We start from the raw sequence: 63,085 nt of genomic DNA on the forward strand, positions 1-63,085 counted from the left end.
GATGTGAAGAAGGAAGAAAGAAAAAGAAAAAGAAAAAAAAAGAAGAAAGAACGAACCATCTGATGAATGAAGAAAGAAAGGGAAAAGGAAGAAAAGAGAGCAAGTGGGGGTAGGTGGGAAAGTGGGGTGCAGGTGTGAAAGGTTGTGTACGTGGGAAGCTTCAGGAAATTTTTTTTTTTTTTTTTTTTTAAGCGCTACCTATAGCCGCGTTTTCAGAAAACGCGGCTATAGGTAACATGTAGCTGTGTTTTTTCAATGTAAAAACGCGGCTAAAGGTGACCCGTAGCCGCAGTTTTAAATCAAAAACGCGTTTTTTAGCCGCGTTTTTACAAAACGCGGCTATAGCTTTTCCTTTGAGCCGCGTTTTTCATGAACGCGGCTCAAAGGAAAGGCTGGAGCCGCGTTTTTCCAGAAACGCGGCTCCAGCCTTCCCTTTGAGCCGCGTTTTTGGAAAAACGCGGCTCCAGCCTTTCCTTTGAGCCGCGTTCATGAAAAACGCGGCTCAAAGGAAAAGCTTTAGCCGCGTTTTGCAAAAACGCGGCTAAAAAACGCGGCTTAAAGTCGCGTTTTTTGTAGTGCACATACCCTCTTCTTCGTCCCCTATATAAAGAGAGAAGACAGAGGGTGACCTTTTCATATCCGAATCACTCACGTTCTTCCCAGAATCCACTTCCTCCATCCGGTTACTCCCTATTCAATAATACTTATCTCATAGTAATCCACCATGAACAAATCCTTCCTTTCCCAGAAACGCCATGTCCCAACAAAACTCGAGATGGCTCGGTCAGGGCAAGGATGGCGGAGGCTTAAGATTTGTCTCCCCATTCTTTTAGCCAAAATCCGAAGCAGGGACTCGTCACACCCCATTTCTGGTGTGACTGAGTCGAAAACCTCCCTTGTCATCTCCATCTGCTCTCTCATGAGCATACCTAATAAGGCTCCCCTTCTCCCTCTTTTGCTCCTTTTACTTTCTTTTCATTGCTTCCCTCTTCTTCTCCTCCTTCCCGCTCATGTCCTCCATCTTCTTTTTCCCTTGCATTCTTCAGTGACAAGAGCTTGCTGAAGTGCTTCCATGTCTTCCAATTCTTCTTCCTTCTCCTTCATTATTTTTGTATAAGGATCTTCTCCTGATATGAGCAGTACTGAGGCATAGATTTCAGAAAGACTTTGAAGGCGAATTCAGAAGACACCTGATGGTTTACTTACTTGTGTTACGGATGTTGTTACTGTTTTAGCAGTTCGTTTTTTTGTATAGGCTTGTTTAAGCCCTTCCTTGTACGTTGTAACAATTTTTCATATTAATAAAAGTTATTGTTACTCTATTTCGTATGTCTTGTTTATATATTTTAACAAATGTGAAAGCGCGGCTCGGCATAATAGTATAGCATTTCAATCAATAATAACTAAGGCCAAAGTAATCGTTGATAAAAAGATGCCACGATGACTTTAACAAAATTATTATTCAACATAACAATCCGACCAGTGAGGAATGAAACTTATCTTAAAATTAGCCGTGATGGGCATTAAATGCTTCGATAAGATGTAAGAAGTAGCTATCCGAGGACGTGTTACCCACCGGATGAATGGCCTCTGTAGGTTGACGATCATTAGGTTGTTCTGCCATCTCCATGATACGCGAGACTTAACCCTTTCCAGTATTTAAGCCGAAAAATTTCTTCATTCGGGCAGTTGATTTCCCAAGAAGCCTGAGTCCGAGGACTTTGCAAAACCTGGGTTTTGTTCAGGACTTATACGTTTTATCTTATGTACTTGATTCTTCCCTTAGGCTTGAGTCTGAGGACCATGCAAGCCTTAGGTTCTGTCCAAGATCAATGTCTGCATCAGTACTTGGTTTTCCCTTTTAGCTTGAGTCCGAGGATCATGCAAGCCTTAGGTTCTGTCTGAGACCAATGTCTGCATCAGTACTTGGTTTTCCCTTTTAGCTTGAGTCCGAGGATCATGCAAGCCTTAGGTTCTGTCCGAGACCAATGTCTGCATCAGTACTTGGTTTTCCCTTTTAGCTTGAGTCCGAGGATCATGCAAGCCTTAGGTTCTGCCCAAGACCAATGTCTGCATCAGTACCTGGTTTTCCCTTTTAGCTTGAGTCCGAGGATCATGCAAGCCTTAGGTTCTGTCCAAGACCAATGTCTGCATCAGTACCTGGTTTTCCCTTTTATTGAGCATTTCCCGAGGTGCCAAACGGGGTGTCCCTAGGCCTTCACGCAAAGCGGGCCTGGGCCGCGAATTCAATGACTCCGCGGATTAAGAGATATTTCTGCAACCTCTGGCCATGCAGTACTTCTCTGACGCCCCAAGGATCGAGGCGCGCCTTTACGAGGCCCCTTGGGTCTCTTGGCTGCAGTTGACGTTGAAAGTTGAGCCAAGACCACTTTGTCTGTAGTGCTACTTGGGACGCCGCGTGAGTTGACTGTCCTTATCTTGTCTTTTCAAATAAATAGGAGGGAGAGAGGGTTGCTTTATATATACACCCCTCCTTTTAGTTTTCTCTCACATCACGCTTCCCATATCCGGAGTTCTCCTTTCTTGGCATAACATGTTGAAAGCGAGGGTTGGGAAGAAAGAACTTTCTCCGCCGCAGAAGCGCCGTGTCTTCATGAGGTTTATAACAGTAAGGTATGGGCACAGGAAGCACAAGTTCAGGAGAGTACTCCATCTCCACCGAGGGGGAACGGCGTTTCTCCCTCTTTTAGTCAAAATCCGAAGCAGGCTCTGTTCATGCCAGCACTTTGGTATGTCAGAAGAAAGATTCTCCGCCATCAGCGCCTCTGCTTAGCAGCAGGCGAATATTTAGAGAAAGCCCCTCAGTTTCCCACTCCCTGCACCTTTCCTTCAACGGTGCCAGGCTCAAGTTGGGTCTCTTTGGCTGCCTGAGTTATGGGCATGTAAGGGCGCGGGGGAAGAATAAGGTCTCGGAGCTGTAGCCAACCTTTCCTCCGACATACCTCCTCGGCTTTCTCCAGCTTTCTTGTATTTTTCTTTTTCTTGCTTATGCAGTAAGCTTCGACGTAGGCTGATTCCAGCTTTTCATTGTACACTGTACTATTTCTTTGTTTTAGTGATAATAGAAATTTCTTTACTTGTTTTGGATTCTGTTCCTTTGATTACACTACCTTGTGAGTGAGTTTGCCCCATGCGTCTGTCTCTTTCCGAATATTTAGAGCTAAATAGCTTGAAACGTAATCTAACTAACTCCAACTTATCCAATACTATCAGGCAATATATCGATAATTTATTGTAAATTAAATTTGGGAGACTAACCGGGATAGCAGTTGAATAATCTGCGATAGGCGCGTGAACACCGTCCAAGGCTGATAATCTCTAAATAATCCATCCGAGCAATCGACTGGGAAGTAGGGAACTCCGATCGTGCTTTTGTGTATCTGGTTTTTCATTTGCGTATTTGGTTTCCCCATAGGCTTGAGTCCGAAGACTATGCAATGCCTCGGTTCTGTCCAAAACTTGTAAGACTTCTTGTAAGACTTCTTCTTGGTACTTGGTTTCCCCACAGGCTTGGGTCCGAGGACCATGCAAGGCCTTGGTTCTGTCCATTACTTGTAAGATCTCTTTTTTGTACTTGGTTTCCCCATAGGCTTGGGTCCGAGGACCATGCAAGGCCTTGGTTCTGTCCATTACTTGTAAGATCTCTTTTTTGTACTTGGTTTCCCCATAGGCTTGGGTCCGAGGACCATGCAAGGCCTTGGTTCTGTCCATTACTTTTGAGATGTCATCTTTGTACTTGGTTTCCCCATAGGCTTGGGTCCGAGGACCATGCAAGGCCTTGGTTCTGTCCATTACTTTTAAGATGTCTTCTTTGTACTTGGTTTCCCCATAGGCTTGGGTCCGAGGACCATGCAAGGCCTTGGTTCTGTCCATTACTTTTGAGATGTCATCTTTGTACTTGGTTTCCCCATAGGCTTGGGTCCGAGGACCATGCAAGGCCTTGGTTCTGTCCATTACTTTTGAGATGTCATCTTTGTACTTGGTTTCCCCATAGGCTTGGGTCCGAGGACCATGCAAGGCCTTGGTTCTGTCCATTACTTTTGAGATGTCATCTTTGTACTTGGTTTCCCCATAGGCTTGGGTCCGAGGACCATGCAAGGCCTTGGTTCTGTCCATTACTTTTGAGATGTCATCTTTGTACTTGGTTTCCCCATAGGCATGGGTCCGAGGACCATGCAAGGCCTTGGTTCTGTCCATTACTTTTAAGATGTCATCTTTGTACTTGGTTTCCCCATAGGCTTGGGTCCGAGGACCATGCAAGGCCTTGGTTCTGTCCATTACTTTTGAGATGTCATCTTTGTACTTGGTTTCCCCATAGGCATGGGTTCGAGGACCATGCAAGGCCTTGGTTCTGTCCATTACTTTTAAGATGTCATCTTTGTACTTGGTTTCCCCATAGGCTTGGGTCCGAGGACCATGCAAGGCCTTGGTTCTGTCCATTACTTTTGAGATGTCATCTTTGTACTTGGTTTCCCCATAGGCTTGGGTCCGAGGACCATGCAAGACCTTGGTTCTGTCCATTACTTTTAAGATGTCTTCTTTGTACTTGGTTTCCCCATAGGCTTGGGTCCGAGGACCATGCAAGGCCTTGGTTCTGTCCATTACTTTTGAGATGTCATCTTTGTACTTGGTTTCCCCATAGGCTTGGGTCCGAGGACCATGCAAGGCCTTGGTTCTGTCCATTACTTTTGAGATGTCATCTTTGTACTTGGTTTCCCCATAGGCTTGGGTCTGAGGACCATGCAAGGCCTTGGTTCTGTCCATTACTTTTGAGATGTCATCTTTGTACTTGGTTTCCCCATAGGCTTGGGTCCGAGGACCATGCAAGGCCTTGGTTCTGTCCATTACTTTTGAGATGTCATCTTTGTACTTGGTTTCCCCATAGGCTTGGGTCCGAGGACCATGCAAGGCCTTGGTTCTGTCCATTACTTTTAAGATGTCTTCTTTGTACTTGGTTTCCCCATAGGCTTGGGTCCGAGGACCATGCAAGGCCTTGGTTCTGTCCATTACTTTTAAGATGTCTTCTTTGTACTTGGTTTCCCCATAGGCTTGGGTCCGAGGACCATGCAAGGCCTTGGTTCTGTCCATTACTTTTGAGATGTCATCTTTGTACTTGGTTTCCCCATAGGCTTGGGTCCGAGGACCATGCAAGGCCTTGGTTCTGTCCATTACTTTTGAGATGTCATCTTTGTACTTGGTTTCCCCATAGGCTTGGGTCCGAGGACCATGCAAGGCCTTGGTTCTGTCCATTACTTTTGAGATGTCATCTTTGTACTTGGTTTCCCCATAGGCTTGGGTCCGAGGACCATGCAAGGCCTTGGTTCTGTCCATTACTTTTGAGATGTCATCTTTGTACTTGGTTTCCCCATAGGCTTGGGTCCGAGGACCATGCAAGGCCTTGGTTCTGTCCATTACTTTTAAGATGTCATCTTTGTACTTGGTTTCCCCATAGGCTTGGGTCCGAGGACCATGCAAGGCCTTGGTTCTGTCCATTACTTTTAAGATGTCTTCTTTGTACTTGGTTTCCCCATAGGCTTGGACCATGCAAGGCCTTGGTTCTGTCCATTACTTTTGAGATGTCATCTTTGTACTTGGTTTCCCCATAGGCTTGGGTCCGAGGACCATGCAAGGCCTTGGTTCTGTCCATTACTTTTGAGATGTCATCTTTGTACTTGGTTTCCCCATAGGCTTGGGTCCGAGGACCATGCAAGGCCTTGGTTCTGTCCATTACTTTTGAGATGTCATCTTTGTACTTGGTTTCCCCATAGGCTTGGGTCCGAGGACCATGCAAGGCCTTGGTTCTGTCCATTACTTTTAAGATGTCTTCTTTGTACTTGGTTTCCCCATAGGCTTGGGTCCGAGGACCATGCAAGGCCTTGGTTCTGTCCATTACTTTTGAGATGTCATCTTTGTACTTGGTTTCCCCATAGGCTTGGGTCCGAGGACCATGCAAGGCCTTGGTTCTGTCCATTACTTTTAAGATGTCATCTTTGTACTTGGTTTCCCCATAGGCTTGGGTCCGAGGACCATGCAAGGCCTTGGTTCTGTCCATTACTTTTAAGATCTCTTTTTTGGAGGTCAGCCCCTTGGCCATGACGGGGGAAGCAGACTTGGGGTCGGAAGCCCCTAGAGAAACCCGCGCCGTTAGCAGTGCAAGGCGTAGCCCCTAGAGCTGTCCGTTCCGTTGGCAGTGCAAGGCGTAGCCCATAGACGAAGCTTATGGCGGAGCAACAACTGCACGTCGCCGGAGATGAGAAAAACTCGTGAATTTCTGTTTGCGAGAGGGCTGACTCATGCGCCACTCGTGCCAACGCGCAAGCCTTTCCCACAGACGGCGCCAATTGTAGGGACACAAAATCTTTAACGACCCAACGACGATGTTGGGCTCGCACACGGAAAGTCCCTCACAATAATATTTGTAGAGAGTGGGCTTAAAAGGCCAGCGTTGGATCACGGGGCGACATTTCGGGCCGGACTATAGGTGAACCAATATGAGAAAGAGCTTTGGGTTGGATATTCAGGCCCTTCAATCTTGTATCTAGGAGGATTTGGCTCCTCGGATCATGTCCGAGGAGCGATGGTGCTGTCTCCGGTTACCCGTCGGAGGGTTTTTAGGTGGTGTCCGGCATATATTCTCCAGGCATTCTCTTTCATCAAGTCTTTCTCCAGAAGCTAGATGGGAGCCCCCCTCTTTTTGGTCACATAACATTCTCTTTTATACTAGCGTACGTTCGTTGTCCTTCGTCCACGTGTAGGGTCGATCTTTCCAGGGCAGATATCTGTCTCATCAGTCTAATCCCAAAATTGATGGAGATGATCCATAAAGCCTAAGATCCCGGCTCTGTTAGGGGCAGTGTCATGTCAAGGAAGGGTATTAAAGACAACTTCCCCAGGATATTTTCTGATCTTTCTAGCTTACTCGTGTTCCATTCCTATCCCTGAGGTTTTGGACCTGCCGAGGACGAAACCGTCCTCGGCTGTGTCTTCGGGCCACTTTTTATGTTTCCTAGTTTCGAGCTTGGGCCCTGGCCTCCTTCAGTTTAGGACCGGTGGGCTTCCCATAAGCGTGTGGGCCGGACCCATAAACTATTGGACCCCACAATATATATATATATATAATATTTTTTTTGTTAGTTTAATATTTTAATTTATTCTTAAAAATATTTTTTCACACCTTAACTTAAATTTTATACACTCTTACTACAAGTATTTTCAACTTTAAAAGTATGAGTAAGTGTTTATGAACTGTAAGTGTCACTCTTTATTATAAATTTATATTATATGTGTGTGAGGGTGTCTAATATTAATTGTGTGCATTACTTTCTATCAAAAAAAATTGTGTGCATTACTTTTTGTTATAATGTTATTTGTGTGAATAATGATGTGTTGGGATATTTGTGTGTACAGCATAAATATAATATAACTTTATATAATTTAATAATTAGAAAATATTTTTTTTTGAGAAAAATAATTAGGAAATAAAAAGGGTTTATTACATGTGTGCGTATTGTTATCATGTTATAATAATTTTTTGTTATAAAGTTAGAAAAATTCAAGAAGAAAAATTGTGAAGTTAGTGATTGTTCAAGTATTTAATTAGTTAAGTAGACATGTAGTGTATTATTTTTTGTATGAATATGTGTGTGATTTTGTGCATCAATAATTAATACAGAGCCAATAAGTTAAGTTTATTCATTTAGTTTAAAATATTTTTATAAAAATAATGACAAATTAGTAGATAATAACAACTACATAAAAATAAAAATATAGACAAATTTAACAAAATAAAATGATCATAGCTACCCTGTCACGACCCAAATCCATGGAACATGAATTTAGATGCATGACTAACCTGCTAAACTTATCTAACTCCATAAACATAATCAATCCAAAATAAATTAAAACTCCAAAGAAACAATACTCTTAAATAAAACCTCTTACAAAAATCCAAACTCCACAAATTTAGAATAATCTCCAAAATACAGTGAAATCTAAAGCGAAAAAAAAAAAAAAAACTAATAATCTTTTAAGACTTCAAGTATTATTGACTTCGCCTAAAACTCCCACGCTCTACCTTGCACCTTACGAAGCAGTCCAAAGGTTCTATTCCCCAACTCAACTTTAATCTGAAAATTGTAATTGATGAGGTGAGCCACACATCCAGTAAGTAATTATACAAAATATACAATAGAATAGAGTCAAGCTAGACACGAGTATTTTGATTTTTCACAAACTCATTCAATGATATCGAAAAGAATCACTTAATACAATTGTAATCACATCTTAAAATCATTAGAAAACACATACATATAATTGATCAGAGTACAGTGTCACATATACACATCACATATTCTCACATACAATCCTGTGAGCGGATACCAACATCTAACCCCTGCTGGTGAGGGATCAACACATATTCTCACATACAATCCTGTGAGCGGATTTACACATATCTGATATATCTGATTAATTCTAAAAACACTTATTTTGAGTCACATATCACAAAGCAAAATTTATACAAAATTTAATAAGTTACTTGATATTAACAATTTCTTTTCAAATACAGAGGCATATCAAAGATCATAGTATCGAATAGAATATAAATCGAAGGATGCTTGACTCTCTTAGGGAATGAATAAGAACTGAAGAGTTTATATAAATATATTACAATTCTTGAGTAAATTTGAAAATTTGATTTGCTAAAGAAACATTTTAAATACTATTTGGAGAATAGGAATATGACTTTGAAATCATTTGGTTTTAACAAATTTAAAGAACAAGAACCATTTTAGAAACCTTACATTGAAACTTAATTATTTTCAAAAAGTAGTTTAGTTTAAAAATCATCTTTTAAATGAGATTTGGACATTCAAAACTTATTTAAAATTCAAAGTATCTCTTTATTTAATAGTCAAAATTTCTCTTTCAATGATACAAAAATATCTGTGACAAACTTTAGAAAATACAAGCTTGAAATACAAAACTTTTGAAAACTTTTAACTTCTAAGAACCTAATGGACAAAACTTGTGCATATTATGCATAATTACTTACAGCACTTGAATCTCTCTGAAAGTCCAGCCGAAAGAACCTCCAAAAAGCCTCAAAACACTCTTAAATAGGACCTATAATCAATCATGGAAATTACTAAATATCCTCCACAAAATATAAAACTTATTGAATTATACAAACTAACTCACTAGGAAAATACCTTGCTGAACTAATTAATAACACTAATGCAAGGAATCTCTACCCAAAATGTTTCCTTGAATTTATCAAACCGTAGAGGCAGTAACTAAAATATTGTAAACCTAAGATTTGATATATATATATATATATATATATATATATATATACCCCAACGAAAGTAAACCCTTAAACATGATTTAAGCTTTATAATCTTGACTTTTGTTCTAGAATACAAGCTGTAGGAACCCTAGGATTTAATATATATATATATATAACCCAAAGAAATGTAAAAGCCATGTACTTGATTAAACTGTGTAACCCGTGGCTTGTAATCCCAAAGTAAAAAAAAAAAAAAAAACGTTAAGCCAATCTAATCTATATAACCACCAGGGAACGTAAAAGCCATGTTTTCTTTGAATTAGGATTTGCAATCTAGGAATTAATATTCATATAACCCAATGAAGAGCATAAAATCATTTACACAATTAAGATTTATAGTGTAAACAATCCCCTTTTAAACAATCTACCCATCACTACCGATTCCATGATAAGATTCTAACTTTTTAATTCTTTGATTCTAATGGTGAGAAATCATACCTTGAAAAAAAAATCTGATTGCATCTTCAATTGTATGTGCTCTAACTCCAAGGAAAACCTCTTAGCCTCTTTGATAAAACCCTAGCCTCCTTAGTGATGAAACCCTTTTTATCCCAAAACCCTAATTATCTTTTCCTCCAACTTATATTTTAACACATCAGAGATGTGGGCTTGGTGGGATAGTGGGCTGGAGTTTAAAACCCACTTGAGCTTATCTCTTTAGTTTCCAAGAGGCCCATAAAACATCTTCCTCCTTTCTTTTTCTTTTTTCTTTTATTTATTTATTTATTTTAATTGCCTCACTAAATTGTATGCACTAAAACTTTAATTTTCTTACCTATTTGTAGCACCACAAAATTGTTTACTCCCATCTTGCTGTGCACACACATATAGTACCTCAACTCTATATTAAAAATTGACAAGGTACAGTGATAATCATAAAATCAAAATTGGGGTATTACACACATTGGCAATAAATACTCATAATGAATTTTTTTTTGGTTTCCCACAGTGTTTCCTCAAAACTTTTAATCAAAGACTAATCACTGTTCAAAATTTGAAAACTTGTAGAAGAAAATTGTAAATTTTTTTTTTTTTTTTGTCAATAACTTGATATATTAAAGTTCTCTTTTTATTAAAAATTTTTTAATTTAAATTTCTTAATGACTCCTAAATAAAATTCTTAAAGCTGCCACTAAGCATGACCCATTAAAATAATTACTAATCCTTTTGCTTTATTTTTCCTACCCACTATCACTATTGCTTTGAACTTATTTGGCAATTTTGAGGAACAAATTAATTCTTGAGATGGGCTCATTTCTGAACGTGTGGCTTGACTCACTTAAATCTAGCTAGACTTTGACTTTGCGCGCACATCACTTTCACTTTTGTTTCTACATGAATTGGAAAACCTTTGTTTTAGACCACTTTTGGAGTTTAACTTACCTTCTTTGCTTTTTTTTTTTTTAATTTTTTATTGAAGGTGTTCTTTTATTTTAAAAACACAATAGTAAGTGGTAATGAACTTTAATTTTAATTTTCTATTTAGTTAGTGTGTGATATGATAGTTTTTTATTAAAACAAAAAAAGATTCCAATTAAAAAAAATACTTGAAGTAAGTTAAATTCTTATTTATTATTGCATGGCTTTGTCTATTTGTTTCATCTTTGCATACCACGTGTCTGTCAGATCTCGGAAGTTGAAACAAACGAGATAATAAGCACAAAAAATATCACAAATTTTTATAATCGTTGAGTTGATATATTTTTTACAAGTTTTTATTTAAACTTACTAACATCATTTTTTTTATCTATATCACTAACAATCTGCTACATCAACTAAATATTCAAATTTTTTTCAAATTTTATTTATTTGTTTTTGTGTTTATAGACTTTCTCATCTATTTACATATTATTTCAAGGGATTAAGATAAGGATTAAAGACACCATGGATGGGGTTGGCCTATGAGCCAATAATATTCAAATTTAAATTTAGCTGATAAACTTTCAAAAGAAGATTAATTTAAATTTACGCATCTTTGTTTTGTTGTTCCAAGTGGGTTTTTCCTTTTCTGCTTCTTGAATGGCTATTGGCTGGTCGTTGCCAGAGAGGCAGCAAGTTTACTCAATAATTGAGGCATCAATCAAATAAACCATATTGATGGTTGGACAGACTTGCACATTAAAGTCGATCGCATCGCTTCATTCTTCGGTTCACATTCAAAATTAATCATTAAGCCACAAATTAAAGCTAAGAAAATTTTGAAAGCTAGAGAGTGAAAATGCACGGAGGAGATTCAGATTTTTCGCGTGCTTTATATATATGACTTTAATGACTAATCCAAACAAGGACGTGGAAATCCAACTACTGGCTTGTTTGGAAGTTAAAAAAAAGGAGGGGGAGTAGACTAAAGTGAGGGAGAGTAATTTAATTACCTTGTTTGGAAATTTTTTAAGGGAGGGAGAAGAATTTGGAGGGGTTTGAAGGAGTTTCAACTACCTCTAACCTCTCATTTTTAATTCCCTCAAATTGGAGAGATTTGGAGGGAGAATAGAGTAGATAAATTATTAACCAAATAAATTTCCTAATTTACCCTTTCTAAATTAACAAAATTACAAACTAATTATATAAATAATCTTTATTTGTTTCTTGAGAAAATTTAAGGTGAATGAAAAAATAAATTGAATCTCACTGTTTGACTGATAATGAAGCTAAACCACCATGTAATTTTCGCTAAAAACCATTGCAAGACCACAAAAATGAAAAAATAGTTAGTAGGCAGATCAAGCATGATGGCGGTGGCGGTGGCGGCGACTAGAGGTTAGAGGCTGTAGTGGCCGGCGTCGGAGGTGGGCAGATCAAGCAGGACGGCGGCGGCAGTGACTGGAGGTGCGTGAACTCTAGGCTAGTCTTTGCCTCACTAGGTTGATCGGTTGCTCAGTGGGTGTGAGTCAACGGCAATGAGGTTATTCTCGCATGGGCGAACGCCGACTGTGGTGGCAACGGCTTGGATGGCGACAACGTGGTTGGCGGAGTCACCACCAATCCCAATCCTAAACCCCAAACCCAAACCTTTGCTTTCACCTTCACCTCCAACTTCACCCACTCCTTCTCCCCTCTCTACTCTCCCTTTTCAAATCCTTTGCCGCACCTCCGACCACCACCACCACGACCCAATCTCTGCCGCACAAACCCTCCCTGCCCGCCACTTCTCCAACTCCGCCTCTTTCTTCAAACTCAACAAACCCTCTCTCAATTTCGAGCCTCTCGAACCCAACACTACTATCACCGATCATTTCCAGTCCAATTCAGAAGCCACGAAAATGAAAAAATTGATTCATACATTGGATTTTTATTTTTATTATAATTTTTTTGAGGTAATAAAAATTATTTTGTAATAGTTAACAGTAGTTTTATATTTTATTAGTGGTATTTGATGGAATGAGAATGTTGATTAAATAATTATTTAATCTAACAAATTAATCATAGACCAATGTTGCAAGTTCATTTTTAAATAGGGATAAATTTGTCTATTTAAATCATTTCCTCTCCTCTCCATCCTAATTGTTAAAACATCCAAACAAAAGGAAGGGTTAATTACTCCCTTCCCCTTTACAAATTTTAAAAACATCCAAACAAGCCATACATGTTGATACATGTTCTAACTCCATTCCCCTCTACTCTCCTCCCCACTACTCTTCTCTCATCTACTCCCCTCTACTCTCCTCTCTCTCTCTAAACTTCCAAACAAGCCATACATGTTGATACATGTTCTAACCCGTACTAATGGTCAATGGAGTTCTTCTACTCACAAAAATAAAAAAATAAAAATAAAATAAGTGTCATAGTAAATTAATGAAAATTTTATATGGACCGACCACAACTGAAAATCAGAATATTATTATAAAAAATATTTTCATATATATTAAGGTATGTCATAACTCATAAAGCTTAAAATTGCTACATGATTAAGTTACCCACTATCGGTGCATTTGTGGCAAGGTGACTAGGCCTCATTTGTAACAATGGCATTCTTCACGCAAGTTCAAGTCCAACCTCTCTCCTAATTAAATGCTAAATCCATGGTATTATTTATTGGCTTTTATTAACATGTGTCTTTAGAGAAATTGTTAATAAACTATATTATGAAAGTTTGACATAATTTTAATGGAAAATATAAAAAAATTTCAGCAAAATTAATTGCTTTATTATTTTCCTATAAAATATCTTTAAAATTAGTTCCTAAACTTATGCTCTTAGAACATTCTTTAACATTTCCCGTATTATGTTTCATTTTTATTTGTACATTGGAGGTTTGGACTTTATTTTTTATTTTTATTATTTTGGTTAAACAATTAATGAGCGAAAGTGAGGCTCTTCATGTACCCCAACAACGTAAGGAACAACTAGGCCATTGGGTTTGGTAAAGCTTTTAAGGGTATTTGGGTATTTCATGTTTGATACAATGGAATTCATATACTTGGGTTGGATAGTTAAGGTGGTTTAGACATTTTAACTTTAAAAGGGATGCTAATCTTGAAAACTTCCCCCTAATAAAAAAAGAGGTTTAGTCCACACAAAATTATGAGTTTTATAACGTGCACAACTAATTTGAACTCTAACTAATTTAGATGGCGGGTAGTATTGTCAATTACTCTCTAAATAGGATGTTGATTTTAAAAGTTTGAAGTATATGGTACATGTGACAAATAAGCTGATAATTTAATTCTTTAAATAAATAAATAAAAACAATATAATTTATGATAGATAGTTACAATTTTTTTCTCATAAAAAAAAAAAATTGTTACAATTTACCTATTTTTGCTTGGGGTGGGGGACATTTATGTGTTTCATTTTTATGTATACATAGAGAGGAATTGAGATTTTATGCTATAGCTAAGGTTATTGCACCATACAACACCACATTGAAGGGCTAAGATTAAAAGCGCTTTTGATCTTAGTCCTTGGATAAAAATAAATAATTAAAAAAAAACTTTTAATTTCTATTTTTTTTACCTCTTTATTTTTTAACATTTTTCTCTTACATTAAATTATAAACTATCACACCAAATCTAAATCCCACAAGGAGTACTAATTTTTTTTTTTTTTTTTGGTTCAATGGGAAGTGAATACTATTTTCACATTAATAAAAAAAAAAAATATATATATATATATATATATTTTTGGTTGGATAATACCTCTTTGATTAAACGACAAAGAAGAAAGATGCATACATATTAAGCAGAGCAAGGGCAACAAGAAATCAGTATAGTTGGATACTCACACAAAAAAAAAAGAAAAAAGAAGAAGGGAAGAATGGGCCCATATCCATCTCTGTCATCTGGAACATGGATCCAATCAGACAAGTCAGAGATGAATGCTAGCCCAAATTCTGATTATAAAAAGCCCAAGTATTAACGCGCGGACTATTTGTTAGGTTTGTTAAACTTGTTGGCGATTTTGGCCCATTAGCACTGATTTTTAAAATATTTAGGCCCGAAACACTGTTTGGGAAATATTTAGGTAAGTACCACTTTTTTAGGTACTCGAGCTTGGAGAGCTCGAGTACCCCATTTTTCTGTTCCAACGTGGCACCTGACGTTGGAACAGGAAAATTTAAAAAATAAGCTTGGTACCCGAGCTCATGAAGCTCGAGTACTGCTCAGCGGAACTGAAAATTGCCCCCACACTTAAACCATCTGTTACCCACAATACCCAACCAAGAACAGAGCAAAACATACCCACAAACCAAACCTCTCAATCTCGCTATCTCCCTCTCTCAATCTCGCTATCTCCCTCTCAATCTAAAGCTATTTCCACACAAATACTCTCATTCTGCCTCTCAATCTCGCAAATACTCCCATTCTCCCTCTCAATCTCGCGATCTGCTTCATTCTCCGTCTCCATCTCGCTCTCGGTCTCCCTCTCACAAGGTATGTCTCGCTCAGCTTGCATGTTTAGCTTGTGGGTATTTTTGTTTGTAAATTTGTTATTTTTATGCATAGAAATGTTAAACTTACTAAGCCATATTGTGGGTATTTTTGTGGGTATTTTTATGGGTATTTTTATGGGTATTTCAAACAGAGGGGCATCATTCACTTCTAAGGCTAATTTGTGGGTATTTTTATGCATAATTTGTAAGGCTAATTCGCGTATCGATGATGGCCGGGGGAGTGGAATCGTGGTCTCCGTCGCCGTCGCGCCTGAGGGAATAGGAGAAGGGAAAGTGGTGGTTGTTGGAGGAGCGATGGTAATGGCCTTTTCCGTTGGGTGACAGTGGTGCGACGTCGTCTTCGTCCTCATCTTCTTCTTCGCCCTTTCTTCTCCCTGTCTCCGACCAATTAGGGTTTTCAATTTCATTTCACAGAGTCGCCACGCGGACCATTTCCCCTTCAATGGCGCTTTGTAAGCTCTCTCCGAAAAATTTGAGTTCTTTTTCTCTTAATTTTCACTAATCCAACTGGTTTTGGCGCTGCAATTCCATGTCTTGGTTTTTGTTTTAAATTTTCAATACACGTATATGAACCATATATTTTAGTTGAGTTTGTAGAGTTGCACTTGCCCTTGGAAATGGGTGTTTTTCCAATATTTCAACTTTCATGGCTTTTAGACAGGGATTATATTGCTAAATTTAAAAATTTGTAAGACCAAAATCAAACCTTTTAAAATTGAGGGACCAAAAATGCAATTTACCCTCAACACTAAATAGTGGTGGTATAATTGTAGTTCTTGAAGCAAACAAAGGCAACAAATATAAACCTACAATTGATATTGCTCAAATTTGAGCTTCACCAAACTTTGCAAAGTGCAGTGTTAAAACCTTGATGACAATGTTACTTACAAAAGCTTCTATTCCGACTACCATGCTTGTTTTTCTGTTGTGTACATGAGCTGCCATATCTCAATTTGACATCTTGATGTTGAAATTGGATTCCAAATCAGAGTGGTTGTGTCTTATAGGAAGTTTAGCTTTTATTTGAGAGGTTAGACTAATCTAAGCCTTAATTTGATTCTCTCTTTTTTATAGTCTAAGTTTGCGTTTTTAATTGATCAGCATCATACACTTCAATTTCTAAATGCTTAGCAGGTTCTTCAAACAGAGACAACATAGATGATTAGGAAGAGTTTTAAAGGAATTTATAATGATTAAGAAGGCTCATGAGTCATGAAGGATTTGATTAGAAACAACAAACATAAACTTCCCTGCAACCTTTAGAGCACACATAAGATAAGGAAAAAACTAGCAAAAAAGAGAGCCAAAAAAGGATCTTTCATGTATAGTCTTGCATAATCTCGAATGTATCAATTCCAATACATAGACTAAATAATACAATGCAAGCAAAAGTTTCTAGATTCAATGAGATATACAGCATATAAGAATTGTGTTTCCTGCATGTGCTTCATGATTCTCTTAATGTATAAATTCAGTTTAGGATTCTATTATTGAAAAGGAGATCATTACTAGAATAAGTCCACCTCACAGCAAAAAAAAGGTTAGTCCATAATTAAGGTTGTGGGGTGTGTATTCTCTGGGAAAAAGAAAAAGGTTTTGAGGGTGCGCATCCCCTGCCCATCTCACCCTAAAATCCATATTTTTCATGTTTCCTGTCTTGTTTGTCCTCATATGTCCAAGCTGACCACATGCCCCACAAACAAAACTCTCTCTTGCAGATTTCCTGTCCTTAAAAACCTTGACTTTATCTCCCGATATTTTGATTTTCTTACTGACTAGACCAACACTTGTGATATCATTCTTTTTCGTTAAAGCTTTCACCTAAAGCTTTCCATACTTGCCTTTTTTCGCAATAACATTTTCTACCTCCTTCATGTCTTTATTAAATATCTCTTTGGAAGAATAGGACCCATCAGGTTGGGCAGTACTGACAATTTGCTTGATCCGATTTGTGTTCTCAAAACCAAAACTTGGTTGCAAGCCCAAAGCCAGCCCTGTTTCCTCCCTCACAACTTTAGTCTTTTTCTTCTTCCTCCTCTCAGCCTCATCATCTTCCATGAGTAACCTGCATAATTCGGCAGCTTCAACGGCTTCATCTTCATTTTCCTCTTCTGCCTGAGCTATGGATGGGCGCCTTCTCATTTTGAGCCCCTTAACACCATCTGCTTTGTCATGCTTTGACTCATAGTTACCTACTTCTTCCTCACATTCCTCTGCATCAAGAAGATTCTCTAAATCCCCAGCAAATGAATGAAGATCACTATTTCCTTCAGAGTCACTCTCATTTTCACGATCTAAGGCAGAAAGACTCTGAACTTGTCGTTCCCAAATCTCCTGACACTTCTCCCTTGTCTGTTGTTGCAGTTGAAGAAATGACATCTGCTGGCCACGCGCATACTTGCTGATAGTTGTGGGATCAATCTGTATCCCCGATGCAGCTTGCTCACTTGAAAGTTTGCGTATCATAGCAATACGGTGCCACGTAGTCAGTTTCGCAATCTCCTCCTCACAAACATCCAACTTCAGAAGAACCTCCCGTGCTTTGCAGTATTTGATAATTCAACTATTCTTTTAGTCTTCCAGAACTCAAAACTAGGACTTCCATCCTGACTGACCTGGTCCAGGTCAATAATTTCTTTGGGCCGTTTGATTATGATTTTCTTCTGAGGCTGTTCTCTATCTGTTTCTGTAGGTGGATAAGACTGTTTTCTTTTCTTGCATGAGGGTCAGTGATAATGGGAATGGGTTAGAATTCATTGAATTTGTGGTTCCCACTAAGTTTTTTAGTTGGGTTTTAGTTTTTGGTGAATAATGTGTTGTGAAGAACTTAACTAGTTTGATTGTGTGGGTGCTGTGACTTGTGAGGTTGTGTTGGTGATTTTGGAACTTAGTGTAGGTAAGTTTAATTGAAGTTTCTCCTTTCTAAGGTGAGAAGATATTGAAAGAGGGAGAGAGAAATAGATCATAGAGAAAGGGGATTTGGTTCCATTTTTGGTATTTTCAGCTAACACACTATAGGTAAATGCTCTCTCTCTCTAATATTTCCACTTTGAAGTTTCACTGATCATAATTTGGTTCCATTTTTGCCTAATCCCATGTCATTCTCTCTATTTTTTAACAACGGGAAAAAATGGACTGATGATATAGACCTATACAACTGAGAGAGAGTCTGAGTCTGTAAGGTAGAGATTGAAATCTGTGGGTTGCCTCCACTGTCAGCACGGACTGATGGTTCTTTTGTTTTTTATTTTTTATTTTTTGGTATTTGGGTTATATTGGGTTTTGCCTAAAGAAATTGGATTAGAATTGTTTTTGTTTTTGTCTATTTGGGTTGCATTCGTTTTGGGTATCTGTTTAAAATCAACATGCATGCCTTTTTATTTATGTTTTTATTTTTTTTATTTTTTTTTTATTGGTATTTATTTCATTCCTTCTTCCTATGTTCTTGTTTCTAATGTTCTCTTTGTTCGTTTTTGTCAAGTTATTTGAATGCTTTTTATTAAAAAAATTAAAATCAAATTTAATTTTTTCCTTGTAGTTGCGATACATAGGTTACAGCATTCATAGATTATAGTGATTACGTCATTGCATTAGAACGAGCACCAAAAATTTTGAAAGGTAAGTTTTTATGAATTTCCCCCTTAATTGTCCCATTCTTAATTTAATCTTTTGTTAATAAATGGTTGATTAATTTGTGCTATATGTTCAAATTCCAACAAGATTTGGTTTTTGAGATTAATTTATGATTAGTTTTGGAGTTAGTTTACAAAAGAAACACAGTTGACAAAAATCTACATAAATAATTAGTTACATGTAAAACTATAGCTGTTGAACAATTATTGATTATGATGTGAGGGGGTGAATTCTATTGAATTTTGAGTCAATGTTATTTTTTTTTAAGTTCAATGTAGCCAAATAGATGCATTGAGAATCGAAAAGAGTTTTAGTTTCAGCATTCAAATTTAGTTAGTTGGTTGGTAAATATTTGTTTTTAAGGCATTGAAATCGGAAAGATATGTTATCTATTTGTTTATTATTTTGACTCAACCTATTAACTGAGGATAGAACACAAAAATCATTTACTTTTTGTTTGTGGGTCTGGGTTGATACTCTTCAAACTTTGTATTACATGCTGAGATTGGTAACCTAAATGCATGTGTATGTATGTTTTGTTTGAAATGTGATTTTACAATTAGCTTTTGTTTAGATAGTTTCCCTCACCACGTGTTTGATGTGGAGCAACTTAAATGTTGTAGCCTAACTATGTTCATATTTATTTTTGTATTGTAGACAGTTTAGCCTCAGTATATGCACTTTATCTTTGCATCTTATAAGCCTTCAAAGAGATGAATGACAATATCTTCTTTGGTCTTGAAATATTTCTGGTATGTCCATACCATTCTCATCCTGCTTAATCATATTTAACTGAGTTATATTTTAGATTAAGTTACATTTTCAACAACAAATAATGACATAGGAATTATATGTGTAGCCATTTGTAATTTCTTGTGGCTGGATTCTTTTAAAATAGAGTTCTAAACATGTTTATATCTATAATTACTTATAGCTAGGAATTGATTTTCTCATGCCCAACCTTTACCACTCCGATGCAAAGAATTATTGCAATTCTTAGCCTGTATGGATCATATCATTTGAGTTTTGTGTTTGCCTTTGTCTTTGTTCTTCTGCTTGCAATATCCCCACTAAATCTGGACATTTTTTCCACTGTATTATTGTAGTTCTTAGCCTATATGGGTCATTCATCTTTAGTTGGTTTATAATCATTTAATCCTTTCATAATTTTCTGCACACTTTGTGTTGGCATCATTAGAGATGCTTTGGTGAGAAAGCATATAAAGTCTTTGGAGGTTATTTTCCTTTCTTTCAAAAGAACAATGTTAGTCAAAAATGCCTATCAGTTTTTTGATAAATGTATTGCGAGAGAATAGGAGATCAGTGGCACTAAATTGAGTGACCATATTATATTTTATGAATATGACTTCCATTCTTTCACCACTTTATTTTCACACATCATAGTTTGCTGATTTGAAGCTTTGGATCTTTATTTTCTCACATCATATTGGGGGCTCAATTGAGTTATTGTTTGCATTTGCTACATTTTTTAATTGGTTGCTTAAGCAGTAAATATTTTACTATGGGTTGGTAGTTTGAACAGTCAAGAAAGAAACCTGAGAAATCATAAAATAATTTTATAGAGATGCTAAATGTTATTATCTGCGCCATTCTAACTTGCGCCTTAGTTATTGTTAACTATGCTTTCTTCCTTTGAAAATTTGTTTGAACAATTTGGTGGGTTATTCTTATGAAAAGCATGCCAACTATAAAGTTTCCAGTTACTCATTATAGAACCCATAACCAACAAATTTGCCACTACCCATAAAGGTTTTTTTTTTTTTTTTTTGGTTAATATATATGATATAGGTTTGGGTATTTTGGCTGGATTGGTTTTGATTTTGGTATTTGGGTTAGATTTGGTTTTGATTAAGTTATTTGGTAGACTTTTTGATATTAAATGATCACATAAGAACTTTTGAAGTGGAATATACTCCACAAGTTTATGTGCTCAGTGCTCTTTACCTTAAGTGTCCAACTAGTGGGGTCACCTTAGTAGAAATAAATTTGAAGCAAAAAATAGTGTATTTTGTGGAAGCATAACAAATTATAAAATAAGTTAAGTTGGAACTTTTAGTGTTTAATGAGTGGATTGGGTTTCTCAAAAAAAAAAAAAAAAAAGCTTTAGGGATTTTTAAAGAATGTGAGTGAAAGGTTTATGCATTTGGGATCAAATGTGGTCTGGACACTAGGAGTAGATGATGGCCTAGGTGTTTACTATTTACCCTCCCTAAAAAAAAATCACTAACATAAGCACTCTACCTTAGATACAGTAGAGAGAGAGACACTCTTGGTCCTTCACTAGTCACTATATGGTCATCAATAAAATTGGTTTCATTTTCAGGTACTACTCCATGTCTTGTACAACTAATGGGATTATTCTTCGTTCCAGAGTCTCTCCTAGATGGCTGGTGGGTCCAAATATCTTGATGGGAATGTAATTTATATGTTGTTTTAATTTTGTGACTAAAAAGAAGACGATTTGATCCCATTAGTGAAGAAGAGAAAGATCAATTTTTATGACATGTAACAATATTCTTTCATTATTTCATGACTATATAATATATATATGTGTCTGAATTGGACTTTATTGTAGATGTGGGATTTATATTATGGGTGAAAAAGCTTACAAGTATATCTATGTTGGTATTGGCTAGCACGTGCAGCCCAAAGTAATTCTGAAAAAAATAGGACTGGGTACCATGTTGACAAATTTGCAAGTTGGCAGGTTGGTACCCGAGCTTGGTGGACTCGGGTACTTCACAAAGTACCCGAGTCCACAAACCTCGGGTACCAACCTGCCAATTTGCAAAATCGTCAACATTGGTTACCCAGTCCTATTTTGAAAATTGGCAGGTTGGTACCCGAGTTTGGTGAACTCGGGTACCTTGTACCCGAGTCCACCAAACTCGGGTACCAACCTACCAATTTCCAACATTGGTTACCCAGTCGTATTTTGTTCATTTGCAGGTTGGTACCCGAGCTTGCTAGACTCGGGTACTTCACAAGGTACCCGAGTCCAGAAAGCTCGGGTACCAACCTGCCAATTTTCAAAATTGTCAACGTGGTACCCAGGCCTATTTCGAAAATTGGCAGGTTGGTACCCGAGCTTCCTGGACTCGGGTACCTCACAAAGTACCCGAGTTCACCAAGCTCGGGTACCAATCTGCCTACTCCGGAATTACCAAATTTCAGAACAGAAAAAAAATGACTGTCAGATTAGTACCCGAGTCCACCAAGCTCAGTACATGGGTAATTCTCTTTTTTTTTTTGAATTGGCGAGACTTAATTAGAATGGTTTCGTATCTTCTTTCATTTTTTTCTTTTTGCGTCTTTCAGTATTTCAGTATTTATCCGTCATGTGATGATTTACTTTAAAGTTGTAAATCATGAATCAGACCAATAGGAAAGCAATGAAAAGCTTTAGCTGCCCTGATTATCATCAAGAATGTGACCGAAATTATTATCATGATCAAAGCCTGATTCAAGAAGCGATAAAAATGGAGAAAAATATCAAATAGAAATCTACCATTGATCAGTCTTGAAGAGCAATCATATTATTTCTTGTATCAAACTTGAGATCCTGGCTTAGTTTGACATTACGCAACATGTACAGCAACATAAAATCATGTCTTTGGTAGTACTAAAAAGGATATAAATCTAAGCACCCATAAAAGCATTTCAAGCCTTTCAAGATGAGAGTAGTATGATAACAAAAAGGAGATCAAAGGCAAGGCCCACTAATAATGATAGCCATGCCATAAAAGGAAACTATAACAATATTAGTAGTTAGATGAGCAGTTGGTAGCACTTCCAACTCTTGGCATGCCGACATTTTCCCTCTTCGACTCTTCATCCACGGTGAAAGTTACACCACACACCTGACCAGAAATTTCCACCCTTGGCACAGGCTTCACCTCATTAAGGGGGTGTTCATAACTCCTCAAGCCTCCAGACGATGTGAAGAAGCATCCTTTGGAAAACAACAGAAACAGATAAATCAGCAACCTAGTAGTCATGCTCATGATGTAATATCAAACAAATAGACTATAGTATTAGTATCTGGAAGTTCATTCTAATAATTACACAAAATCAAAACAAGTCCTACTTTTTTGAACTTTTTTTAACAATGTGGTAGATAAATGACAGCACTTGATAAATGGGAAAATGAGTTGATTAGAATACCATCAATTGTTGAAATATTTTGCAAAAATAGGGACTTCAGCATGCTGAATTTGAATACTTATCACTTCATTCACATCATATCCTATTTTTTGTTTCAATTCAATGGATGATACGATTGAAAAACACTTGTAAGAAATGGGCATTAGCATTTTACACATAATGATCCAACACATACAAAATCAACACTAGAAATAATGCAGTCATCAACACCAAGCATAAGAAGAGAAAGTCTTAGTCCCAAAACTTTGGAATTGGAATGAACCACATGTACACAAGCAACGATGATATTTTAACGATATATGTCATAGTTGGTCCTTCAAATTTTTTCCAATCTTTCTTAAGTTATAAAAATACATAATTGAATGGCATATAGCATGCATTTTGTTTCAAGTTGCATTTAGAAGAATGCCACGGTTTAAAATTAGCGTACCTAGTCTGCGACACCACCACTTGTCGGTACCTCATTCCGCTTAGGGCATGTTCTTCGGTTATGCCCCTCTTGGTCACACAACCCGCATTGCACCTTCCTCCCCCCCTCCTTCCACGGTGTGGTTCTCCGCCGTCTCCCACCCTCGTCCATCTCATTCCTGATTCGTGTTGAGACAGGGCGGCCTTTCTCTCGAATCAATCGGGGGTTAGGGAGGACCCTTCGAGTTTCTTCAGGATCCGGCCATAATAATCTATCTTTCAACGCAGGGAAAACGGGAGCATAGCTCCGAAACAGTGCATCCACGCTATAGCATGGGTCAATGTATTGCTCTGCATCATGTCGATACCTAATACAAACTGCAATGACATGTGAACATGGTATCTTGTACAACTTCCATTTTTGACATGTGCAACTTCTTTGCAACAAATTAACTCCATGTGTGTGATCCCCATGTCCAGCATTCTCTGGATTATGCGGTGTATCTACTTGATATGATTGTTGTTGCGCGCTCAATCTTGTCACCCTATGACGCTCCGCCTTCGCCTTATTTCTCATGAAGATATCCAAGGCATATTTAGTCCATTTTTGTCCCGAATTTGACTGTGCTATGCTCTTATTGCGACGATCATCGAAGTAAGAATTCAATTTGAACCATGTGTATTTCACCATTGCCGTAATGGGCAAGCTACGAGCACCCTTTAGAACACCATTGAAGCACTCAGAGACGTTTGTCGTCATTGCCCCATAACGATAACCCTTGTCAAAACTTAGAGCCCATTTCTCTTTGGGCACATCCTTTAGATATTGGTGCGCATCCCGGTTGACATTCTCAATTAACTCGAAGGTGGCATTGAACTTTCGCTCTTGGGTAGCACTTGCTGCCCTCCATACTAGATTCTTTAAAGTTTCATTCTTCCATCTAGTGTTGACGTTACTACATAGATGACGAAGGCAGTAACGATGTTCTGTCATGGGAGGCCGCAGGGAAAAGTCTCGATTATTGTCTCTAAAAATAGCTTGTATCCCAGGGTGTCTGTCAGATATGACACACAGGTGTCTCCGGTCAGTAACATACGTTCTTATACAAGCCAAGAACCAACCCCAAGTCTCTGTGCTCTCGCTCTCGACAACGGCGAAGGCTACTGGATAAATTTTATTATTAGCATCTGTCGCCATTGCAATCATCAAGTTCCCTTTATATTTTCCATAGAGGTGGGTTGCATCAATGCTAATCACAGGCCTACACTTCTTGAACCCAACAATACATGGACGAAACGCCCAAAATACGGACTTGAATGTACAGGTTCCCTGTTCATAATTATCGTCCACTATTAACTTATACTCTGTACCCGGACTTGCGTCCTTCAGTCCTGCCAAAAAACGCGGCAACTCCGCATAAGACTCCTTAAAATCCCCGTATATAGATGCAACGGCCTTTTGTTTGGCATTCCATACCTTGTATGTGAACCATAATGATTACGTTAGAAATGAATACAAGTTAAATAAAGAAACTTGAAGAAAACAAATCAAGACTTGTAAGACTATATTATTTCTTCGCTCCGCATTCCTTTTTTTCTTTTCTTTTTTCAATTTCAATTTTCATAATATAAAGTATTCATGGGTTTTGGGAAAAAAAATATCATGATTATACTTCCCAAAAGACTGATGTCTCTATGTTGTATTGAAAATATAATGCAAGTTAAAGAATAGAATACCTTGTAATAAGATATTTCGTGTTTTAACTCTGCCAAAGCAACGTGGCGTAAGTTCTTTATCTTATACGCAGGGTCTTCTCGTATATAGCGCTCAAGTACATATGATAAGAACACCGAATCAATCATCCGACCATCATGAGCATTCTGAATTTTGTCGCACGTGTGGGGGCCCTTGCATTTTGCGATCTTCCAGATATTGTCTCCCTTGCAACATATCGCACGGACTGACCATGGACAGGAATCATCCTCGCAACTCACCATAAGCCTCTCTGAGTCTGAATGCTCAGTTTTGAAGCTAAAATTATCTCGCACTGCGTACCAAGTCAACGCACGTCGCACCGCCAATTTAGTTGCGAATACCATCCCTTTAATTGGCTGCTCCCCAGGCGTCCATGGTAATACTTCCGCTTGCATAACCGGTGATGGATCAAACATATTATCCCAAGTGTTTTGGGTGAACCATTCCGGCGTAGAATCGGGACCGGGGCATGTCTCTCTATTTTCTTCTACAACCACATCTTCGATATGATCAACATCCTCATGTTCACCCATGGTATCTAGGAGCTCCTCGAAGTCATCCCTAGTAACATCGATATGGGTTGCATCATCACCAAGTCCGTGATCATTAGGGTTATTGTCGGATGTGCCCCTATGGAGCTCATCATCAGGTAAATGCTCTCCTTCATGCACTTGCTGGGGCCCTTCCTCCTCCTCAATCGAGTTCCCATGGGCAAATGTCTGCCACGGTTCATTGCCATACCCATCTCCTGTGTTCTCTACACACCCTTGATAAGATCTTTCTGGTATTGACTCGATGTGCTCATCTACTCTTCCATCCAAAACAGTATGTTCTGAACCCTCTCCAGCCTCTACTGTGGCGGGCTCAACAGTGACATAGAGATCCGAAGCAATGAATCCTCGAGCCACCATTTGTGCAACCATTTCCCACATCATCTTCACTTCGGTGCCACCCGATAATTGTAGTGAATTGTAGAAAACCTGTGTGTCTACAACCCGTTGAGGTGCTCGATACACGATGGAAATCTTATGCCTAGAGTGGTCTAACCCCATCGCCTTCAATATTCTTCGTTGCAAGTTCATAAGCCCTATCCCACGTTTCACCTTAACGTATTTTTGCTTTTGGTTCGAGCCTTGGTATGACAACCCATGCAATGAATGATAATACATCTCCCCGTCGTAGTACACATAGAAAAAGTGAAAATCCATCACCGACCTATTATTAACAATATAAAAGTTGTCATCATCTATAACCACTTAAATAAAGATGACGTATGATAAAAACAATTTATATTCAAACTCAACCTCCTAAACTTTCTGTATAGAGATATAAATAATTTTCAATCGTTTTAACCACATATCTATAATTTATAATATATTTAATTACAATACTTGGCTGCCAGCAAATTGTAAACAAAAACTGTGTTTTATTTAATATTTAGATAACTTGTAAATTATAGAATAAACAATATACAATGACATAGTATTCTTTTACATCTAAATAAATAAAATACATAGAAAAATAAAATATAAAATTTAAGATTCAAAGCATAGGCAAATATAATGACAATGATACAAATTCTTTTACATCTAAATAACTAAATACATAGAAACATAAAATATAAAATGAATTCCCCAAAGCATAGGCAAATATAAGTTTTACTGATACGAATTTCTTTCTTCTTCTTGAGTTTTTTGTTATTTAGATACAGTTATGTATAAATTTTTTTACAATTTTAAATTCTGAATTTTTGTTATAAACTAAGTTTTTTAAATATTTAGAAGGATAGAGAAGTAAATGACGAATGGGGCATATTGTGAGAAGCAATCAGACAGCAAACAATATACACAACTTTACAAGTATTTGCTATATTTTTAATATTTTTAGATTTCACAATATACACAATTTTTAATATATCAGCAGTTGTACATGGACGCAGGGTGTTGCAAAAAACTGAACTCATGAACTGTGGTCATGCAAAAATAATGTCATACGAACCACACATGCACACACAATCAGACAAAACATTTAACTTACCTCTATGTATACAATAGGCAGGACCCAAAGGTGAAACGGTTTGCCTTCAATGGAAAAAACTGACACACTTCAGCTGCAGATGGTGACCCAACAGTTCATGATAGCTTCAGAAATATTTCACATGGCAACAACTGACTCTGACCAATGAGTTTTGTGATGTTAGTGCAAGAGTCATTATGGTCATAAAGTGTACAAGTAAGCTGGTGAGGGAGAGTCAGAAGGTACCATTTGCCTTAACTTAGTGGTTGGCGTCAGACAAGTGGGCAGGGAAAAAAAAAAGCTGAATTTCACTTAAATTTGGAAGATCAAATGCTCATTTATAGCTTTTTTCTTCTTTTTTTTTTTTTTTTTTTTTTTTTTTTTTTTTTCATTTTTGTTTGAAGATTAGAATAAGTGTTTGTAGATTGTAAGTGTCACTCTATCATAAATTTATATTAGAGTAATGTTACAACCATAATTAACAATTTGTACAAAATGTTGATGTGGCCAACTTGTTATTGGTTTTTATTTAGGCCTACATATAATATGCATTTTTTCATAATAGCTTAATCACTCACCACAACAGCAATTTGTAAAAAAATTTGATTGACAGTTTGTATCTCTAGCATTATTCTTTATATTATATGTCTATGAGAGTATATGTAATATTGATTGTGTGCATTATTTTTTGTTATAATATTATTTGTGTAAATAATAATGTGTGTTGAAGTTTGTGTGTACAATATAAAAATAATACTTATGTGGCTAATGAAAAGGTGAAATGACATTTATAATTTTACTACAAACACTTTATAAAAACTGTGGGAACTTACATGTCCTGATATAGTTGGATTTTATTTATTCTCATGACAAAAATAAAGAAAAAAAAAAACGTTGGCTTCATTGTACATTAATTTTTCGTCAATCAAAAAAAAAAAAATAATAATAATAATAATTAACGCCAACCAAGTTCGCGTTACTTGGTGGTGGTCTTTGTGAAGTACCCGAGCCCACCATACTCGGGTACTAGCAGACTTCCTACAATATTAAAAAAAAAAAAAAATGCCAATTTGCAAGGTACCACCATGTTGACAATTTTGCAAGTTGGCAGGTTGGTACCCGAGCTTGGTGGACTCGGGTACTTTGTGAAGTACTCGAGTCCAGCAAGCTCGGGTTGGTACCTGCCAATTTGCAAAATCGTCAACATTAGTACCTCTCTCGTATTTTGTTCATTTGCAGGTTGGTACCCGAGCTTGCTAGACTCGGGTACTTCACAAGGTACCCGAGTCCAGAAAGCTCGGGTACCAACCTGCCAATTTTGAAAATGCCACTAGCAAAGTACCCGAGTTTGGTGGACTCGGGTACTTTGCAAAGTACCCAGGAGTGGCCCAGCGCAATTTTGAACTTACGTAGATTGGTACCCGAGTCCAGGGAACTCGGGTACCAATCTGCCTAAGTTCAAGATCACCCTTGTACTGGGCCAGCGGTTTCCACAATACCATGGAGACAACAAGCTTGAAGAAACAATCCTGTAGCTCCTTTGAAGAGTCAAGCTTGAAGAAAGAGTGTGATTTCAACTAGGTCTTTCTAAAGCTTAACCAAACCCGAGCTTGAACATGCCCAGCAAGTATGAGCCTCTTTCATTCACACCACTTCTGGCATAGTAGGAATTAAGAAACAAACCCAGCTACGTTTGCATAAATAATTTTTTTTTTTTTTTAAATAAAATAAAGCATAATGTTCATCAAATATGGTCTCACTTGCATGCAAATTTTCCATATAAACAAATCTAACTGTATTTACTTATAAAGTCTTTTTCTTTATATATGAGAATATAAAGGTGCAGCTCTGCAGAATTCATGTCTCTTGCTAATGCGATGGTCCCATTGGAAATGTCCAATCTACAAAATAGTGAAAATACAAATCATAGAGATTAAAGTACATGTAACTTCTGGGTCTTAAGGAATCTAGCATTGGAGAGTTTGGCGTTTATCAGAAATTAACCCATCTAATCATTTTCCCACACTTCCCCCCATTCTGCATATAGGTATCATATTTGTTTCAACAACATAAACGTTAGCCTAGCCATATGAAAAATTCTGCAGAATACTGTTATATGGTCTGCAGTTTGTGATAGTCTCCATGACTTCTTGTTCAAGTCTTCTCCATCATCTCTGGACATCACCATTGAATAACATATTTTGCACAAAATTAAGGTGTTGTGATCACTAATGAAACTGCTCTAAGTTTGTTGTATTTGTTCATGCACTTCTTTTCCTCTTTATGTGGAACCTGCAAGAACAGCAGCACGAAAAATTAGAAAAGGCAAGGGAGGGAACGATGGTGGAGAGGGGATGGAAATTGTTTAATTCTATTTTCTACATGGGATCCTTCTCTTACCCATGTCCTGCTATCATCCAAGTCAGGAAGTGTGGCAAACAGAACTGCAAAAGTGCACGAGCCACATGAATTGAAGGATGTTTAATCCTTAGTGTTGATAGATGCTGCCACAAAAAGAACGACATGAAATACACTTCATTTCTAATTCAAGCAATGAAGCAAAGAGAAGAATTAAAGAGAAGAATTAACATGAAGTGATGCAAAAAGCAGGAGGATGATAACTCACAGACAGAGGGCCGGGTGAAAATTCCATGTAAGGTTGATAAGTGTCAATCATTTTTGATGCCATTCTGCTAGCTGCATGCACTGTGCTAATACGGAAAATTCTTTTCTTCTCGTAGCTATTCATGATGAAGTCACAGAATTAGAATGCAGGGTAACCGAGTAAGAGTTTTTTCCCCCACTAAGACAGATTACCTTCTAAGTGTTGAGGTAGTTTCATAAGACTGTTGAACATCTGAGCCACTTTTGGCCAGCTTATCAAGCTCAAGTATAAGCTGGTAACAGTCCTGCACATACAATTGTTACCATAATGAGCCTATAGGAACTTAGAAGAGATCTTTATCACCAACCTCAGGCATCCATTAGCAATAAATTTCATTTGCAACCTATCTGCATATTCTGAGTATCAATGACCAAAGTATCCAGTAGCCATGCCAGATAATTTTCATTGCATTTGACAGGACATGGTTATGCTTAAATGAATATATAACAAAAGAATACTACATAAAAATAAAATTTCATGAGAATATTCATTTCACAAATATACAAATACACAGTAAAAATTCCAGCCCTTGGCAGGTGAGATTTGAAAGGTTTGGGTTGCCAAATCCACTCTACATTGGACCTAAATCTAAACAATGTTAATAATTCCACTTCGTAGACCCTTTCTAGAGGCTGAACACACAATTAATAATAAAATTCACAGTTATAATTGCATCTACATTCGCTACGCCCAACTTCAACAAAAAGTTTCCTTCTATTGCATTTCTAAACATCCCACATTCATCTCTACAATTAGGAAATACCCATTAATAGAAACATCCCATAACAACTGATTGTTGCCACAATGCTTACTAAAGCATGCACAATGCTTATCAACCACTACCATGAAATCATCTATATAAGAATGCCTATAACATTCCAGTCTATATCTTGTAATCCATGTGGATTGCATAATAGTGGCTCATCATATAAAATATATACAAGAAGATCCTATACATGACAAAAAGATCCTATACACCATTACAAACCCAAAGTAGCACAAATTCTGCCCTTGAATCATTCTCGTTTTCTTCTCCTCACCGGTTCCTTGACTGGTCTCACCTTGCCTGAAAAGAACACAACACAAGCAAATATTAATAAGCAAATGATTTAACTATAAAGCGATGTATATGTAATCGGTATCGAATCAAACTATAGTACCATGTCCAGTCCCACAGTCAGGAGGATGTGTCCGTGTGCGTTGCGGCCTTCGTGGCCGATCCTCGATGTGCGAAGGCTCTGCTGGGGGGGTGGGTATCTGTGTCTGGATAAACTCGGTATGCACAAACTCAGGGGGGGCAGCAACAGGGGTGGGTCGCCCAGGAGTGGGCATGAACCTCATCTCATCTCTACCATCTAAAACTGCGGGGGCAAGGCCGGCAGTCAGTGGGGGAGACGTACGGGTGGTGGGCAACAGAGATGTACTAGGGGGTGTGGGTGGGCAAGTACCATCGCTCCTCATGGATGGGGACCCAAATGTGTCTCTATGGGCAAACGTATGGGATGGACCCGTATCATCGTGTGCCATAGAGCCTACGTCATAAGCAGTGTCGTCCCACATCTCATCTGTTGTCTGACTTGCTTCCTCCATGGTGTGGTCATGCACGGGTGTGTGGCGCCGACTAGATGTGGGCACGGGTGTGTGACGCCGACTAGATGTGGGCACGGGTGTGTGACGCGAACCAGATGTAGGACGCTGAGCAGATGTGGGACGTCGACTAGATGTGGGCACGGGTGTGTGACGCTGACCAGATGTGGGAGGCCGACTAGATGTATGACGCTGGCCAGATTGACAGCCTCCACGCCCTTGACGTCCACTTGCTTGCCGACCACGTCGTACAGCTGGTTCACTTGTGTTGCCCACGTCACGTGCATGGTCCAAGGATAACCGACCAATCTCTTCAACAGCTTGCAAGGCATTAATACAATCGGTGTAGATCTCAGACCCTGGTTCGCACTTCGTTATAATGTGCAACTGTGATTCAACCTGTCAGAAATATACAAGAGTAATGTTAGTAGGTTTAACTAAACTATGCGAAGCAAAGTACATTTATAATGAAACAGTCTTTGTAAATTTACCAAAGTGTCCCAGTACGAAGTCTCTTTTGTAATATGGCGAATAGTGCGGGGACGAAACCAAACCAAATACTCGTCATTGTAGTTCATCTCCCCGTGAAAGGCCGGTGCATCGGCAATTTTGGCGTGCGCAGCCCATTTAGCAATATGCGGGGCATGTATTTGGGCCCAATCTTTTTCGTGCTTGCCCTGGAGGGTGATCTTGTGCAGTTCAATTGAAGTATCAACATTTTCTGGTATGCCTTGCTTCATCCCAAACTGTCGGAGAACACGTTCGGGATGATGGCCTTCAACCACCCAAAAATGTATCAGCGGCACAATAGACCTCCATATACGTTGGCCTGCCGTACAATATGCGGGTAGAGAACGCAAATAATTTCTGTACGGCTCCCAAACAATTTGCAATGATTCAACAGATGCAAACAACCATATTAACAATATAATTAGAAAAAACGTGTAACGAATGTGAACAATACATGTAACTCTGAAATTAAGAATGTTTTTTTTTTTTTTTTGATAAGTAAGAAAGATATATAATTAAGAATGTTTATTCACTCCAAAGTGAATTGTAAGTACAAAAACTACATGCCAAAGCGGTTTCCACTTGTAAGACACGATACCTGATTTGGCCGCAGTGAAGTAAACGACACACGATAGGCACGTAGGACGTGCATCGAATGTTCAGTTGTTATCTTAGCCCCTTTCCATCTAGCAACCAACACAGACATAACCTTCATATTAGTTACTTACATAATTCTCATGCGAACAAAGTTATTGAGGAAATGTAAAACGATAACTATCTAAGATGCTACATACCTGACAGCAAGTGGACCTGGAGGCAGTGCCTGGTGTGGATGCCTCATCACAGGACATATGTGGGGAAACCTCGCCCACGCCCACAACTGCACCAATAGTAGTGCACCCCCAATCTGCTTGGCTGTCTTCTCTGATGCCTTACAGAGGTGTCTATAGAGCCAACTTAGTGCTGCACTACCCCAACTATACTTCTTTCCATTGCTGATTGGATCGAAATATTGCAAATACCTAACTGAGATCCGTTCTCCAGACTTATCCATAAATAGCGTACCACCTAACAACTCCAATATGTAAAAACGAGCATACTCCTGCACAAACGCCTCAGGGGCGTCAACCGGGAGAGGGTCGCGAAACTGATCCTCAAGCCATTTGGCATTTATGCTCGCCCCTTCCAGCACTCCAGTGTTCTTTCTTGGGTTTCTAAGTTCTCTACTTGGCGGATTACGCCCTAGCAATCTTCTGCAGACTTCACGCCAACTGCCCGTCGAGGGTATAGATTCCACCAACGGCAAGCCATCTACAGGTACCCCCATTATAACCTCCATATCTTGTAGTGTGATGGTCATCTCACCATGGGGCAAGTGAAATGAGTGCGTCTCCGGCCGCCATCTCTCCACCAACGCTGTGATCAATGCGTGGTCAATGTCCATATGTGGGACCCGAAGCAGCCCATCTAACCCCGCATCAGTGATATAAGCGAGAATTCGTGGATCTAGCCCATCTACCCCTCCTTCAAGCAGACCTTTGTCTCGGTGACGACAAGTCAATACACCTGGCACTTCCTGCAAATAGAGCAGCGTAGTATTAATAATAATTACAGTACCACATAATAAGTACGCTTCAAAGTTAAATTCCGCCCATCTTTCGACTACATATATTGAACAAGTGCATACCTCGCCTTCCAAATGAGCATCGAAAAGCAAACTTGAACGATGCTTATCCTGCCTCGTGCACAAAGTCTGTATAGCTCCATGTGGGTCCATATCTGGCATTTGGAAACAACATCAAGACAGTCTTATTTATTTATTTTTAATTATAAACAAATTTGTCTGAAAATGGCAACATTATTCATCTAATACAGTCTTTCACTGATTTAATAAATTATTTTAGAAAAGTTAGTTATCAAAGCATGTGTTTCGACAATTGATTCATTTAACAAATTAACATTTCTTTTGATAAATTAACATAGTATCAAAGCATGTGTTTCTACAATTGAAACTTATCTCTACACTACTAAAATAAATTATAAATAACATAAAAACGTGTTAAAATAATAATTAAATTAACTATTTTTTAACATGAGACAGAACTTTTTATCTTGCAATGTGTGCATGTGCGTGAGTGCGTGAAAAGATTTGTGCAGCTCATGGGTCCGGGATACAATTATAATTTTCCGAGTAACATTGGAAAGATATACATTTGGACCACAATACCAAGTTCCCATTCACATTGGCAATCAGTATTCTCAAAACCATATCAGTTTCCTTAAAGAATAAGAGATTGCAGTCATTAATAAATTTTAATTGATTTAATTAGTACAAAATCTTGAAATAAATTTTGATGCTGTCACTTTTCGCCATTTGGGTTATTTACATACCAATCACACCCAAAAAATGCCAAAAATGTAAGCGCATCATGGGTAGTTCAATTTTCTTCTCAAATATAGAGTTTCAATGGCTTATTGACTTGAATAAAATGAATTACAAAAAAAATTTGAGTACGCGATTGTGTGGTGCAATAACATTCTTCACAATACAAATTGCATAAATTCTCTTTTTAATAAATCTAAAATATTCAAATAAACTTGCATATTCACATTTGCATTAACCCAGTATGCTGAAAAAAATATTGGAGACAAAAACCACTGCCATTCTTGAACAGAAACAAGCAGCAGAAAGAATGAAAGAAAACAAAATCAAACAGAAAATGAAGAAACAATAAAATTCCAGCAATTATGAAATAATAGCACCACAAGTATGGACTGAGGTGTGAGCCTTGTCTTCCTTAACTATATTTAGCAGAAAGAATAACATCTTCCATGATATGCGTATTGAACAATGTTGGAAAGATCAATACATGGGGAGGGAAACTACAAAGTACAAATCATGGAGAACCATACAAGACCAAAACGATCACAAATGTTGCTTCTTATTTTTATAAGTGCAAATTCAACCAACAAGTTACAAGCTTTCCTCTTCACATGGTTAACTTGCTGCTTTAGACTTGAAAAGAATGAAACTTGAGAGTATTAACTCTAAAGTTTTAAGGATTATTAGAAGTTCACTGTTGTATAAAGAAGAGAATAACAGATTTCCATATGTTAGTTTCAAAAAGAAAGAAAAACCTATGAAATTCTTCCATATGTTAGTTCACTGTTGAAATTTGAGCTCTAGTTGCATATATTGTCTGGCTGTGAGTCTATGACATCAAATGGTGGACTAAGATCTCAACAGAAGGGGAACAAAAACAAAGACAAAAACGAACTAAGTACATGCATGTATGACTTCAATACTATGTTAATTGTTTGAGTATCTATTTCTAATTTAAGAACAAAACTATACCTTAAGGTAATCCTAAAAGGTAGAGTCACAAAAAGGTAAAATTAATTAATTTCACCTATAGCTAATATTAAGTGTGATGGTGCTAATAACTAATACTCCAATATGTCTCAGTTAGCAAACATATTACTGACTGAGAAACTAGAGCCTAAGATTTCAGACCCATCTTATCAAACTACAAGTTAAAGACTGAAAGGATGGAAACCACTACAAATGATGTTTTCAATTTTGGGGTTGTGCTACTTCAACTTTTGACAGGAAGAAAGCCAGAATCTCTGTTTAAAGAGGTATGCTCTATTTAACATGTTGTCTCCCATATAGTTTAGCATGTTACTATTTTATAAGTAGTTTTTTCACCTAAGATGGTAAATTCCAGCGGATTAGCTGAATATATTTCTATTGTCAATTGTCACTGATACAGGCAAGGAATGCAATAATGAAAGGAGGAAGCATAAGTGCCATGGCAGATCCATGCTTAAGTGGGGCTTATATTGTAACTGAATTTCAAAATGTATTATCGATAGCTGTTCAATGTACCACTCCAAATGAGCAAGAAAGACCAAACATGGAAGAAGTCTTACAGAAACTTGAAGAAACCCATATTTTAAGTCTAAACTTCAAATCCAATTGCAAGAATTTTTGAAAAAAAAAAATGTTTGGAAGTTGGAACCAGCAATGCTACAAAATATGTTTTATGGATTTGTATTATATATTTCTCATTATAAAATTAAGTGCCAACAATGGTCAATCTTGCACACATAGAATTGATAGGTCTAGTCCTGAACGGTTCAATGATGGGATCAGCCTAAGGGATTGGCTTAAACCTGGGCATAGTAAACTAAACAAAGCTGAAAGTGTGCTTATATTCAGGCAGATTGTGGAGTTAGTGGATTCTGCACACTCTCAAGGAGTTGTCTTAAATGACTTACGGCCATCTTGTTTCTTTTTACTGCAATCAAGTAGAGTTAAATACACTGGTTCTTCTACTTGATGTCAGAGAATTAGAGGGTGTGATGTGTCAAGAATCATTTCGGAAAAGGCCATTGGAACAAAATGAGCATGCCTACCTTAGTTTGGGTGCAAAGCAGCGAAGAATATGTGAGGAAATGAATTCTATTAAACAACAGCCTTACTTCATGACTAATGGTGGCTTCAGTACTAAATCAATGAAAGAGACTGAAATTTCAATCACTGGTCCAGAAGATTCAGGACAAACTAAACTTCAGTCTCAAAACAATTCCAGCTGCCAAAATAAATCACTGGCTGCACAGCAGACTAGATTTTTATGATTCATGTTGTTACTTTCAAAAATTGAAAATAACCCAGCTGCTAAAGTACAGTTGAATAAAGTTTTTTTTATTTTAATTTTATGTCTTGGCCTTTTCAAGTTCCAATGAATGACAATTCCTTGTTCATTTCTTTTCTCAGAACCCCAAGTTCTGGTAATGAAATTTTAGGACGATTTGAAATTCTGGGTTTTGTGAATTTTTCAAGAAAGCAGTGTGTGAGGCGGCTCCAACTAAGAAAGCAGACTCAGCTGCAAAGAGGGCTCGTCAAGCTGAGAAAAGGCGCATCTACAACAAATCCCGCAAATTTGAAATCAAGACCCGCATGAAGAAGGTGCTTATTATACATTCTTGTAAAGAGGACTATGTTTAATTCTATTTTTGTTGTGGGCTCGCACTTTATCTGGTTTTAGGATAGTTTTTATGTTCGATTGTTCAGTAAAAGGCTTCTACATATCAGTGATGATATAATGATATTAGAGCTAATGAGCTCTGGCTCGAATGGCTTCTTCCCTTGTAAGAGCAAGGTAGGGGGTGTGGTTGTGGGTTCAAGACCCATACAAGGTGTGTGTGTAAATTACCAATATATAGAAAAATTAATGGTATAATGATGTTTTATATATTATTTCAAACTGAAATTTTCCTTTTAGATTATGAAGCTATGTATCAAATCATCTTGATATGAAACTTCTCTTTTTGTTTAAGAATCATTAACAGGGTCACGATAAAGATCAAAGATCTGCTTTTCTTCAAATTAGTGTGATCTATCTACTATAACATGAAAGGCACTTCCTCCTATCAACATTGGTAGCCTGACGATTCTCAGCACAACTTTGGAGACCTAAATTCTTATGTTTTTTATTTCTTGTTTTTGTTGTTGTTCTTCTTCTATATTTCATGTGTGGTTAAACTAAATCAAATAAAAGGGTAAAGTTTATGCACAATATGTTAGGTGCTTAGGTGCAATATATGTTTCCCAATTATGTTCAAACACAGCTGCATTGAAGTTACTTGTCTTTGGAAATATAATATTGTTTGTGTTTCATTGGTCAATGCAACCATGTGTTTGTATTTATTTGGGGAACTAATGTACAAAACTTATTTTTGCCTAAATTTTGTCCCAAATTAAAATATCCTTTTTAATTTTTAATTTTTAATTTTATGTTTGGTCCATATCTGAATGAAACATCCATGTCGATATCTAGATTGGTATCATTCCTATATCTTTAAATTATTGAGGTGGAATTTGGGGTTTCAATCCGTAGGCCTCATTATTTGCTGACTTTCATGGACAGAACCTTTCATGAGTGAATCCAGAATTGAACCCAAAAGACAAGCACAACAAGACCAACATTCTAGTAATCACCGAAAAATATAAATTAACTAACTAACTAAATGATGCCCCTCTGTTTGAAATACCCATAAAAATACCCACAAAAATACCCATAAAAATACCCATAAAAATACCCACAAAAATACCCACAATATGGCTTAGTAAGTTTAACATTTCTATGCATAAAAATAACAAATTTACAAACAAAAATACCCACAAGCTAAACATGCAAGCTGAGCGAGACATACCTTGTGAGAGGGAGACCGAGAGCGAGACGGAGACGGAGAATGAAGCAGATCGCGAGATTGAGAGGGAGAATGGGAGTATTTGCGAGATTGAGAGGCAGAATGAGAGTATTTGTGTGGAAATAGCTTTAGATTGAGAGGGAGATAGCGAGATTGAGAGAGGGAGATAGCGAGATTGAGAGGTTTGGTTTGTGGGTATGTTTTGCTCTGTTCTTGGTTGGGTATTGTGGGTAACAGATGGTTTAAGTGTGGGGGCAATTTTCAGTTCCGCTGAGCAGTACTCGAGCTTCATGAGCTCGGGTACCAAGCTTATTTTTTAAATTTTCCTGTTCCAACGTCAGGTGCCAAGTTGGAACAGAAAAATGGGGTACTCGAGCTCTCCAAGCTCGAGTACCTAAAAAAGTGGTACTTACCTAAATATTTCCCAAACAGTGTTTCGGGCCTAAATATTTTAAAAATCAGTGCTAATGGGCCAAAATCGCCTTGTTAAAATCATCAACTAGTACGACTAATGGCCAGTTATTCCAGTGATGGAAAAAGAAAAACCACTTGAAACTGAAAGGATACCAAAAAAAGCAAAAAAACCAACCAATCCTGTTCCTTTCTGGAAATTTTTATTGAAATTTAATGGCAATAAAGGCCAAAACGTTCATGTGTCTAATATAGCTTAACTTGATATCTCTTAATATTTTCACCAAAAGTATAAAGGGTTTAAATCTCCCTTTACAAGCCAAATAACATTATTAATTTTTTAGTAGGAGACTAGGGAACCCATTATATTGCACCTAAGGAACTATAAGCTTAACCCTCGTATTAGAATGGGCAAAACAACAGAATAATATTTCCAAGAAAAAAACTATTCCATTTTAAACTCATTTCTACATGAGAGTATCCTAAACCTAAACCCATTAAGTTGAATTGAAAACCTCACTTCTTGTAGAAAATAATGGGAAGGGTTTTTAAATCCTTCCCTGCCTTTCCTTTGGACCTATAATTACAGCTCTCATCCAATACATTAGAACTTCTCCTTAACCTTTCCCCTCTCCATAGGGGCCTCTGTGTATACACATTTACCAAAGTAATTTTTGGATTTGAGAATTAGAAATAAAGGAATCCAAAGAACATATTACATTTAGTCAATCGAGTGTATTCTTCCATAGTATTCATTAGAAAAATTTGTACTTTAGGGTTTGTTTGGTTGGAGTGAAAACAAGGAAGATGAAAAATAGGGAGAGGAAAATAGGGTGAAAAATGCTGTTTTTCACTATTTGGTTGAGGACAGCAAATAGGAGAGACAGAAAATAGGAGAAAAAGTTTTCCCTCTTGAGCCCACTTTTTTTATCCTCCCAAATCGAGAAGAAAATGAGGAGGGAAAAATGGTAAGAAATGCATTTTACACAAATACCCCTATTTTATTACACTCACCTACCCCTCTCACTTTCCCACTATTATATAACAAGGATATAATAGTCAATTTATATAAACTACATTTTTCATCCTACCTTTTTTCTCTCCAACCAAACAAAAAAGTTTTCCACCCTTCCACTTTTCCATTCCTCCAACCAAACACAAATGAGGGGAAACCAAATCTTTTCTATTCTCCCACTTTTCTACTCCTCCAACCAAACGGATCCTTAAACATATCTTTTTTATGAGAAAATTTGTACTATTAAAGCAAATTAACTGAAAACAGAAATCTGAATCTTGTTTTCAGATAATTCCATCTAAATCAAGTGAATCTGCAAAATCTATTATGCTATGCAGGCAAAGGAAAACAAGCGAATCTGAGCAATTTCAATGCAAAAACTTTAAAACAGGCAGATAGAATATATTTGTCCAACACAGGACCTCTCAGCATAAAATTTCACCTTGTTCCTAAAAACAGACAACCCCATACTCTAATTATAATACCAATTAAGAAGGTCTAATAAGTCAAAAGGACCGAACAAAAAAGATTGATAGAAGTAAACCCACGACATAAAGAGAGTAACTGAAGAAATGCACTAATCAAAGAGGGAGAATCCCATATCTTCATCCTCACTCTCCTCTTTCTTCTCCTCTTTCTTCTCTTCAGCAGCGGGTGCAGCACCTCCTGAAGGAGCTGATGCAGCACCGCCTCCAACAAAAGCAGTGGCAGCCGGAGCACCAACAATCACCTACACCACACATACAAATTCTACTCAAATCTCTCACACACAACAAAGTAACATACTTCCAAGGCAGCCTTAATAAAACCCCCAACACACACATACAAATTTCCTTTCACCAAATATTCATAGCCGAACAAGAAAAAACTCAACAGAAAAGAGTCAAGAGATGTAGTTATATTATAAAATAAATCAGGTTAAAATCCAAATTACAGTCTTTAAGTTGTGGCAAATTCTCATTTTCATTCTAGAGTTTAATTTTTCACATTTTAGTCCTTAAACATTACAATAATACAACAGATAGTACTTCATTTTGAGTTGTGGGCAGAAAGTGTACACCAGTTAGCTATCTCCCTAAGGAGGTATTTGGTTTACTGTGATGTGCCCTTAATATGATGCACATTACGATGATGTCACCTTAATCTCATTACCTTCCTCTACCTTACAAATTGCAGTAAATTGGCTGAGAATCAAGGCTTCATTGACAATGGATTGCTGTTTTTTGCAGCGATAATAAGTTCCCTTCGATGCCCTCACAACTATAGAACTGTTATCCCTGGAAGTGAAATTCCAAAGTGGTTTATGCATCAAAGTATTGGGGATGAGGTTAGTATTCAAGAACCTAATTCTCTTTTATGTAATGAGTGGATCGGGATTGCTGTTTGCGCTATATTTTGTTCTCATCCACATCACCAAATCCTCAAAGAAGGTTCACTTGCCTGTTGGTTGATAGTCAACGTAAAACAAATGCCTGACGCACCAGGCACGCTCGACATTGTTCCTTTATCGGATCACACTTGGCTACTTTATTTTAATCCTCAAATTTACGATTTAGGTGGTATGTTATATTGGACCTTAAAGTTTTCTATGCCCATAGGGGTATCTACCAAGCTAGCAAATCTACCTATTTAGGAAGTGAGCAAGGGGTGTTAGAAGAATAAAGTGAAAAATAAAGGGCCGAGGAAGAAAAGGTCCTAGTAATTAGTAGGTGGGCTAAAGGTCACTTACAAAAGTATAAGAAAAGAGCACCTTGAACTGTTTCTTGAGAGTTGAAGATTCAAAAAATGGGGGATTTGGATTCTTCGAGCATTTTATATAGGATGAGAGGATGAGCAGGAAAGTTCCCACTAGAATCCCTATGAAAAACCTCCACCGAAAGATTTTCATCACATCATAGAACGTGGGGGACAAGGCGCCGTGTGAAGTAATTGCTGAAACGTCCTAGATATCGAAGCGTCAAGAGCGTGCTCATTGTAGGTGAAAAGACACTCACATGTAGGAAGGTGCCATAGGCGTGGGAGATACAGTAACATAAAATCGAAACCCTATTTTTCTCAGAGAAGAGAAAGATTGGAGTTTCAAAGGTCTATTATGGGGATAAGAGAATCGGATAAGGGTGTTGGGCCAAGGGCCACATCTGAGGATGACAAATAGCCCGAGGACAACCAAGTATTAATAAAGGCAATTAGGTTATTGGGGCAAGGATGAGGGCCGGTAGTAGCAAACAGGCAATGTTGCCCGAGGAGCTAAACTTCCTCAAAAATTAGAATTGAAGTCTAAGGCCTGACCACCCAACAAATATTGGGCAAGGGGAAACCATGCTTGGGAAGATAAGTTTCAAAGAGGTGAGTCAACAGAAAACTGAGAAATATCTAAGAAGAAAGCTGCTACCACCACATTGAATGCTCTGCACCTAACCAACTGGCCGCATTAATGTGGAGGTGATGCCTGAACAGTGATTTTCAGCCTTATAGTTACACACAGAGACTTCAAGAAGGTTCTGATGGGACAAGCATTTGGAAGATTAGTTATTTGATCAACAAGTGGAAGGCTAAGATGAGAGGAGGAGGAACATAAAAGGGAAAGGATTCCTTTACATGGAGGGGGCATCTGGGAAAAGAGAGAGGGAAGCTAAGAACTCAATGTAACTAAGAACTCTGAACATTTGTACAAGTCTGAAACTTATATAAAAACATACCTTCCTCGGACTTGACCGATGAATATTTTTCTCTTCAAATTGTATCTTTCAGTCATAACAACATTAGATTAACTCACTGTGATCCATATTTAATTCATTAAGTTTTCATCTATTATGCTCACTCTCTAACAAATTTATTATTGTGGGCCTGTTGAGCCACTGTTCTTAATCGTTGGGCTTTGGGTCGATTCGAGCCCTTACAATATATATATATATATATATATATATAATTCTTTTGGTATTAGTTAGTATTATTAATCTTTTCAAAATGGATTTAAATATGGATCTTGGTAATGATTGGTGTTGCAACACTAATTGTCACCCAACCAATGACCATGCATGAATTTTTGAAAATTTTCTGATTGAAGCAATAAGATTAGAAGATTGAATGTTGCGTTCTAAGATGGTGTGATTCTCTTGATTCTTGCTGGATGATGAAAAGCCCTTTTTTTTTTTTTTTTTCCTCTTATTAATTAAATTAATTACATCAAAACAAGAAGCCGATTTACAAAGGATAATACATGCTCATAGCCCAAGGCAAAATAGTGCTGGCGTGACCAATTATTTGGCCTAGATGTGTAGCCAAAAGCTGTTTACAATGCACATATGCGTAAAAGCAACCTTCCCAATAAATAATTTAAAGTTGGTTATTATAGAAATAATTAGAAAATATTAATCTCTGCCTCCATTAATTTGGTTTATATCCAATTAGAATTACATGTCAATAATGAGAAAATGCTTGACTGATAAACAAGTGTGCTAAATATAATATTTCAATGTCGTGGATGGGATATATAGGTTCAAACTTTGGTGTCAAAATGTAATAAATAATTTGATTTTTGGATTTATTTTTATAATGAAGAAATTACACGTAAAATGTTGACATGGAAGCAACTTTTTTGAAACTAACCAATCTCCTCTTGCCCACACCATCTTCTTTGGCCACATCTTCCAATCTTTTGCATTGCCAACACTTCACTCCCAACACCTTCAATTCCCAACCCAGTATCCTAAGTTTTCACACCTCACTCTTTCTTTTTTTACTACTTATTACACACATTCTAACCATTATAAATACATACCTTATTCTTGACATAATAATCACTCACTCTCAATCTCTTCCCCTCTCTATTTTCTCATACATTTTTCACTTATCAAATGGCTTTGGAAGCTCCAATTTCAGCTGCTGCCACATTGTTGCATGATGACAATGTTCTTGAGCCATGGACAAAGAATAAGAGGTCTAAGCGTCCTCGTCTTGACAATGAAAACCCACCAACAGAAGAAGAATACCTTGCTCTTTGCCTTCTCATGCTAGGCCAAGGTGACACCAATTCAACCACAACCACAACCACAAATTCATCAACTCCACCTCCATTGCCATTAGCACAAACTGATCTCACTTACAAATGCACCTTATGTAACAAAGCCTTCTCGTCATACCAAGCTCTAGGTGGACACAAAGCTAGTCATCGAAAGCATATTGGAAACCAAGACTCCCTCACCAGCATTGTAACAATAACCAATAACAATTCCAACACACCCTCGAACCCAAGTGGTAAGACTCACAAATGTGCTATATGCAACAAGACTTTTCAGACCGGGCAGGCCTTAGGAGGACACAAGCGGTGTCACTATGATGGTGTGATCCCTATGAACCATAATCATCGTAACTTCGACTTGAATTTCCCGGCCTTGCCGGAGTTCTAGCTAGGTTTTTGTCAACTGGCATTGAATTTGTGCTAAAAGGTGAACTTTTATCCCACATGTATTTGTTTAGTTGTAAGTTACCGATATGTATGACTTTATATTCTTATTATTTGCACATTATTGAATAAATAAAGAATTTAAAAAAAAGGTAGAAAATAAAGGGCTAATTGTAATCAAATTAATGGTTGCCTTAAGTCATTTGTTAAGGTTAAATTTTATAATGCAATCTATTGGTTTTTTATAAGGAGTCGAGTCACTTTCAATTTAAAAGATATTTGTTTATTAGTTTTTGTTACTCTCAATACAGCTGAAACCCAATTGAAGTCTCCTAAAAGTTTTTAACTTGTGGAATTATACCCATATGGCTGCTAGCCATTGAATTTTTTTTTTTTTTTTTGGGGAGAAAAACTAGCCATTGATTAAAATTTAAGAAACACATGGATGTGTGAAGGACAGCACAACACAACCACCTAAAGCAACACACCTATAGATATTTTTTCTTCTGGAAAACGTTTTATTTTTCAGAACATCGATCGTTGTAACGGCAACGCAACTACGTACTTATAGCAATACACCTATTATAAACTTTTGGCTTTTGTTAACCAGTGCTAGTGACAAAGAATTATTCAATACAACATGAAGATATTCACGCGAGTAGTGCCTCTTCCTCCTTGTCCTCCCGTCCGATAAAATCCTGGCATTGTTTTATTTAAAATTAAAAAATAAACTTCTTCAACCAATTCAGAAGCTCCCATAAGTATACTTAAGTAACAACTCAACAGTTGTGAAGAATATTATGTATAAGACAATGCTCTTGAAGTTTGCAATTATTCATCATCAGACCAATCGTTTCTTTCCTAAATGCTTGCAAAATGCATGTGATGAGACTAGTATTAGTTTAACAATTAATCTCAAAACATATCCATTCTCAAACATATTAATGCGTGTATAGGCATGTTTGCTAAGAGTGAGAACAGTCCGTTAGACTTGGGAATGAGCGAAAATTGGACTAAGTCATAATAAAGCTTGAACTTGAAGCTCGAACAATCTTGAACAATTTCAAGGTTTTTTTTAATTGAAATTTAATGGCAATAAAGCCTCAACGTTCGTGTGTCTAGTATAGTTTAACTTGATATATCTTCATATTTTCACCAAAAGTATAAAGGGTGCAAATCCCCCTTTACAACCCAAATAACATTATTAATTTATTAGTATTAGACTAGGGAACCCATTATATTGCACCTAAGGAACGGTAACTTTAACCCTCGTGTTAGAACGGGCAAAACAACCGAATAATATTTCAAGAAGATAACTATTCCATTTTAAACTAATTTCTACATGCCAGTATCCTAAACCTAAACCCATTAAATTGACCTGAAAACCTCACTTCTTGTAGAAAATAATGGAAAATAAGAAGGGCTGGGAAGGGTTTTAAAATCCTTCCCTGCCTTTCCTTTGGACCTATGATTACAGCTCTCATCCAATACATTAGAACTTCTCCTTCACCTTTCCCCTCCACAGGGGCCTCTGTACATACGCATTCACCAAAGTCATTTTAGGATTTTGAGAATTAGAAATAAAGGAATCCAAAGAATCATGTATATATATACATGATTCTTTGGAGATTATTAAAACAATATTTCTTGTCATGACTCATGAATAAGCAGTTACATATTACATTTAGTCAATCAAGTGTATTCTTCCATAGTATTCATTAGAAAAATTTGTACTTTAAACATATCTTTTTGTTTTTGATGAGAAAATTTGTACTATTAAAGCAAATTAAACTGAAAACAGAAATCTGAATCTTCTTTTCAAATAATTCCGTCTAAATCAAGTGAATCTGCAAAACCTATCATGCTATGCAAGCAAAGGAAAACAAGTGAATTTGAGCAATTTCAACACGGAAACTTTAAAACAGGCAGATAGAATATATTTGTCCAACACAGGACATCTCAGCACAAAATTTCACCTTGTTCCTAAAAACAGACAACCCCATTCTCTAATTATAATACCAATTAAGAAGGTCTAATAAGTCAAAAGGACCGAACAAAAAAGATTGATAGAAGTAAACCCACGACATAAAGAGAGTAACTGAAGAAATGCACTAATCAAAGAGGGAGAATCCCATATCTTCATCCTCACTCTCCTCTTTCTTCTCCTCTTTCTTCTCTTCCTTCTTCTCTTCAGCAGCGGGTGCAGCACCTCCTGAGGGAGCTGATGCAGCACCGCCTCCAACAAAAGCAGCGGCAGCCGGAGCACCAACAATCACCTACACCACACATACAAATTCTACTCAGATCTCTCACACACAACAAAGTAACATACTTCCAAGGGCAGCCTTAATAAAACACCAACGCACACATACACATTTCCTTTCACCAAATAGTCATAACCGAACAAGAAAAAACTCAACAGAAAAGAGTCAAGAGATGTAGTTATATTATAAAATAAAACAGGTTAAAATCCAAATTACAATCTTTTAAGTCATGGCCCAAATTCTCATTTTCATTCTAGAGTTTAATTTTTCACATTTTAGTCCTTAAAACATTACAATAATACTACAGATAGTACTACATTTTGAGTAGTGGGCAGAAAGTGTACACCACTTAGCTATCTCCCTAAGGAGGCATTTGGTTTGCTGTGATGTGTCCTCAATGTGATGCACGATGATGTTTTATTCTTGTCTTGAGATTACATTAATATAAGATTACAATAATGTAATATTACAGTGTAATGCAACATCGCTGCGAACCAAACGCCTCTTAAAGCAATTCTAAACCTTAATGTTCTTATCAAGTCAGTTCTCTCATTAAAAGTGTCATTTATGAAGTTGATACCATTCAACTATGTGGATATGGCATCGACAGTAACGAATGGAACGAAAATGAAAATTCAATCAAACTCGCAAAGCATGTAATAATTTGGGTTTTTTTAACCTACTTTACATATTGCAAAATCACAGTACAAGTACCTTAATAATCAAACTAACATTTGCAACACATAAAAATCATGGGTTATGGTTGCATAAATAGTTTCACTGTTCCTAATAGCTCAAACATTTTAGGATCTAACATAACACAAGCAAAGAAACAACCTTAAAAGAATCGAAAAGCAAAAAAACGATACAAAAAGAAGAGAGAGACCTGGAAGACGGCGGAGGAGGGGGTGACGAAAGAGAAAGAGGACTGGACACCGCCGGAGGAGTCGGAGGAGAGAGCGGTCTGAACGAGCTTTCTCTGAAGGTCGAAGGTGGATCCGGCTGAAGCCTCCAGATCTCCCGATAGAGATTTACCTGTCCATTCGTCTCCCGAGTTTCTGCACACGAATGTGAACACTCCCATCTCTAATAAATCAATCAATCAAACAATTCGATTTTTCAGAGAAAAAGAGAGTGAGAGGCTCTGTCTGTACTATGTATCTGACGGCTTCGCTTGCACAAAAACCCTAGGACTGGTTTTTATATAGAGAGGATGTGAAGCTCAACTTCTTGGAAATTACCTTTTTGTCCCTGTATTTTTCCTGGTTTTAGGTTTGTTCGGTGTCCATGGGCCGGGCCGGGCCGGACCACTGAGAAGCAAAGTGCAATATATAGTAAGAAATATTCCTAAAAAAAAAAAAAAAAAAAAAAAAAAATACAATAAGAAATAATTTCTTTATAATAATCATTAAAAAATATTACTTATTATCAATTAAAATTAATTGAATATGTTTCACCTTAACCAAACAATCCAAAAAAGCATTTTCTCTTCTTCATTTTCTATCTTCCATGTTTACAACCCCAACCAAACACACCCTTAGGATTTTCGAAAAATTGTAAAATATTCTGAGAGTACAATTAATACATAAATAGTAGGTCTCACCATCTATTCTAATTAAAGAAATGATAAAATTACACTTTGATTCTTCAAATTTGAAGTTGTTTTTATTTTAGTATCTTAAGTTTGATATTTTTTATTTAGCTAATTTGTAAATCACACTCTTAAACTTTAGGCTAATTTTGATTTTGCTCTGTAAAGTTTCAAAATTTTGATTTGATTCTCTAACGTTACTGTCTTACCTATCATTTCGATTAGGAGCTCTCCCCACTGGTTGTTTTCAACATAAAGTTATATTTCTCCTAAGAACATCATGGCAAAGATCACCATAGCTATAAAAATGGGTTTGGGATCACGTAGCTGGGAGAAAGATTGAAAACCCATCATTTTTTTCAAGGTTGGGAGTTGCAGAGGATGATTCTATTTTTGAAGTGGGAGAGGGGGATGAGATCTACCCTCCATTTGTTGTGAAAAGTATTTTCTAAATAACTGACTCTTTTTTTTTTTTTTTTGGGTATTTGTTACAATACAAAAGTGAGTCAAAAAACATTTTATAATATTTGACTCTCACAAAAAATTACAAATATATTTTGTAATTTAAATAATTATATAAACAAAAACTTTGACTCTTAAAAACATATCACAAATAGGAAAAAGTTTTACATTTTTTCACCATATAGGAACTTCAATTGAGAAAGCAGCTGTTTTAAGTAAAAGAACTCACTCGTAAACTAGTCAATGATATGTCAACAATCGATCAATGATTGGTACATGGAGAGAGCCCATTGGGAAAAGCAGCTTTTTATGGTGTAGAGTTTATTCGCAGCAGTCTCCTGTTTGGATGATAATTCCGAACAATAATTTTCGGTATTTAAATATTGAAAAAACTGTTGTTTAAAAAAAAAGGAAAAAAATGTTTGGTAGAATAGTTTTTTTAAGAGTGTTTGAGTTACCTTGCTCATTTTAAAGTGTTCAAACACTGATTATAGAAAGTTCCTCGTACCCAAAAAAAAAAAAGTTTTCTAATCTGTTGGACTTGTTTTTTATTTTTATTTTATATATTAACAAGAGGAAATGTTTTCCACAATACCAAACACAGAAAAATACTACACATTTGATCAGTTGAGCTGTTCTTTTCAGTTTGTTAATGGCATAGAGGAGGTTGACTTTGGTTTGTAGGCTCACAAACCAGGACTAAAACTGGCCCTTATCGTTCACTGCTGCAAGAAACATATGCCACAGCCCAGTTGTAGATCATCTGACCAGTTGAATAACTAGAAGCCAGTAGTGAGTGTGTGAGATTGGGAGATGGTAAGGAATAGGATAAATTCTCTTTCTTTGCTTCATATTTGGTGGGTATTGAATAACACTGTCAAGAATCTTTCTTGGGCTTGAATTTACTACTTGGAGAGAGTGAACAATATTTAGAAATACATCTTTCTCTGTGCTTTTAATTGGAGGACAACCTTCACAAACCAAAAATTCGTATTGAAGAATACAATTATTTTTGTGTGCCTGCTACATTACAAGTAAAAAGACTTTCACTCCTTGAATGGAAAAAACCCTATTACGAAACAAACAAACTATAGTAGAAAACTTGAAAGCTAACTATTTTTCGGATTTCACGAACTAAAGAATTTTATGTAGGATTTCATGCTGGACACCACAGAATTTCAATCCAAAAATTCTTTGAATTTCAATGCAGAATCGATACAATTAAATTTTCAACCCAGAATGGATGGCAACTACCCCACCAACAAGATTTTCATATTCAACCTTCTGAAACCCTGCAGCTGCTATCATTGAAGCAAATGTCTCCTGCATTCATCAGTAATGACAAATAATATATAAGATACCAGCATCATCCAAATGGAAAAAGTGGCAACTCTTCTCAAATTATAGATTTCAGTCAATTATGCTAGATCATTGTAATTTGGTTTCTTGATGTTTTTGCCTTTTTGTACATTTCCTATGTACTGGGCTGTGTGTTTTTAATAAAATTTTTATGTTACTTATCAAAAAAAAAAAAAAAGTAATAAGAACTATATTTCCTGAGTGCCCTTGGTCATCTGGTTTTTTTTTTTTTTAAGGATATCTATATTTGTCATCACATAATAGGTATATATATATATATATATATATATATTTTGATAGGTAATAGATATTTTCATTAAAGAAAGTATATCACGTTCACAATGATGAACAGCGTACTCGAAACAAATACAAACAAATCAAACAGGAATAGAAACAGATTGCATGAAATAAAAAATGGAAATACATTGTGTAAAACCCCAAATACGAGACCACCCAAACAATGTCCCAACTAGCAAAGACTTCAAAAATCAGCAGATTTCTCAAAATCCTCAAATCAGCAGGTACTGAAAGCATGCATTTGGGTCAAAGCAAGTCCTAGAAGCAATCATAAAGGTGTATATAACTCTCCCCAACTCATCTAAATATCCTCAGTGAATAAAAATCCTTCTTCTATTAATTATAGTAGAAGATTCCATTAATGAAAAAAAAATATTGCGTATTTCACTGGCTGCTGATAAGCCACAGACAGAGAGTTGATAAATAACTTAGAAGCATAAAGAAGCCAAGTTGATACAAACTACTAATGAGCAAGGTTAGATAGATAAAAAATATAAATGATGCATACAAACACAGACAACATAAATTAAAATTAGGACCAGGAGTTATGACAAAGAAATAACATGTCAATGCAAACAACCCACTTTATTCACTTTGTTCTAACAAATCTCTTTAATTTTTACTCCCAATATTATGACATGCATACACAGACCTAGCAACTTTGAGTAAGTAAAAAGACAAATTTTTTTTTTTTTTTTTTCGATAGTTGAGGATGGAGGGATTAGAACTCTGGACGTTCTCATTGGAAATACTAGAAAGTGCCAATAGAGTAACAAAGCTCTTGACAAGTTGAAAGACAACGCTTCAGGAAAGTAACTAAGTAAATAAATCGGGAAAAAATTAAGGAAAAAAAAAAGTTTGTTGTGGCTCATAGTTGCTACATTACAGCACCCAGACCATAATTCCATCAGACAGCCTTAGTTGTCTTAGTACTACTAGACATCAATCAAATTGTAGTGGATAGTAAAATGTAGTGTGGAAGATGGAAGAATAATAACCTGGGAGGGAAATCGGCGAATACTCTCAACCAGGTACTGATAAGAATCCCGATCACCTGCAACTACCTCTCCCACGGCTGGGATGATGGAGAATGAATAATAATCATATCTGCATAAGAAAATGAACAGCACTAAATTAAGGAGAAAGCACACAGTAGCAAAGAAAAATACAGCAGAGAGAGGATTAAAATAAAAAGGTTCTAGTAAAGCCTGAAAAATTTTTCATCTGAAAACTGTAAATGCTGTAATGGCACTTTGTTCTTCATACAAAATGAACACAATTTTCTCTAAAGTGTGAAATCTATCCGGAAAGATGTAACATGGCAATATATTATGTTCTTCATGAAATAAACATGTTACTAGGATCATGTGAAAATTAAAGCCCTCCAAGGTGTGTTTAAGGAAGTCAAATTTCAAGTTAGAAAAAATTCATGAAAAACATAATTGTTATAGGGCGTGATGTCTGACACTAATTAGAAAATATGAGATTGTCCAAGCTACAAACACGGTTGATCAAATACAGATTTTGTCCCAAGTAAAGGCACTAATCGGATACTCACAATTCCTTAAATATAGGAGCTTCCACATGGCTGAGTTCAAGGCAAAGGAATCTTCCTCCCCGTTTTAGTACCCTGGTAAACAAAGTCATATAAGCCAACAAGCCAGATAAATATCAGAGCAATAAACTTCTTTAAAAGCAAAAAAAAAAGGTATGACATACTTTCTTCAGTACTGCATTGTAGTTTATTTACTAATAATCACCAAGTCTGAGACAAAATGGGTGGCAAACCCCTCAATACTTTCCACCCATCAATATACGGAAAATTCTCTTGTTAAATTCATACTTCATTCCATATTTCAATCATTTCTGAGTACACACACACAGGTGCATATATATATATGGTAGCAATCAGAAATTGCCTCTGATGTTGGGGTTTCATTCTCGTTCTCCACCTCAGTTTCACTATACAAATTAATTGTTTAGGTCTATGGAAAAATTCCTAGAAGATCAAATCCAGCAACAACCATCTGATCTAGCCTGTGGCTTTTTTTATTTTAATTAAATTTTTTTTTAATGTCTGATAATAACTTGTTTTTCTTTAATACAAGCCAAAGAGAGTATATGTTCAATGATTTGTTCCTCACCAAGTTAGCAATTACACCATTATCAAAAAAAAAAAAAAAAGATTTGACCCATCAATTGGGTAAGTCTCAAGCAATCCCACCACACTAGAATAACACAGGTAAATGATTGAAATAAGAAATTATAATGATGGTCATATTATTGAACATCTAAACTATTTTCAAGTCATCACTAGTTTCCTAACTTCTTCATCTCATAATCCGCAAGAAGACAAGCATTTTAATAAATTTATATAAACATGTTTCAAATTCAAGAACATAATTGATCACTATGACTATGAGATAATTTCAAGTCTGAATGAATGTCAAAAAAAAAAAAAAAAAAAACACATCCACATAAAGAGAATTATAACTTATTGAACAACATTATTAACAAGTTTGGCATTATGATACTTTGTACTGCATGATCTATACTGAATATTAAAGGTTGTAAAGGTGTACAACAACCTTGCTAAGATGTAAGCTTACCTATAAGCTTCAGCAAGAACTTTCTCTATGTGTGTAACATTCCTAATCCCAAAGGCAATTGTGTAACCATCCATTGAATTATCTTTGTAGTTCAAGGCTTCTGCATCTCCCTCCACCCATATAAGGGATTTGTCTTCTCCAAGACCTAAAAAGGTTGGGAGAAATTGTTAATTTATAAATAAAAGCATGAGGATTTATGAGAAAATCATTTTCATTTGCAATCCTCTATGGGAAACATATTTTTCGTCCAATGATAGTTTACTAGCTCCTTTTATTTTACCTCTCTCCAAGGCTCGCTTTTGACCAACATTTAACATTTTTGGGTTGATATCACACACGAATATCTGAGTTTCTTCATGTAAATTATCATCAAGAACATCTTGTGTTGCTCTACTTTTCACACTGTTTAAGGTTTCCAGGATCCGAAAAGCTACATCCCCTGCGAAACTTCAAAAAATTAAAACTCAAGATAAACAAATATTATTCATGCAAGATATTAAGACAAGAATAAATCTGGATTGCACCATAACAAATAAAATACATTTTGCACTAGATAAGGACTTTTATGTGGTAGCCAAGGAATTTAACAGTATACTTCAACTGCTCTATGATGAAGCTCAGGAATTTACTAACCTCTTGACCTTTCAAAATGACAAACTATCTTCTTTGGTGAATCTTTAACAGCTCTATGGTGAAGCATCTAGAGTTCTCCTAAATCTTAACCCCACACAAACCCACTTAGACAAATTCCTTAATTTATCCTACATAACCATACATTAATATACACATCACACATTTATATTCATCACATAATACAGTAGGTTAATGTAATCTCTTTTTCATAATCAAATAATAGACATTCTTCACGTGTTAGCATTAGCATTTTAAAGAAAATGAAGTTCACTATCATTAACGAAGAGGTCATTAAAATCTCATTATATTACCAAAGATACCAAATAAAATTACAAAATACCCTTTACTCTCTTTAGTGTAGGTTTTGAAAAGTAAGAGAGCCAAAGTGATAATCCTCAAAACCACAATGCGGTAATTTGTAATTTACCCTTTTTTTTTTCTCTCTATCTCTTTTTTTAAGGTTTCCCTCACACTCTTTTCAGCCTACATACACAAACAAATCTTAGATTTAATCATTTTTTATTGATAAGTCATTCTCATACTCAATGGATCTTGAACCCATGATCTCAACCCCTGTCCCATTATTATGAAAGGAGGAAGTGCTATTTGAGCTAGAGCTCATCGGCAACCTCAGATTTATCATTGCACACGGTATGCTGACCTGTCCCACCAGCCACATCAAGATGCTTCATTCCAGGAAATGGATTCAGTTTGGATACCAGTCTGAAATAATGGCAAGACAATATGCAACAATGTGAAGGCAAAGAGCTATAGATTTCAAACACAAAATAAAATCAATTTTGCACTTATTAAGGGTCTTACCTATCCTTCCATAATCTATGTAATCCAGCACTCATCAAATCATTCATCAAATCATAATTTGAAGCAACATTGCTGAAGACATTACCAACCATGCGACTTTTCTCTTCTTCGGGTATTTCTTTGAATCCTGAAAAGAAAGTATGGCAAATTTGACATAACATTTGTCTGTGACGCAAGGTAAGATTAAGCAGCACAACACTTATATAAAAAAATTAAATGAAGCAGCAGATAGCAATTACAATAAATTCTATACATTCTAAGTGGCCAAGATCGCACACATATGCTTTTGAATTAACGATAAATGCAATGCACTCAAATTGAAGAAAAAAGCTACTAGATCAGTTTTCATTTCAATGGAAAAAGTTATTTTTGCTAAACAATGTATATAGCCTTAACCCTCGAAAATCCCTGCCTTATTAAGTGGCTCAATTTCTGTTTGTACTGATTACCAATCAAAAAGTATATGAATGGGCAGAGGTACCAATAGGTTACAAAGAACAGTTAAAGAAAGTTGTATTTGTTACTTGAACCATCAATACCCTAATAAAAAATAAGGAACTTATTAGCTTTCCGAATATACCAAGGTTCCATTTTGTTAGCATTAGAAATTGAGGGGTGCTGAAAATTCCCCCCCTTTTGTGATAAACTTAAAGTTACTTGCATGATCTACAGAATATCCTTGCTAAAAGAATTGCAGGAAAAGGAATCTGATTCAAAGGAAGATTGTTAGTTCTTTCACTTACAAAATTCTGATCTTAATCATCTATAATAAAATATTTACCCATGTCTTTGAACTAAAGGAACAATTAATTATCCTAATCTGCAATACCATTTTTTTTTTTAAATGTAGGTCCTATTTTCATTGTTGATTCTAAAATGGCACAATACTAGAAAACCATTAGAAGTTTTTGATTTTTCCTATTTAAAAAAAAAAAAAAAAAAAAAACAACACTAGAAAACCATTAGAAGTTAGTGCACTTACAACTCATGAGCCAAGTCATATATCAAGACCTTAACGCCTTATGAGATAAAAACTTATGCAAATAGAGTGTAGCCACATATCTCATTACTTAGTTGTTCTCAAAAGTTTTTAGTTTAAAAAAAAATAAAAATTGATAAGTAGCTTTTAAAATAAATGTTTATATATACCTTTGTATAGATATTTATGTTTCTCAAAATAATTTTTTTTCTCAACTTTTGGACTTTCCATGCATAAACTTCACATACACTGACTATTAATTCAATAACTACGATTGTTCTTTACGCTAGTATTAAACTATATTGTCTTAGGAAAAGTTAATTTACTTTTTAACGTTCCTCTATAATTTAACTCTTTTTCCCCCTATTTCTCCATAATTTACTAATGAAAAGTCTAATGCCCCATGCCCTTAGGTTGCCTCGAGCAAAAAATGTGGCATTTTGCACTTACGAAAAGAGGGAAAAAAAGGCAAACATTAGCTAACGACCAATGAATCAAATCAGCTCCATTTGTGATCTCCGTAATCCTAATTGCAGCCTAAGCTTATTCTTTATCATGGTTTTCATTTGAAGCACTACTCAAGAAAGGGATGGGATTCTAACATTAAACCCTTCAAATGAAAATTTTGGAATCCAAAGGTCAACAATTTTTATCAGCATTGGAAGGAAGTATTCAAGAACCAAGTCACCTTAATACTCTCAAAATCCTTTTTCCTCAATGTGCAGCATAGATTTATTGTCTGAATGAAAAAAATAAGACACACACACAGAGAAGAGAGAGAGATGGACGAACCAAAACTGGTGGCATGTGAATGCAGTACAGATGTAGAAGAGAACCTGGGTAACAGTTTACTCCCTAACCTCCTGGTCGCCATTCTCAAGGCCATGGCTGTTAACCAAAGAAAAAAAAAAATGGAAGAGTCACATCACAATAAGTGGAGCTCAACATGTGAGAATTTTAACTTTTGAATTTGGCAGGTATAGTGGACACGGAGTTTGAACTCAGAACCATCTAGTCTGATACCACGATAAACTACCACTTGTCCCAAAAGCAACCAACCAAAAAAAAAAAAAAAAGGATTAAGGTTTCAATGAGACATATTATCAAATTCAGCAAACTCACAGAATTAAGGATTCTATGGGACAACAGTGTATGTATTCAACAACACATAAAATTTCTAACTTCTAATTTAATTTTTTTTTTTAAAAACCAAAGAATATTTTTTTGTATCTGGGTTTTTTTCATTTTTTATTTTTAAGCTCAGACTTCAATCAAAATGACTCAAGCTCCAATTTTTATTTTTATATTTTAATTTCTAACTTCTAATTTAATTTAATTTTAAAAAAAAAAACCAAAGATAAATCAAAGAATATTTTTTTGAATGTGGGCTTTTTTTATCTTTTTTTTTTAAGCTCAGACTTCAATCAAAATGACTCAAGCTCCAATTTAAAAAAAAAAAAAAAAAATTTGCACTTCAAGCTTTAAAAAGCATGGGCAGGGCCGGCCCTTCCCTTAGGCGAGTTAGGCAATTGCAAAAATAATGTGGCACATCCTTTTAACCAGAAAAACAAAAATTTTGGTAAATCCTATTAAACATTGGTTCTAAACAAAATCATTGACCAAAAATCAACTAGATAAACTACAAATCCAGTCTAAGAGATTAACCACAAAACAATCACAAATCAAAACCCTAAAAATTTTACCTTTCTCTCTAGTCTCTGCTCCTCCGCCTGGACGGCTGGTCCAGCTGGACCGCCTCAGCCTCTCTCTGATTCTCTGCTCTCCGTCTCTCTCAAGTCTCAACTGCTCACCTCACCTCACCGTATCAGGAATCAGGTATAAAATTATAAATATTTGGGCCAATTTATTTGTTAAGAACTTAAGATGACTTTGTTTATTTGGGCCCTCCCTGTCCCTGGCTGCTTTTGTAACTTTGTTTATCACGTAACAGTTTATCATTATGCCTGCCTGGACCCTCCCTGGACTGGGCGTTAAGTTTGGGCCTTCAAGTTTTTTTTTTTTTTTTTTTAAAGCCTGCATTTTTTTTTTTTTAGTTATAGAGAGGATTTGTTTTGTGTTTTGTGTGTGTGTGTGTGTCTTTTTTTTTTTTTTTTTTTTGGTTGTGGGGGGGTCTTATTAATAAGTCTTGTGTCAGTGTTAATAAGTCTTGTGTCAGTGTTATGGCTGTACTTAAATTTTTGTTATGCTTGTACTTAATTTTTTTTTAATTTATGCAGGTTGAGATTGCTAAAATCTTATTATTGTTCAGTGAAACTACAACAATACTTTTTATATAAATCAGGTTTTATTTCTCATTTGCTCTATATTTGAAAGTTATTTTTTATTTTAGTCTTTATAAATATATTGTTTGATTAGAAATGTCTACTAGAAAATATGCATCTGGATATGAAAAACTTAAAAAAAGAAAAATTAATTGAGTCTCAAAAAGATCAATGGATAAATTTGTTATTAGTAATAAACAAAATATAACACAAAATTTAGATGAAAATATCACAAATGAGCAAGAAGTTCACCAAAATAATTTAGAAGAAAATGGTGTTCAATTTTGCAATACAACAAATCTTGATAATGAACTTCAAAATAATTTAGAAGAAAATGAAAATAATGATGAAAAATATAATATAAAAATATTAAATAAACATTAATTTAATTAATATATAAGTATAAAAAAGGCTCCATTTTTAGTTCTCGCCTTAAGCCCCAAAATGTTTAGGGCCGCCCCTGTTTCCCTCTCATCCTCTCTGCCTCAAATCACGTCACACCGTGCTCAAGGGTTGACCACCAAGCTCTCCTTCTAAACCTTCATGGTCGGAGCTTTTCAAGCTCATCACCTCCAACCACGCACCACTGCCGAAACCCAGTCAAAATCAAATCACGACCACCACCACGGCCAAAACCCAGCCAAAATCAAATCGCAACAAAAACCCAGAAGCCCACTAAATCATAAATCAAATCACACCCACCGAAATCAAAGCACAAAACCCATAAAACAATCAAAATCACAAAATGAAAACACTGAAAGTGAACCCACCGTTAAAAAAACATATATTGATTTTGTTATTATATTTTAGAAAAAGAATCATCTTGTTGAACTAATTTTAGATCTAAATTAATCAAACACATACCACAAGCAAGAATGATAGACTAAAAGTAAAGCAAAAAAAATGATATTTCCCAGAAAAGTGTTTTTAGAAAATAAAAAGAGTAAGTAAAATATAAAAACTATTTGCTTCATAATCTCAAATAAATAAATAAATAACCAAAAATCACACGCCATAATCTGGTGAAATCTCGTGAGCCATAATTTCACCTAAGAAGATCGTCTGAGTTGAGAGGAAGAGATTTTCATAGTCTTTGGCTCGGCAACACAATCTTCGATTTCCTTTCTTGATGTGGCTTTCGCTCGCTCCTCTCTTGTCAGCCTAGACGACATATAAAGAGAAATAAAAGGAAAAAGAACAAAGCACTGTGTAAAAAAGAAGAAAAGAAAAATAGTGAGAGAAGAAAGATGGACTGAGATCAGGTGCACTGTCGTAGGTATTTTTTTTACGTTTTTACTCTTTTTTTTTAACTTTTTAACTCTCTTTTAATATATTTTATTTAATGGTTGAAATTGAAAGTTGTTTTTTCAACTTTTAATCTCAGCCATTAATTACAATTGCATCAGGGTATTGCACCTGAATCTGAAAAAGACAAAGAGACTTATACATACACATACATATACAAATACACATACATATACACATACTCATACATATACATAAGCACACATACACATACGCATACACATACATAAGCACGCATAAACACACACACATACACATACATAAGCACACATACACACACATACATACACATACACATATACATACAAATACACATAAACATACATACACATACACATAAATATACATATACATAATCATAAATACACATACACATAAGCACATATAAACTCACATAAACGTAAATATACACACACATAAAATTAAATATAAATATAAACACACATAAATGCTCGATTTAGCAAACCAAAGTAACTAACGAAATTGTTTGAGAATTGGTGTTAGTTTGCAATTTTTTCCGGTCTATATGAGGCTTTAATTTTTCTCAGTCTGTATGTGTGTTTATGTCTATGTATATTTATATTTATGTGTGTGTGTTTATGTATATGTGTGTTTATGTTTGTTTGTTTTTGTTTATATTTGTATATGCGTGTTTATGTGTATGTGTATTTATATTTGTTTGTTTTTGTGTATGTTTGTTTGTGTTTGTGTTCATGTATGTTTATGTGTATGTGTGTTTATGTTTATATTTATGTTTATAAATATAAATATACATAAATATACACACATACATAAATATGCATAAACATAAATGAACATAAATATAAACACACATGCACATACACATAAACATAAACATGCATATACACATACACATTCATACACATACACATACATAAACATACATAAACATAAATGAACATAAATATAAACACACATGCACATACACATAAATATAAACATACACATATACACTTATAAATATACACATACATATACATAAACACACATACACATACACATACATTTTTAATTCTCGCCTTAGACCCCAAAATATTTAGAGCTGCTCCTGAGCATGGGCACTAATAAATCAATGAGTATGTAAATGTAAAATGAATTTGACAAAACAACGGTGACGTTTTTTATATAATGAGATAAATTCATAAACATCGCATTTTCCATCATGAAAGCATTTAAAATCCCAAAAACTATGCAATTCAAAGCATCAATTTCGAATTCCAGTATATGGGAAAATGCCTACAAAAAATTAGGAGAAGAAAAAGAAATTCACCGTTAAGGGTGGTGGCGGGGGCGGCGGCAATGCGGAGCTGCGGTCGTGTCGGTGGAGAGAGCGAAACTTGCAAGAGCAAAGTGGAGCTGAAACCGCAATTTCAATTCACAGTTTTTCAATTATGGCTCATTTTGCTGAAGAAGATATCACGTGACCATTAGCATTGGTGATGCTAAAACCTAAAAAGCAATATTGCTAAATTTAGCCACTCACACACCAAAAATCGAGCTACAATTGTGGTGCTATTCCTAAAGAAAAATACTATGTACACAATATTTTTATAATATTTTCACAACAAATCATAGGTGGCAGATTGTTACTAGTTGTTATTATTGGGGCAAAAAAGTAATTTCAGTGGTAAATTCAAATTTGAACTAATAACAATTAACCACTTGTGATTTGTTATGAACGTAGCACTCCTTATAGCTAAATTTTGTAGCAATGAAGCATGATGAGACTAGTATTTTATTATAAAATAAAGTGGTATAATAGATAAAGTAACTTTTTGTGGTGTCAAATTGCTAAATTTTTGGAACCACCAATGCTGATAAGGTAGAGAAAGGATAAAGCTAAAAAAAATTTGAGTTTTTTACTACAACCAATTCCCAGTTCCCACTCAATCACATTAGATAATTGTTAAAATTGACGTGGAATTAGTTGTAGTTTTAGATTTTTTTGTTTTTTAACAAATTTGACTCTTATTGATGTGGTAAATTGTTAGTGGTAAGTAAAAAAATGATGTTAGTAATGGACCCGAATGAAACCAATATAAGCTTACCAACTCAAAAGTCTAAAACATAAGATACTTCTTTCTTTTGTTTTACTTGGTCGTATATTACTTTGGTCAAAAAAGGGTAATTAGTTCATTATACATTCCTCCCTTGATGCTTGAGAATGACATTCCATCTTTAAACCTAAGGAGAAATCCTACTCTAGCCTTAAAATTTAGAATAGCTGACTTAAGGAAGGAAAGGAGGGTTGAAGGCATTAAAATTTGAGATAGAAATCCTACTATAGCCTAATCTCTCTCCTGCAAATTTGATCCCCGTCATTTGTCTCCTACACACTATAAGAACTTATACCTGTGTATATGTGTGAAGTTCTCTCTTGAAAACTTAAACTTTGGTCATTGCTCCCATCTCACAAAAACTTATACATGTGGAGTGACCATTCATACCAAGAGTGCGTAGTAATATTAATTAGGAAAACTAAAAGAATAGTAAAAGGAAAAATAAAAGAGAGATAAATATTTGAATTTTGTTTAATTTAAGTTTCTTAATGAGCCCTTAAAAAATTTACTAGAGCCGCTATTGTCACAATGTAATTGACTTTGAAAGAAATGGATATTGGTGGTCAACTGAACGTTTTAATATTATATATATATATATATATATATATATATATATATTAAAAGGATTCAAAAAATTAATTATTGCTTTTTTTCCTGTAAAAAATACTCCTAAATTAATTAACTAACAACTTAAAAATTGGGTTAAAATAGTAAATTGACAAAAGAAAGTTAGTTATTACTTTTTTTACTATAAAAAATACTCTTACCTAAAACTTTAAGATGAGGTTAAAATAGTAAATTGACAAAAATAATAAATTTCTATTTCTACGTTGAAATGCATTCCTGCTTCTAATAAATTCTTACTTTTACTCACTAACTCCCTACAAAATAGGATCACTCTTTTGTTAGTTTTAAAACTCATCCAATCTACAAAACTCACCCCACGTATCCATTTTTTTTTTCACTTCATCACGATGTATTTTTTTCTTCTGTCCCTATTTTGTTCATTTTTTTCTTTAAAATTTCATTACTCTAATCTCACGTTTTTATTTTCCCAAATCTCTTCTTTTTTATTTTTATTTTAAAAAAAAGACTCCTACTATAAAACCAATATTATAACTTCTATCCATCCTTATCATCCCAACATCCCCACTAAAAAGCAGTTACTACTATGTAATAAGAGCTCATTGGCTAACCTTTTATTGGTTTTCATCTAGACCTATCATTAATATCACATTTTCATTTATCAATAATTACTCACCACATCAGTAGTTTGTAAATTTTTTTTTTTGTAAAATAGTTTATATCTCTAGCGTTATTATTATTTTTTTTTTTGGAGTGCAAGCAATAATAAATAGTTGTTTTGAAATAACTTTTATAATGATTGCTTGCATTATGATAGTTATATATTAATGAGTATTTATCATAATTGTGTTTTATATGGAACTATATATTGAACTATCTATTTTATTATTTAAAGATATATATATATATATATATATATTAACATATTGACGTGTAGAAATATTATGAGATCAACTAAAAGTTACATCTTTGATTTATATATATATATATTATATTATATTATATTATATTATATAGAATATAGATTATAGATTGTAGATTTCCTGTAAATGAAGATAACCGCTTGAGGCAAAAATAATTTTCAAGATATAACTTGTATAGCATATCAATTATGCGGTAGAAGATAACTACTTGAGACAACCATAATTTTCGAGATCTAACTTTGTTAGAGCAACTACATCGGTTGATGCAAAGTTGTGCAAAATAGAAAAATGTGCTCATTTTACACATTTTGAGCAAAAAAACACCCACATCAGTGAGTGTAAAATTGTGCATTTATGCACCATTGCTATATGCACAGTTACTGTAACACTTGCATTTATTATTTTATTAGTTTTTCTCTCTCTTGTCTCTGGCGCTCTCCTTTTTCTCCTAAGACCAACAGTCATCTTCGATTCCCCCCTTCCTCCTTAACCACAGCCGTCCGATCAACATCAAACTCACACCTCACTCCTCAATGACTTCCTTTCTTCAATCAAGGCCGACAACTATCTCCGTGCCCTATCCTCCGACGCCGCCAGACTCGTCCCTCAACAACTTGCTGATGACGAGTCCTCCTTTCTCGACCAAGTCTACTTTGAGTTGCTCCACCGCATCGATTCCTTCCTTGTTTCAGAATCCAAAGACGACGAGGACAAGGCTTATAGAGCATTGCTCGTGATCAGTATCGTCATCGCTGCGTTCCTCACCTTCACTTAGTGCAACATGACTGGGTGAGTCACTGAAAAAATTGCAACTTTTTGAAATTTGAAT

At 35.9% G+C, this 63,085-nt stretch overlaps 6 protein-coding genes and 3 long non-coding RNA genes across 12 annotated transcripts; 3 read left to right on the forward strand and 6 right to left on the reverse strand.

Annotated features, from left to right (window-relative positions):
* Window positions 1-18,822: 18,822 nt before the first annotated feature.
* LOC126706035 (uncharacterized) lies at window positions 18,823-21,480 on the forward strand. 2 transcript variants are annotated; one of them, XR_007648497.1, is made up of 3 exons: window positions 18,823-18,875; window positions 19,548-19,642; window positions 21,235-21,480. It is a non-coding gene; the product is annotated as an uncharacterized LOC126706035 (long non-coding RNA). The 2 variants fall into 2 exon arrangements; XR_007648496.1 differs by lacking the exon at window positions 18,823-18,875 and having other exon boundaries at window positions 18,883-19,642.
* A 920-nt stretch (window positions 21,481-22,400) lies between these two features.
* On the reverse strand, window positions 22,401-23,644 carry LOC126706036 (uncharacterized). The gene is made up of 2 exons (XR_007648498.1): window positions 23,506-23,644; window positions 22,401-22,863 (listed from the first exon to the last, which is right to left on the reverse strand). It is a non-coding gene; the product is annotated as an uncharacterized LOC126706036 (long non-coding RNA).
* A 5,460-nt stretch (window positions 23,645-29,104) lies between these two features.
* On the reverse strand, window positions 29,105-30,097 carry LOC126706033 (zeaxanthin epoxidase, chloroplastic-like). 2 transcript variants are annotated; one of them, XR_007648494.1, is made up of 4 exons: window positions 30,073-30,097; window positions 29,882-29,996; window positions 29,656-29,759; window positions 29,105-29,547 (listed from the first exon to the last, which is right to left on the reverse strand). XR_007648494.1 is itself a non-coding variant. In XM_050405297.1 (3 exons), exons 1-3 carry the CDS (start codon window positions 30,002-30,004, stop codon window positions 29,517-29,519), a joined length of 258 nt encoding a protein of 85 aa, XP_050261254.1. In that variant the 5' UTR covers window positions 30,005-30,063; the 3' UTR covers window positions 29,105-29,516. The 2 variants fall into 2 exon arrangements, 1 of the variants encoding a protein (XP_050261254.1); XM_050405297.1 differs by lacking the exon at window positions 30,073-30,097 and having other exon boundaries at window positions 29,882-30,063.
* Window positions 30,098-30,615: 518 nt separating this feature from the next.
* LOC126706032 (uncharacterized) lies at window positions 30,616-32,386 on the reverse strand. Its single transcript, XM_050405296.1, has 3 exons — window positions 31,999-32,386; window positions 31,081-31,906; window positions 30,616-30,986 (listed from the first exon to the last, which is right to left on the reverse strand). Exons 1-3 carry the CDS (start codon window positions 32,245-32,247, stop codon window positions 30,937-30,939), a joined length of 1,125 nt encoding a protein of 374 aa, XP_050261253.1. The 5' UTR covers window positions 32,248-32,386; the 3' UTR covers window positions 30,616-30,936.
* A 185-nt stretch (window positions 32,387-32,571) lies between these two features.
* Window positions 32,572-38,713, reverse strand: LOC126706031 (serine/threonine-protein phosphatase 7 long form homolog). Its single transcript, XM_050405295.1, has 4 exons — window positions 38,237-38,713; window positions 33,705-33,796; window positions 32,812-33,593; window positions 32,572-32,703 (listed from the first exon to the last, which is right to left on the reverse strand). Exons 1-4 carry the CDS (start codon window positions 38,523-38,525, stop codon window positions 32,577-32,579), a joined length of 1,290 nt encoding a protein of 429 aa, XP_050261252.1. The 5' UTR covers window positions 38,526-38,713; the 3' UTR covers window positions 32,572-32,576.
* On the forward strand, window positions 36,118-36,938 carry LOC126706034 (uncharacterized). Its single transcript, XR_007648495.1, has 2 exons — window positions 36,118-36,467; window positions 36,798-36,938. It is a non-coding gene; the product is annotated as an uncharacterized LOC126706034 (long non-coding RNA).
* A 1,327-nt stretch (window positions 38,714-40,040) lies between the features above and the next one.
* Window positions 40,041-47,508, reverse strand: LOC126705725 (60S acidic ribosomal protein P3). 2 transcript variants are annotated; one of them, XM_050404898.1, is made up of 2 exons: window positions 47,215-47,508; window positions 40,041-40,389 (listed from the first exon to the last, which is right to left on the reverse strand). In XM_050404898.1, the coding sequence occupies exons 1-2, from the start codon at window positions 47,410-47,412 to the stop codon at window positions 40,237-40,239; spliced, it is 351 nt and encodes a 116-aa protein (XP_050260855.1). In that variant the 5' UTR covers window positions 47,413-47,508; the 3' UTR covers window positions 40,041-40,236. The 2 variants fall into 2 exon arrangements, with proteins under 2 accessions (XP_050260855.1, XP_050260854.1); XM_050404897.1 differs by lacking the exon at window positions 40,041-40,389 and adding an exon at window positions 45,980-46,340 and having other exon boundaries at window positions 47,215-47,502.
* On the forward strand, window positions 43,460-44,227 carry LOC126705723 (zinc finger protein ZAT10-like). The gene has a single exon (XM_050404896.1). It carries the CDS (start codon window positions 43,517-43,519, stop codon window positions 44,066-44,068), a length of 552 nt encoding a protein of 183 aa, XP_050260853.1. The 5' UTR covers window positions 43,460-43,516; the 3' UTR covers window positions 44,069-44,227.
* Window positions 47,509-49,353: 1,845 nt separating the features above from the next.
* LOC126705964 (2-methoxy-6-polyprenyl-1,4-benzoquinol methylase, mitochondrial-like) lies at window positions 49,354-56,927 on the reverse strand. Its single transcript, XM_050405204.1, has 9 exons — window positions 56,784-56,927; window positions 55,873-55,968; window positions 54,102-54,228; window positions 53,941-54,002; window positions 52,927-53,085; window positions 52,647-52,791; window positions 51,596-51,667; window positions 51,036-51,144; window positions 49,354-49,704 (listed from the first exon to the last, which is right to left on the reverse strand). The coding sequence occupies exons 2-9, from the start codon at window positions 55,964-55,966 to the stop codon at window positions 49,603-49,605; spliced, it is 870 nt and encodes a 289-aa protein (XP_050261161.1). The 5' UTR covers window positions 55,967-55,968; window positions 56,784-56,927; the 3' UTR covers window positions 49,354-49,602.
* Window positions 56,928-63,085: the final 6,158 nt, after the last annotated feature.

The sequence above is a fragment of the Quercus robur genome, chromosome 11 (genome assembly GCF_932294415.1).
Source record: "Quercus robur chromosome 11, dhQueRobu3.1, whole genome shotgun sequence".
NCBI lineage: Eukaryota > Viridiplantae > Streptophyta > Magnoliopsida > Fagales > Fagaceae > Quercus > Quercus robur.

What these genes read in the sequence shown, in the direction of transcription:
- LOC126706033 (XM_050405297.1), bottom strand. Translation starts at nt 30,004, where the DNA reads ATGAATAGCTACGAGAAGAAAAGAATTTTCCGTATTAGCACAGTGCAT. An exon ending in TTTCACCCGGCCCTCTGTCT is followed by an intron (nt 29,760 to 29,881) that starts GTGAGTTATCAT and finishes TTTTTGTGGCAG; the next exon opens with CATCTATCAACACTAAGGAT. An exon ending in TGGATGATAGCAGGACATGG is followed by an intron (nt 29,548 to 29,655) that starts GTAAGAGAAGGA and finishes CTGTTCTTGCAG; the next exon opens with GTTCCACATAAAGAGGAAAA.
- LOC126706032 (XM_050405296.1), bottom strand. Translation starts at nt 32,247, where the DNA reads ATGAAGCAAGGCATACCAGAAAATGTTGATACTTCAATTGAACTGCAC. An exon ending in CTTCGTACTGGGACACTTTG is followed by an intron (nt 31,907 to 31,998) that starts GTAAATTTACAA and finishes TATTTCTGACAG; the next exon opens with GTTGAATCACAGTTGCACAT. An exon ending in TGACTGTGGGACTGGACATG is followed by an intron (nt 30,987 to 31,080) that starts GTACTATAGTTT and finishes TGTTCTTTTCAG; the next exon opens with GCAAGGTGAGACCAGTCAAG.
- LOC126706031 (XM_050405295.1), bottom strand. Translation starts at nt 38,525, where the DNA reads ATGAAGCTCGAGTACTGCTCAGCGGAACTGAAAATTGCCCCCACACTT. An exon ending in CTCGGTCTCCCTCTCACAAG is followed by an intron (nt 33,797 to 38,236) that starts GTATGTCTCGCT and finishes TCCAAATGCCAG; the next exon opens with ATATGGACCCACATGGAGCT. An exon ending in CCAGGTCCACTTGCTGTCAG is followed by an intron (nt 32,704 to 32,811) that starts GTATGTAGCATC and finishes GTTGGTTGCTAG; the next exon opens with ATGGAAAGGGGCTAAGATAA.
- LOC126705723 (XM_050404896.1), top strand. Translation starts at nt 43,517, where the DNA reads ATGGCTTTGGAAGCTCCAATTTCAGCTGCTGCCACATTGTTGCATGAT.
- LOC126705725 (XM_050404897.1), bottom strand. Translation starts at nt 47,412, where the DNA reads ATGGGAGTGTTCACATTCGTGTGCAGAAACTCGGGAGACGAATGGACA. An exon ending in CCTCCTCCGCCGTCTTCCAG is followed by an intron (nt 46,341 to 47,214) that starts GTCTCTCTCTTC and finishes TGTGTGGTGTAG; the next exon opens with GTGATTGTTGGTGCTCCGGC.
- LOC126705964 (XM_050405204.1), bottom strand. Translation starts at nt 55,966, where the DNA reads ATGGCCTTGAGAATGGCGACCAGGAGGTTAGGGAGTAAACTGTTACCC. An exon ending in TGATGTGGCTGGTGGGACAG is followed by an intron (nt 53,086 to 53,940) that starts GTCAGCATACCG and finishes GAAGTTTCGCAG; the next exon opens with GGGATGTAGCTTTTCGGATC. An exon ending in TTCGCCGATTTCCCTCCCAG is followed by an intron (nt 49,705 to 51,035) that starts GTTATTATTCTT and finishes TGATGAATGCAG; the next exon opens with GAGACATTTGCTTCAATGAT.